The sequence below is a fragment of the Clupea harengus genome, unplaced genomic scaffold, assembly GCF_900700415.2.
Source record: "Clupea harengus unplaced genomic scaffold, Ch_v2.0.2, whole genome shotgun sequence".
NCBI classification, from domain to species: domain Eukaryota; kingdom Metazoa; phylum Chordata; class Actinopteri; order Clupeiformes; family Clupeidae; genus Clupea; species Clupea harengus.
In genome coordinates, this window is record NW_024879667.1 from 3,319 (window position 1) to 67,828 (window position 64,510).

The 64,510-nt window shown below is 40.8% G+C and overlaps 8 protein-coding genes and 2 pseudogenes across 8 annotated transcripts; 7 read left to right on the forward strand and 3 right to left on the reverse strand.

Moving 5' to 3' along the window:
• Nucleotides 1-2,261: 2,261 nt before the first annotated feature.
• LOC122129523 (cystatin-B-like) lies at nucleotides 2,262-3,805 on the forward strand. The gene is made up of 3 exons (XM_042704450.1): nucleotides 2,262-2,330; nucleotides 3,101-3,283; nucleotides 3,657-3,805. The coding sequence occupies exons 1-3, from the start codon at nucleotides 2,262-2,264 to the stop codon at nucleotides 3,783-3,785; spliced, it is 381 nt and encodes a 126-aa protein (XP_042560384.1). The 3' UTR covers nucleotides 3,786-3,805.
• Nucleotides 3,806-7,407: 3,602 nt separating this feature from the next.
• LOC122129524 (leukocyte elastase inhibitor-like) lies at nucleotides 7,408-9,345 on the forward strand. Its single transcript, XM_042704451.1, has 6 exons — nucleotides 7,408-7,428; nucleotides 7,526-7,666; nucleotides 7,865-7,982; nucleotides 8,120-8,262; nucleotides 8,343-8,510; nucleotides 8,836-9,345. The coding sequence occupies exons 1-6, from the start codon at nucleotides 7,408-7,410 to the stop codon at nucleotides 9,238-9,240; spliced, it is 996 nt and encodes a 331-aa protein (XP_042560385.1). The 3' UTR covers nucleotides 9,241-9,345.
• Nucleotides 9,346-12,036: 2,691 nt separating this feature from the next.
• Nucleotides 12,037-12,709, reverse strand: LOC122129525 (zinc finger CCHC domain-containing protein 14-like). The gene is made up of 2 exons (XM_042704452.1): nucleotides 12,508-12,709; nucleotides 12,037-12,101 (listed from the first exon to the last, which is right to left on the reverse strand). Exons 1-2 carry the CDS (start codon nucleotides 12,698-12,700, stop codon nucleotides 12,037-12,039), a joined length of 258 nt encoding a protein of 85 aa, XP_042560386.1. The 5' UTR covers nucleotides 12,701-12,709.
• Nucleotides 12,710-12,829: 120 nt separating this feature from the next.
• LOC122129526 lies at nucleotides 12,830-24,365 on the forward strand (annotated as a pseudogene).
• Nucleotides 24,366-27,057: 2,692 nt separating this feature from the next.
• Nucleotides 27,058-27,730, reverse strand: LOC122129527 (zinc finger CCHC domain-containing protein 14-like). The gene is made up of 2 exons (XM_042704453.1): nucleotides 27,529-27,730; nucleotides 27,058-27,122 (listed from the first exon to the last, which is right to left on the reverse strand). Exons 1-2 carry the CDS (start codon nucleotides 27,719-27,721, stop codon nucleotides 27,058-27,060), a joined length of 258 nt encoding a protein of 85 aa, XP_042560387.1. The 5' UTR covers nucleotides 27,722-27,730.
• A 120-nt stretch (nucleotides 27,731-27,850) lies between these two features.
• LOC122129528 (leukocyte elastase inhibitor-like) lies at nucleotides 27,851-39,467 on the forward strand. Its single transcript, XM_042704454.1, has 8 exons — nucleotides 27,851-28,135; nucleotides 33,303-33,404; nucleotides 33,778-33,894; nucleotides 37,648-37,788; nucleotides 37,987-38,104; nucleotides 38,242-38,384; nucleotides 38,465-38,632; nucleotides 38,958-39,467. Exons 1-8 carry the CDS (start codon nucleotides 27,851-27,853, stop codon nucleotides 39,360-39,362), a joined length of 1,479 nt encoding a protein of 492 aa, XP_042560388.1. The 3' UTR covers nucleotides 39,363-39,467.
• Nucleotides 39,468-42,158: 2,691 nt separating this feature from the next.
• Nucleotides 42,159-42,831, reverse strand: LOC122129529 (zinc finger CCHC domain-containing protein 14-like). The gene is made up of 2 exons (XM_042704455.1): nucleotides 42,630-42,831; nucleotides 42,159-42,223 (listed from the first exon to the last, which is right to left on the reverse strand). Exons 1-2 carry the CDS (start codon nucleotides 42,820-42,822, stop codon nucleotides 42,159-42,161), a joined length of 258 nt encoding a protein of 85 aa, XP_042560389.1. The 5' UTR covers nucleotides 42,823-42,831.
• Nucleotides 42,832-44,725: 1,894 nt separating this feature from the next.
• On the forward strand, nucleotides 44,726-47,884 carry LOC122129531 (annotated as a pseudogene).
• A 4,608-nt stretch (nucleotides 47,885-52,492) lies between these two features.
• On the forward strand, nucleotides 52,493-55,978 carry LOC116219789 (leukocyte elastase inhibitor-like). The gene is made up of 7 exons (XM_042704457.1): nucleotides 52,493-52,696; nucleotides 52,880-53,064; nucleotides 53,918-54,058; nucleotides 54,257-54,374; nucleotides 54,547-54,689; nucleotides 54,771-54,938; nucleotides 55,273-55,978. The coding sequence occupies exons 2-7, from the start codon at nucleotides 52,888-52,890 to the stop codon at nucleotides 55,675-55,677; spliced, it is 1,152 nt and encodes a 383-aa protein (XP_042560391.1). The 5' UTR covers nucleotides 52,493-52,696; nucleotides 52,880-52,887; the 3' UTR covers nucleotides 55,678-55,978.
• A 3,814-nt stretch (nucleotides 55,979-59,792) lies between these two features.
• On the forward strand, nucleotides 59,793-62,887 carry LOC122129522 (leukocyte elastase inhibitor-like). Its single transcript, XM_042704449.1, has 7 exons — nucleotides 59,793-59,846; nucleotides 60,030-60,239; nucleotides 61,086-61,207; nucleotides 61,404-61,521; nucleotides 61,659-61,801; nucleotides 61,882-62,049; nucleotides 62,377-62,887. The coding sequence occupies exons 2-7, from the start codon at nucleotides 60,038-60,040 to the stop codon at nucleotides 62,782-62,784; spliced, it is 1,161 nt and encodes a 386-aa protein (XP_042560383.1). The 5' UTR covers nucleotides 59,793-59,846; nucleotides 60,030-60,037; the 3' UTR covers nucleotides 62,785-62,887.
• Nucleotides 62,888-64,510: the final 1,623 nt, after the last annotated feature.

Genomic DNA, 64,510 nt, shown 5'->3' on the forward strand with positions numbered 1-64,510 from the left:
TCTTCCAATTTTTTTTCCTTCTTTTAAACTTTTCCCTCTTCACTCTCTCTTTGCTGTCTTCATCCATAGCCACTCTTGTTCACGCTGCTTTCAATTACTCCGTCCATTTCTTCTTTCACTCTTGTTCACGCTGCTTTCCTTTCTTCTTCCTTTCTTAACTTTTGCATTTCATGCACTGGTATTTCCTTCAGGAAATGCATATTCTAGTTATTATTCCTTTTTACCGAACTTCTGCGCTTAATTCAGCTCAAATCCCTTTCCGTAGAAACTATGTTCGAACTTTGTTGCATAGGTCTTGTAAACACTTACGCTATATATTTTTCATTTTTCTAAACGTTATACTTTTTAAGATATTAAAGAAAAACTAATACAAATTCTCCCATTTACTTACATTGGGCCATTATGACATCATAATAGGGTCATTAAACTGGCTTGCACCTGTGCTTCACTGACACCTGCGCCAAGGTTCCAAGGGACCTCTTCTCTCTGTCCCTCTCCATTCAACTGTATAACTAGGAATATTAAGAGACACCTTCCATACTCTACTTTTTTTTCTCTCCATCTTTCTCTCTATCCCTCTCACTCTACTCACTCTCTCACTCTATCTCTCTGCTTCTCTCCATTTTTCTCTCCTTCTTTCAATATTTTCCCTCTTCACTCTCTCTTTACTGTCTTTATCTAGAGCCACTCTTGTTCACTCTTCTATCCTTTCTTCTTTCTTTCTTCCACTCTTCTTTCCTTTCTTCTTTCCTTATTCCACTCTTCTTTCCTTTCTTCACTCTTCTTTCCTTTCTTCTTTCCTTCTTCCACTCTTCTTTCCTTTCTTCTTTCTTTCTTTCACTCTTCTTTCCTTCTTCCACTCTTCTTTCCTTTCTTCACTTCTTTCCTTTCTTTTTTCCTTCCTCCACTCTTCTTTCCTTCTTTTACTCTTCTTTCCTTTCTTCTTTCCTTCTTTCACTCTTCTTTCTTTTCTTCTTCCTTTCTTAACTTTTGCATTTCATGGAAATGCATTTTCTAGTTTAAAGTTACATTTTCTGGGCTGTGACGTCACTCAGCCCCCTGTCCACGTCAAAAAACTCATCAAAATAGTCTCAATCGTTTGTGCTACGTTTGTGCTGTTAAAATAAATATTTGTGCTATTATGATTTTAAAGTTATTACCGTTTTAATTTTCACACGCGTGACGTCACCAGCCGAACCCAACCAAATCTCATAAAAATAGTCTCAATCGTTTGTGCTGGTTTGTACTGTTAAAAGAAACTTTTGTGCTACTATGGTTTATACGTTTTTATTAAATCTTTATTTTCTATCACGGTTCAATTGACGGTTACTTCATATTCCTGGCATTCATGGCTTCAGAGTGTGTGCGTGTCAATAAATACCTTTCTTAGATTTTCATCGGGATTTGATGTCTTTGTACCAACCAGACAAACCTGTGGCGCTTGGCACCGATTAAAACAACCCTCCCATCATAGAGCACCTTTGGTTCCAATAACATAACCCCCTCCTTTTCACTACCTGCCTATGCGTCTGTGTGACTCAGCATAACTTCAGTATAAAGTCAGGTGCGAGCCTCTGGATCTTTCTGTCCAGCTGAAGAGCGCTTGACCTCACCACAACCTGTTGTCCGCCGTCGGCTGAGTTCATCCTGAAGGTGAGTCAATAAATAGGGCCAATGATTTTCCGTTTCAACAAAATGAATCCGTTTCACATTTTGGTGAATTCCATTTTATTCCGTTTCGGCTCATTTTGTTCACCCTGAGGTAGATTGATAGCTTAAAATGAGTCAATAATATGTGCCACAAGTGCCCCAAACCTTCTAAGATTGTTGTTTGCCAGCCATCAACTGAACAGAAGACTAAAATAACATAATTTGCTTATAATAATAATAACTTGTCTGGCCAGTCCGACTAGATATCTACCTCATGTCAGTTTATGTAATGTAACTAATAGGTTTTTACGGAAATCTGAATATGATGCTTGGCCAGTAATTCGTTTTGAATGTCAAAATACTTTACTTCTCGCAGTATTACATTTTTTTTTATCTAGTTTTATCAGAGTTGAGGAGCAGGAAGTTGTTAGCCATCCAAGATTTTACATCTTTCAGGCAGGTTTCTATCTTGGGTAGATGTACAATTTCATCGGGTTTCATGATAACCATAAACTTTATGAGCCATGAGCTTCTCAGCGAACATTATTGATTAACTTTCATTGCAAACGTTCTCTAGATTTTGCTCTCCTTTCTTCAACAAAACGTCTGAGATGTCTATCTGTGGAGGTCTAACCGAGGTCAAGGATGCGACGCCGAAAATCCAAACTATGTGCGATGAGGTGAGGTGAATGTTTCACAATATTCAACTCAACTGAATTTCATTTTTGAGTTTCTAACTGCACAGGGTTAGGATACAGCTTACACACCCCAATTATTTTAAGGCAGCAATCAACTGACATTGTCTCAGAGTGCTTTGCAGGACATTACAATTACATTATAATATGTTTTTATTTTAGTGTGCCAGAACAATCAGTAAAATTAGGTACTAAACAGTTGCAATTTTTGCTTTTTAAGGATAAGTTGGCAACTTCATGGGATGGGTTTAATGTGGCAGAATTTTCAGTAAAACCCAGGTTCCAAACAGATGTCATTTGAATTTAGCTGAAGAGTCCTCTAGTGTGAGTTTAATGGGGCATGGGGGTCCATGACATGGGCGTGCAGACAGAGAGGCCAGTGCCAAATCCTTTCCTAATGACTGAGATACATCTGTGTACTACCCCTATACTTGAATAGAACATGATTCCAGAAAGATCACAATGTAACATATGTTTTTGTAGTTTAGTTAAAAGCCTCATATTCACAGTATTCCTACACCCTCTGCTTATGCAGGTGTGTGTTTACATGAGGTCAAATCATGTGTGTACAGTCGTGGTTATATCTAACGGTTGTGGTTGTTTGCTTTGCCATTAGCATGTGAACAGCAGTGTCAGTTATAGCACTTTAATCAGCAACAATTAAAGACTTTGGACAAAAGCATCTGCTAAATACTCAACTTTAACTTAAAGCTTAAAGCACCAACATCATAGGGCTGTGTGGGATGGTAAGCTAGTGCCTAACTCTCACCTTGTGTCACTCTCTCTCTCACACACACACTGCCCTGCCATATAATCTCTCTTTGCTACATCTGCAGGTGAAAGCCGCTGTTGATGAGAAAGTAGGAAAGAACTATTACAGCTACACTGCCAAGAAGTACAAGAGCCAAATAGTGGCAGGGACCAATTACTTCATCAAGGTATCATACTTCTCTGTGTGTGTGAGTGTGTACATGCAGACATCATATGCATGCAGGTGTGTGTGTGTGTGTGTGTGTGTGTGTGTGTGTGTTTGTGTCTGTTCAGTGAACTCATTAGTAATTAGATAACTGTTGCCATTCTTGTCTGTAGATGTAATTTATTGCCACTCTCTGATTTTTCTCTTTTCACTTCTTCTCCTTCACTTCTCTCCCTCTGTTTCTCCCCCTTTGTCTCTCCTCTCTGTCCTTGTCTCTCTCTGGGTCCCTCTCTGTCCTTGTCTCTATGGTTCCCTCTCTGTCCTTGTCTCTATGGTTCCCTCTCTGTCCTTGTCTTTCTATGGGCCCCTCTCTGTCCTTGTCTCCATCTCCTCAGGTTCATGTAGGAGGAGACGACTACATCCACATCCGTGTGTTTGACCCACTTCCCGTATATGGCAACAAGAAGGAGCTGGGCGGTGTCCAAACCAACAAAACTGAATCTGATGAGATTGTCTACTTTTAAAACACACACACACACATACAAATGAAAATGTTTTCAAAATAAAATAAAGATGCTGAAATGTGAAAACATCATTATTTAGGTCTGTATTTGTACCATTCGGCCATTTCTTTGTTTAGAACTGTTGGAGCCAAATTATAGTTTTGTAATAATATTGTAATTGAATAATAATTGCAGATTGAGAATTTAAGATTTAAAGATATTCATAAGAACTAAGAAGAAACGGTGTTGCATTTGTAATATAAAAATGGAAATATTGATAGTTGACCAGTGATGTTGAGAATAATGTCATTTGATTGGCTGTTTGATTTAATATGAAAGAAACCCTGTGAAGCAGTCTGAAGCCACTTGACCTTGAAGCAACACAGTATTTTGACATACACTTAATGCCAGTTAATTAGCTAGACAAAGTAATATCCTAAGTTTTTATACTGTATGATTTAGGTTATTAAGTAAACAGACAATCAGAAGAATTTTGGATTATAGACTTTTATTTCTGACGTTTTGTGTCGAGTACAAAAAACTTTGAGGTCCTAAGCTAGTCATTAAAACTGAAAAGTCTAAAATTGCATCATTTGAAGGGTGGGTAAATGACAAAAGAACAAAGTCAACCTGTTTCAGAAGAGAGGTCTAGGCGAGAGGCTGGGTCCAGCACGTCCAGGTCTTTAAATCACTTTAGCCCAAAAGGGATGTATCAATTATCCAAATAATGAAAACTTACTATAACCTATATGGATGCCAATATTATGTAGGCTAACAGACTTTTTCATTTAGGCTACCATTTGCCCCTCTCATTTGACACTTAGGGCCTCATTTACTAACAGGATCGCGCCCATTTCAGGCGTAAAATAGCGGGTAAAGACATAAAACCGTATTTCCAAAGGAGGCGCACCTGAGTAAAAGCGCAGATTACCGCTGCTGGGAAGTGGGTGTGGGAAAGTGGGTATTCGTCGCAAAGAGATGGGAGGAGATGCGTAAAGTGCACCTAATTATGTATTAGTAACGAAACAAGAGGTGTTTTAGCATGACATATTAGCTGATAAATTTGAAAAATACGAACATCAGAAATGTTATTTTTTTTTAAATGTTTATATTTTATGTGTAATTGAATAGGCATACAAACAAATAGAATTACAAACTGTCCCACCAGCTAGCTGTTCGGGAAAAGTTCGGCCACGTCTTACCCAGAATCGCCGCTCATTGTATGGTTTAAACGGTATTTTCACTCATAGTTCAAGCACACCGAGTACAGTGCACACCTTCTGCGTAGGAGTAACGCGTATCTATTCAGGAAAAGTACTTGTACTCGAAGTACACTAACTAAACTATCGGTAAGTAAATTGTAGAGACAGAGCAGCATATTCATTTCACCTTCCATGTTTATTTTGACGTTATAGCCTCTCAAGCGCAAGCTACCCCCAGTGCCATGGCAACCTACAACTACAGTTTTCAAATGTATCTGCCTAGGGCAGCGTTTTTGAAAAGCATGGTTTTCAGTGTTGGAATACGCCGTTTTAAAGTAAGGGGTGTCGTGCAATGTTCCCTCTAATTTTTCAGCACTGAGCACATTTGTTTTTTTCTGAGCACACATTTCTGCACTTTGAGCAGTTCGCAACCACGCGACCTGCCGAAAATGACCACGAGCCTGCGTTAGCCATAGGGGATTCAAAGAGATGACAGCAAATGCATGGGAGGTTATGACTGGTTCACTGGTTATGACTGAAAATTATATGTATATATATATATATATATATATATATATATATATTAGGGCTGTCAATCGATTAAAAAAAATTAACTAATTAATCGCACATTTTTAAATAAATTTTTTTGTGATCAAAAGTTTGTTTTTCTTCTTAAGACTAAATCTTATAAATAAACAAGTAATCACTTCAGACAGCGTGTATTTTAGAAACTGTTCTTTAATTGTATTTTTTTTAAAACACAATGGTGCCCCTCCACGGTAAATCGTAAGAATTTCCCCTGAAGCAATTCGAATCACCTCAATCCAGTGGCGGTTCTAGACCATTTTTACTAGGGGGGCCAAGGAGGGGCCAGTGTTTAACGAGAGGGGCACATCAAAATTGTAAGATTTTTTTTAACCAATAGTAGCTAGGTAGTCATATATAATAATATATAGTAATAATATAATAATAATATTATAATAGTATTGTTTTCTGTTTATAGTTTCTTTAAATTTAGACTTTTTGAATGTAGTATTTTCTAATTCTAGTGGTTGGTTAGCACTTAGCTGGCGAACAGTCATGACAACGAACATATCGTCATACAAAATTGCCCCACCAGAAATGTCTGTGATAGCACATCTAAATGAGACAGAAGGACAGCGATATTTGGAAAAGGCATTGATTATTGGCTGCGATCCATATTTATTAACTTCAACTTTATTTTGTCCCTTAAAGTCTGCAAAGCGTCTGCCCCAACTTTCTTTTCCTGACATTTACATTTATCTTGTACATAATCCATCTATTTTAGTTATTTTAGTGGTGGTTAAGAGTGCCAATATGGGCTGACGAGATGTAGCTAAAGCCTTTAGTACTGTAAAGGGCAAAACAGCTCGCTAGCTATTAGCACTCTAGTTTGCTCAGGAGAGTTTAGCTTTAATAAGACACAGTAATTATTCACGATTGTATCAACGTGCTGCATTTCACTTAACAGGTCAGTCATTCCCTAAATCTTTTGGAATAGAAAGAAATTGTATATCTGGGTTTCTTAGGCGACAGTTGTCGCATCCAACAGCAAAACATATCCCGGGATTTTTTACTTTCTGTGGGTTGTGACCGACGCACAGCCAGACTACTGCGGCCGTGTTGGACACAAATATGGCGACGCTTAGACACAGTGACGTCACATGGTATCAACGAATAGTAGTTGCTGAGCTCTCCTTCACCGACGAGCACCACACCTGGCAGACTACAGTGTTTGGGTGCGCCGCTTTAATTTACCCGTGTAGAACGTTGCGTCGCATTTGTTCCGCTTTTGGCGCTCGGGTGTAAAATCATAATCAATTCATAATTTTTTATTTAGTCAGCACGGGGTGGCCACAGGGGTGGCCAGGGACATGTCTACGGGGGCACGGGCCACCCCAGGCCTCCGTGTAGAACCGCCACTGATGATGTAGATGATAAGTGAGCACAGAATATAGTAACAGAACACTTATTAATAATACTTTTACCTTTTTTGTAGGTTAATGTTACCTGGCCTATACTTATAGTCAATGACGATTACCCGTATACAGAAGCCACGTTTTAAAAAATATTTTATTAAACGGAGACAATTCGTTTGGATAGTGTGTTTTGCTTTTAACTGAGCAAAATGATGCTGGCAGACATGAATGCGTAAAGAAGCTTAAATGTTTCCTTTCCTTATCTCCTTTAGTATAGGGTACACTGGAGCATCCTTTATGAATGGAAAATAGATAGTATCGCCCCAATTCCTTGCGACATCAACAAACAATCGATCAACAACCGATCAACGTGACCCAAGCCAATAACATCTACCTTTGCATAATTAGTAGCCTAGTATATGTGCAGTCGGATTCTCTTTGCACCGCGGTTATCTTTGCCAAAGTCCTTATGAATTGTACTTCACATCTTTCCTTGATCTCATGACGTTTTCAAGGAAAAGTGTAGGAAAAGACGATAGAAAGATCCATACGACCTTTAGTTTTATCGGCACAATATAACTGAACACTTATCAATAATCCTTTTTCATTTTCTCTAAAGACCCTGAACCTTAACAAAGTTGAGGGTGATGTCCATGTTGGCTTCAACAAGCTCTTGGCTGAACTCAACAAAGACGGAGCCCCATATGCACTGAGTCTGGCCAATCGCCTCTATGGAGAGAAGACCTACAAGTTTGTTGAGGTAAGACCATCTGCTTCACACAGACAGCACAGTCACTGGCATGTGGCATGAAATGTAACATTGATCAACACTTTTCCATGCCAGTAAAGGAAGCAGGAATCTGGGTGTGTTAGTGCCAGAAAATGTTGGCCTCTATAGTTCTGACCTGACTTGATGATCAAGCCATCATTTCTTGTTTTTTTCCCTCCCATTCTTCAGAAATTCCTTGATGACACTAAGACACTCTACCTTGCCGAGTTGGAGGCTGTTGACTTCATCTCAAATGCAGAGGCGGCCCGAGTAAAAATCAACAAATGGGTGGAGAAAAAGACACAAGGTAATCATCAATCAGTGCTGAAACCCAAACAGCATAACCTTACATACAAAACACCTCTTTTTGTACCTTTCTGTCACTGCCGTAAAAATGAAACAGCTGTTCTTATTCGTTTTCGTATTGATCCATCTATATTGTAGAGAAAATCAAGGATCTGTTGGCTAAAGGGGATGTGGATGATGAAACAAGACTTGTGCTGGTAAACGCCCTCTACTTCAAAGGCGACTGGGAGATGAAGTTCTACAGGGGCAATACCACTGAAGTACAATTTAAGATCAACGAGGTAATGGTTGTCAAAAACAGTTGATAATGAACTCCCCTCCCATGTGCTTGTGTGTATTAAGTCCTTGTGTCTGTTTGCAGAATGAAAGTAAGCCTGTGCAAATGATGCATCAGACGGCTACATTCCCCTTTACCTACGTCCCCGATGTCGACTGCCAGATTCTGGAACTCCCCTATGAGGGTAAAGACATGAGCATGCTCATTATGCTCCCAAACAACATGGAGGACAACACCACTGGACTGGAGAAGGTAAAACAGTGACGTGCACAGTAATGCTAGATGGGTTGGTGCAAAGTATCTAACATAGAACTGAATGAACATTAGATGAAATATCTCTAACCTATTATCAGCCTAACCTAACCTATTAGAGGTTATAGTTTATGTACGTAAGTGTTTTTGTCAACTACAAAACTAATATTTGAATGTTCAAACTTGAAAAATTAAGCATATAGTCCTTTTCGTCAGCTGTGCTAGCTATGTAACAGAGGGTCCAACCTGGATCATTAGAGATTCAGACATTCAGATACCCAGTCCTTGCTCTGATATATAACCTCTCTCTTTGCCACTCCCTAAGCTGGAGCAGATGCTCACGTATGACAAACTTGTGGAGTGGACCAGGCCTGACATGATGCACACCGTGGAGGTCAAGGTGGGTCTCCCCAGGTTCAAGCTGGAAGAGACCTATGACCTCAAGGAGATCCTGGTCAGCATGGGCATGGTGGATACCTTTAGCCCCCAGAAGTGTGACTTCTCCGGCATGTCCTGCAACAATCTGGTTCTGTCCAAGGTCGTGCACAAGTCCTTTGTGGAAGTGACCGAGGAGGGCACTGAGGCAGGCGCAGCTACAGCTGTCACAGCTACACTTACCAGTATGCCTCTGATACAAAAAATGTTCATGGCGGACCACCCCTTCCTCTTCTTCATCCGACACAACCCCACACAGAGCATCCTCTTCTATGGCCGCTACAGCTCCCCTTAAGCTGAGGCTAGAGTGGTAAAGAAGTCTACATAGAAAGATGTCTCAGGAATGTCTGAAGAGATCCTGTGTCTGACTAACTACCTGTAACCTAAAGTCTTACTATAAATTCGAATTTTTCTTCTCATTTGAAAATAGTCTTATACTGGGTGCTTTAAGAATGTTACTCTACCTTACTGTATGAACCTGGGAGAGCCAGTTGTAACACGAGCACTTCTTGCAGCCAAAAACATTAAAAAAATCCATATGTGGTTATTGACTTGTTATACCATGTCACATGTCAAATAAATCTACTGGAAATATAGTGCCATTGTCTCAGTATTTGTGCTTTAAGGGGAAAAAACAAATGATGTTTTAACACATATTGCCTCAGCGTCACTTGTTTAATAATGGTTCATTTGACTAGCAAGTACGGTCCAGCAGTAGAACTCACACTCCAATAGAATCAGTCAGATGCAGCGAGAATTATTGCAAGGGACTGCGTATATAGAAAAACAAATAAAAAGCTGAGAATTGTCCCCGTAGTTCACCAGTGCTGGTTAGGTCAAAACGTTTGCTTCTGAGGTATATATATATATATTCGTATGTCTCGAAATACATTTCTTACTGTAGTTAAATAACTAAGTTTGTGTCCGGGAGCCATGCTAGGGCTTCATTGTTCAAAGTAGACAGTGCCTGAGGACCAGGGCACTGGTACTTGGTGCAGCCGTTGATGATGTGATCAGCAGTTTGCTCTTGAGCCCCACAAGGTTTGTAAGTTGTTGTATGAGTTGACAAACAAGAGCTAAGAGATAAACAAGTGTACATGCTGCATGAGTGGTGCACTGATGCGTAAGTTTGATTGGATTAAAGTCATTGCATTAAGACTGGAAATCTAACTCCAAGACAAGGTCAAGGCAGTTACATTTTGTATTTATTGCTGATAATTCCAGGGAGAAAAAAAAAAACATCAACAATTGGCATAAAATCCAAATCATCCTAGAAATATATTTGACCTTTCCAGTACATAATGACATTTAGATATCAAAGAATACAGTAAACACACAACTGAAGGTAACAGTTTACCTTGTACACAGTACAGCATTTTTTAACCATTAAAAAGTTTGACAAGTATAACTGGCAGATTTATGTGTACAACAATCCCATGAGATCGCAAGGTTCATCCAACAACATCAACTTAATGTAGTGGTCCACCTTTTACCATGTAAGCATTTTGGCCTTCTTGTGTTTCAGTACAAAGTCCCACTATGCAGATTGATGTTTAGTGTAACTGTAAAACTATGTTTCTGTTGTTGTTGTTCTTCTCTTCAAGCAAAATAGGTTTACAATTTCAGCAGTCACTTCAGAACATTTTAAGAAAATCCTTAAGCACTGAACTGAAATATTAACTGCTCACCAAAATAATCGCACTCAGAAACCTAACCTGGAGTAGCCTACGAGAGTAATGTCAGTGTTCTCCTTCTCTTGCAAGTTTTCTTTCTGACAGTGACAGTAGCGCTCATGTTCATTACGATCCTATTCCATTTTCATTATCGAGTCTAACTATGCATATGTTTCTTAAAATTGGCATGACCTGCTATGAGTCTACTAATCTAGGCTTTGTCCTTGGTGAAACCAGAGTATATCATAGTTGCACGAGAGAAAAAAAACACCATCAAAACAAAACACACAAACTAAAATAAGGAAGGACAAACAACGAGGCTGTAAAGTGAACAGTGGGTAAAAAAGAGCAATTAAAACAAACAGAATGACACTTCTCCAGAGGGGAAGCTACCGCATCGATACAAACAAGCCGACGGAGCTACGCTTGAAAGTCAACACTGACTGGCGTTAGGGAGAGCTGTGATACCCAATGGCACCATCTAGTGGCAATACAGCACAGTGCATCGTCTGAGGCCTACTGGATGGGATTACACAGTAGTTAGTCAAATTTGCCGAGTGCTGTTTGTCATTGCGAGAACCTTGAACTCAGTTTTGCTGAGGGTAGTCTTTGTAGAACCCTTACTTGATATAGTGCATATTGCCAAAACGAGAAAAAAAATTAACAGCAGCTATTTTTCACTATGACATGATGAAAACATGATAAAAGAAACTTTGTAGTTGGGAATTCACATTATGTAGACTGGAAATGCGCTCAAATGTTTTTGAAAACTGAAATTCCTTAGCACAAAGAAGTTTAAACTGTTGTACATTCAAAACACTGCAGCAAAAGGGAAAAAAGGAAACAAAATTCTATTTCCCCCTTTTTTGTTGTATTTTCTTTACTGTATAATTCAACATCAAGAACAATAATAAAAATGAACCAAACATAGTTTTCTTTTCCAGAGCATAAATATACAATTGTAAAAAAGGTAAAAAACCCTTAGACTTAGACCACTATGGATCTCCCTTTTTAAATCAATGAACAAATCATTTCAAAAACCTTTCATACTCGTAGGAGACACATATGCCTTTTGTTATTTTCTTTTTTAAACATCTTTAAAAAATAAATTAGTAAACATAAGCCGCTGTCTTGGGGCGAGTCTTCAGTGCAAAATACCAGAAGCCACTTGGAAAGAGTCCCTACATGAAGCAAGACAGCTTCTCTCTCTCTCTCTCTCCCTCTTGTGTACAAACAAGGAGGCACAAGTATTCACGTTTGCCAAGTCTTTAGTCACACCTGAAGAAATGCAAAGATGAAATGGCGGGACAGGAGTGGCGGTGAGATGAAGAGCTCAGCCGACACCCCCACCCTCCTAATATAGTGTTTACGGGTGGATTGCCAACGTCCAACAGGAGATGTTTGGTGGGTGCAGCGACTCATCCTTCCGTGTTGTCTAGTGCTTCAGAATTGTGAGAGGCGACGTACTGTAGCCGGAAACCACCTGGAGTGACAGAGAGTAGCAAGAGTGAGTGAGATCCAAATTGTGAAATCTTTTATAGGCATATACTGTATATGTGTGAAGGATTCATTTGTCATCATAGAATAATCCTGGAAGGTCCTGCCTAGAAGCTGCTAAGGGGCCTAAAATTCTTCTGGAACATTCTGAACCACCATCTTTGGATGAAGAGCTCTCTGTGCACTTTTTGCCAGAATACAGAATATAGAGGCTTTATTTAGAACCCTCAGAAAGAAAGGGCATTACAGAGGAGTTTTCAAATAAATCCCTTGTTCTTCAAGGCTGAAAAGGTTCCAAAATAAATCCCTTTAGGGTGTTTCTATGTGAAACCAAACAAACCACAGTTTATACGGATGTACAGACTAAAGACATGAAGCGCCTTGAAGGCTACCTTGCTGTGTGGCGTCAATGGAGGGCTGCTTGCAGTCCTGTGCAATGTGCCCGGTGGTGCCGCAGTTGTAGCAGGAGATGTTGCCATTCTTCTTGTTGATGCCCCCCACGCCCGCCATGGCCACGCCGGCACCCTGCATGGAGCCCATGGTGGTTGGGTACACCTGCGGGTAGAAGCCCCTGAAGGCCGCCATCTGCTGAAACCCGTAGCTGGCCAAAGTCCATCTGCTACTGTAAAAACCTTTTCAGAGGCTGAGAGGCACTCAAATGGACTTTTTTTTTTTCAACACATGCTCCGAGTGTGTGTGGCCGTGGCCGTGCATATGGGCGTGCGTGTGTTTGTGCAGGAGCGCTCCGCCCGGGTAGGTGGCAGTGGCGACGCCCTGCGGGAAGAAGGGCAACTGCGTGGTGCTGCTACCCTGTGGCGCCCCCTGGCTGAGGTAGCTGCTGCTGCAGAGGGAGGAGATTGGGAAGATGTGCGGCATCTGCTGGAACACCTGTCTCGCCGGCGCCATCTGGTGGAAGTAGTAACTGGACACGTGTCCGCCGCCGCCACAGCTGCCACGGCAACCACAAGCGCCGCAGCCCATAGGCTGTTGCTGCTGGGGGTGAGGAGGGCCCTGCTGCTGTTGCGGTGGTGGTAATGGCTATTGTTGATGCTGGGCGAGGCTGTTGCCACCACAGGTGCTGCTGTTGATGTACGAGGTGCTGTCACTCTGTGCCATACTGTGCCTTAGGGCGGGGCTCGGGCTTGGGGCAGGTCCAGGGGTGTGGGTGGGGAGCACGTGGCGGGGGCGGCTGGGTTGATGCTGATGGCACCCACGGGGTGTTGATGGGACACCGGGGCCCCCGAGCCGCTCTCGGATCCAGCTTAGCAGTGTGTCATGGTGAAAAGAAATAAGGTGGCGGAGGTGAGCTGCAACATTCATTTCATTTTACGATGATTTCCTCAATAACATAGCGCAACTGTGGCATAAAAGCAAAGTCAAACTGGAGATATGGCGTACTCATTGAACATCGGCAGACTGAACATGCAACTGCCTCACACCAGTTTTTCTAATAGCAAGAGTAACCACACAACCATAAAACAAAACCCACAAACCCAATCGGTTCTTTTCTGACAGCCGTTGTCTGTCCCTCTTTCTCGATGCATGGACTTTGTAGTATGAAGCAACAGTTTCTTATGAACACACCCTAACGTAATCGGCTGTCCACGGGGGCACGTTCCAGCTGGGTGTGGCAGCGTGGGTTTGGTTGGGTTACAGTGTCCTTTGAATTGAGAAATATCTTTCCAAAGAATTGTTTTAAAAAAAATGCTTTCCAAAGAACAGTTTTCACACAGCCTGTATTAGAGAGCACTCTGTTCTCAGGCAACTTACCTAAGGAATCAAGAAAATAATTTTTGTCTGAATTTTAGGTATGTGTTTTTTTATTACCAAGAGAAAATGAATTGATTAATTATAACTTATAACTTTCAGAGTTTAGAACCAACTAACTATATTAGGTCTTCCAATCAGTTTTGAGCTGATTAGGTGGTTAGGCCAAGACTAGTTCTGATTGCAGTTGACCTGGTAATGTTCAAAAAGGTGCTTAACTGCAGGTCTGTTCTCAAACTCAGAGAAAACATCAGAGCCTGATTTCTGATCAGATATTCTGGATGTTTCGGAGATTGTTCTAACTTTCAGTTGTTCACATCAGCAATATTTTTAAGATTGTAGAAAGGTGGCAATGATTTTAGCATTTTTACTTCTTTTAACCTCAATCCAGAGGACAACTGCAACAGCAAACTCAGTGGCATAAAGAATAATGCAATGTGATAATGGTGTGAAAATGTAAGGTTACACACCACAGTTTTATTAAGTAAAAAAAAGTCTCAGACATTTCCTGAGAACTACTAGATGTACAGAGTCCAGAGAGCAGACTCTGTACATCTAGTAGTTCTCAGGAAATGTCTGAGTTGCATTAGCCAACCTGTTCCATGGAATAGGGGAGTGGCTGAGCATGCAGTGGAATATAAATTTGGGAAGTGAGGTGAGAATGACATTCACATCTCTGCGTTGGTGGTGAGAAATCACTTGATACCAGAAGCGAAATACATTTTAACGGTAAGTTCTACTGACTTTAAGTTTTTTACGTATCTGTACTTTATTTAAGTAAAAATAATAGTGCATACTTTTTACTTTTACTTCATTACATTTTGCAGCTATTATCTATACTTTTTACTCCACTACATTCTACAATATGTGTCGTTACTCGTTACATTTTATGAACACATTTTCGCACATCTTCACTCTCTCTTTATCTCATTATCCATAGCCACTACTGTTCACTCTTCTTTCCTTTCTTCCTTCAATTACTCTGTCTATCAATTCCTACTCTTTTTTCAACCTTTTTGTCAGCCTTCTTTGACTTAACAGTCCTCTTTCCTCCCTTCCATTTCCTTTACTTCCTCCATGTCATGTCTATATCTTCCACTTTATCCATTGATCATTCTAACGTCTCCTTCCTCCAGTCTATTCTCTTTCCTATTTTCACTTCCCTCTCTCTCTCCAACCTCCATCTACGTGTTTTTCTTCTATGCCTCTCCAACTTCTTCTTCCAATTTTTTTTCCTTCTTTTAAACTTTTCCCTCTTCACTCTCTCTTTGCTGTCTTCATCCATAGCCACTCTTGTTCACGCTGCTTTCAATTACTCCGTCCATTTCTTCTTTCACTCTTGTTCACGCTGCTTTCCTTTCTTCTTCCTTTCTTAACTTTTGCATTTCATGCACTGGTATTTCCTTCAGGAAATGCATATTCTAGTTATTATTCCTTTTTACCGAACTTCTGCGCTTAATTCAGCTCAAATCCCTTTCGTAGAAACTATGTTCGAACTTTGTTGCATAGGTCTTGTAAACACTTACGCTATATATTTTTCATTTTTCTAAACGTTATACTTTTTAAGATATTTAAAAGAAAAAACTAATACAAATTCTCCCATTTACTTACATTGGGCCATTATGACATCATAATAGGGTCATTAAACTGGCTTGCACCTGTGCTTCACTGACACCTGCGCCAAGGTTCCAAGGGACCTCTTCTCTCTGTCCCTCTCCATTCAACTGTATAACTAGGAATATTAAGAGACACCTTCCATACTCTACTTTTTTTCTCTCCATCTTTCTCTCTATCCCTCTCACTCTACTCACTCTCTCACTCTATCTCTCTGCTTCTCTCCATTTTTCTCTCCTTCTTTCAATATTTTCCCTCTTCACTCTCTCTTTACTGTCTTTATCTAGAGCCACTCTTGTTCACTCTTCTATCCTTTCTTCTTTCTTTCTTCCACTCTTCTTTCCTTTCTTCTTTCCTTATTCCACTCTTCTTTCCTTTCTTCACTCTTCTTTCCTTTCTTCTTTCCTTCTCCACTCTTCTTTCCTTTCTTCTTCTTCTTTCACTCTTCTTTCCTTCTTCCACTCTTCTTTCCTTTCTTCACTTCTTTCCTTTCTTTTTTCCTTCCTCCACTCTTCTTTCCTTCTTTTACTCTTCTTTCCTTTCTTCTTTCCTTCTTTCACTCTTCTTTCTTTTCTTTCTTCCTTTCTTAACTTTTGCATTTCATGGAAATGCATTTTCTAGTTTAAAGTTACATTTTCTGGGCTGTGACGTCACTCAGCCCCCTGTCCACGTCAAAAACTCATCAAAATAGTCTCAATCGTTTGTGCTACGTTTGTGCTGTTAAAATAAATATTTGTGCTATTATGATTTTAAAGTTATTACCGTTTTAATTTTCACACGCGTGACGTCACCAGCCGAACCCAACCAAATCTCATAAAAATAGTCTCAATCGTTTGTGCTGGTTTGTACTGTTAAAAGAAACTTTTGTGCTACTATGGGTTTATACGTTTTTATTAAATCTTTATTTTCTATCACGGTTCAATTGACGGTTACTTCATATTCCTGGCATTCATGGCTTCAGAGTGTGTGCGTGTCAATAAATACCTTTCTTAGATTTTCATCGGGATTTGATGTCTTTGTACCAACCAGACAAACCTGTGGCGCTTGGCACCGATTAAAACAACCCTCCCATCATAGAGCACCTTTGGTTCCAATAAATAACCCCCTCCTTTTCACTACCTGCCTATGCGTCTGTGTGACTCAGCATAACTTCAGTATAAAGTCAGGTGCGAGCCTCTGGATCTTTCTGTCCAGCTGAAGAGCGCTTGACCTCACCACAAACCTGTTGTCCGCCGTCGGCTGAGTTCATCCTGAAGGTGAGTCAATAAATAGGGCCAATGATTTTCCGTTTCAACAAAATGAATCCGTTTCACATTTTGGTGAATTTCAATTTTATTCCGTTTTCGGCTCATTTTGTTCACCCTGAGGTTAGATTGATAGCTTAAATGAGTCAATAATATGTGCCACAAGTGCCCCAAACCTTCTAAGATTGTTGTTTGCAGCCATCAACTGACAGAAGACTAAAATAACATAATTTGCTTATAATAATAATAACTTGTCTGGCCAGTCCGACTAGATATCTACTCATGTCAGTTTATGTAATGTAACTAATAGGTTTTTACGGAAATCTGAATATGATGCTTGGCCAGTATTCGTTTTGAATGTCAAAATACTTTTACTTCTCGCAGTATTAATTTTTTTTTTATCTAGTTTTATCAGAGTTGAGGAGCAGGAAGTTGTTAGCCATCCAAGATTTACATCTTTCAGGCAGGTTTCTATCTTGGGTAGATGTACAATTTCATCGGGTTTCATGATAACCATAAACTTTATGAGCCATGAGCTTCTCAGCGAACATTATTGATTAACTTTCATTGCAAACGTTCTCTAGATTTTGCTCTCCTTTCTTCAACAAAACGTCTGAGATGTCTATCTGTGGAGGTCTAACCGAGGTCAAGGATGCGACGCCGAAAATCCAAACTATGTGCGATGAGGTGAGGTGAATGTTTCACAATATTCAACTCAACTGAATTTCATTTTTGAGTTTCTAACTGCACAGGGTTAGGATACAGCTTACACACCCCAATTATTTTAAGGCAGCAATCAACTGACATTGTCTCAGAGTGCTTTGCAGGACATTACAATTACATTATAATATGTTTTATTTTAGTGTGCCAGAACAATCAGTAAAATTAGGTACTAAACAGTTGCAATTTTTGCTTTTTAAGGATAAGTTGGCAACTTCATGGGATGGGTTTAATGTGGCAGAATTTTCAGTAAAACCCAGGTTCCAAACAGATGTCATTTGAATTTAGCTGAAGAGTCCTCTAGTGTGAGTTTAATGGGGCATGGGGGTCCATGACATGGGCGTGCAGACAGAGAGGCCAGTGCCAAATCCTTTCCTAATGACTGAGATACATCTGTGTACTACCCTATACTTGAATAGAACATGATTCCAGAAAGATCACAATGTAACATATGTTTTTGTAGTTTAGTTAAAAGCCTCATATTCACAGTATTCCTACACCCTCTGCTTATGCAGGTGTGTGTTTACATGAGGTCAAATCATGTGTGTACAGTCGTGGTTATATCTAACGGTTGTGGTTGTTTGCTTTGCCATTAGCATGTGAACAGCAGTGTCAGTTATAGCACTTTAATCAGCAACAATTAAAGACTTTGGACAAAAGCATCTGCTAAATACTCAACTTTAACTTAAAGCTTAAAGCACCAACATCATAGGGCTGTGTGGGATGGTAAGCTAGTGCCTAACTCTCACCTTGTGTCACTCTCTCTCTCACACACACACTGCCCTGCCATATAATCTCTCTTTGCTACATCTGCAGGTGAAAGCCGCTGTTGATGAGAAAGTAGGAAAGAACTATTACAGCTACACTGCCAAGAAGTACAAGAGCCAAATAGGCAGGGACCAATTACTTCATCAAGGTATCATACTTCTCTGTGTGTGTGATGTGTACATGCAGACATCATATGCATGCAGGTGTGTGTGTGTGGTGTGTGTGTGTGTGTGTGTGTTTGTGTCTGTTCAGTGAACTCATTTAATTAGATAACTGTTGCCATTCTTGTCTGTAGATGTAATTTATTGCCACTCTCTGATTTTTCTCTTTTCACTTCTTCTCCTTCACTTCTCTCCCTCTGTTTCTCCCCCTTTGTCTCTCCTCTCTGTCCTTGTCTCTCTCTGGGTCCCTCTCTGTCCTTGTCTCTATGGTTCCCTCTCTGTCCTTGTCTCTATGGTTCCCTCTCTGTCCTTGTCTTTCTATGGGCCCCTCTCTGTCCTTGTCTCCATCTCCTCAGGTTCATGTAGGAAGACGACTACATCCACATCCGTGTGTTTGACCCACTTCCCGTATATGGCAACAAGAAGGAGCTGGGCGGTGTCCAAACCAACAAAACTGAATCTGATGAGATTGTCTACTTTTAAAACACACACACACATACAAATGAAAATGTTTTCAAAATAAAATAAAGATGCTGAAATGTGAAAACATCATTATTTAGGTCTGTATTTGTACCATTCGGCCATTTCTTTGTTTAGAACTGTTGGAGCCAAATTATAGTTTTGTAATAATATTGTAATTGAATAATAATTGCAGATTGAGAATTTAAGATTTAAAGATATTCATAAGAACTAAGAAGAAACGGTGTTGCATTTGTATATAAAAATGGAAATATTGATAGTTGACCAGTGATGTTGAGAATAATGTCATTTGATTGGCTGTTTGATTTAATATGAAAGAAACCCTGTGAAGCAGTCTGAAGCCACTGACCTTGAAGCAACACAGTATTTTGACATACACTTAATGCCAGTTAATTAGCTAGACAAAGTAATATCCTAATTTTATACTGTATGATTTAGGTTATTAAGTAAACAGACAATCAGAAGAATTTTGGATTATAGACTTTTATTTCTGACGTTTTGTGTCGAGTACAAAAAACTTTGAGGTCCTAAGCTAGTCATTAAAACTGAAAAGTCTAAAATTGCATCATTTGAAGGGTGGGTAAAGACAAAAGAACAAGTCAACCTGTTTAAGAAGGTCTAGACGACTGGGTCCAGCACGTCCAGGTCTTAAATCACTTTAGCCCAAAAGGGATATCAATTATCCAAATAATGAAAAACTTACTAATAATATAGATGCCAATATTTAGGCTAAACAGACTTTTTCATTAGGCTACCATTTGCCCCTCTCATTTGACACTTAGGGCCTCACTTTACTAACAGGACGCGCCATTTCAGCGTAAAATACGGGTAAAAGACATAAAACCGTATTTCCAAAGAAAGGCGCAGAAAGCGCAATTACCGCTGCTGGGAAGTGGGTGTGGGAAAGTGGGTACGTCGCAAAGAGATGGGAGGAGATGCGTAAAGCACCTAATGTATTAGTAACGAAACAAGAGTGTTTTAGCATGACATATTAGCTGATAAATTAAAAAATACGAACATCAGAAATGTTATTTTTAATATTTATATTTTATGTGTATATTGAATAGCATACAAACAAATAGAATTACAAACTGTCCCACCAGCTAGCTGTTCGGGAAAGTTCGGCCACGTCTTACCCAGAATCGCCGCTCATTGTATGTTTAAACGTATTTCACTCATAGTTCAAGCACACCGAGTACAGTGCCACCTTCTGCGTAGATAACGCGTATCTATTCAGGAAAAGTACTTGTACTCGAAGTACACTAACTAAACTATCGTAAGTAAATTGTGAGACAGAGCAGCATATTCATTTCACCTTCCATGTTTATTTTGACTTATAGCCTCTCAAGCGCAAGCTACCCCAGTGCCATGCAACCTACAACTACAGTTTTCAAATGTATCTGCCTAGGGCAGCGTTTTTGAAAAGCATGGTTTCAGTGTTGGAATACGCCGTTTAAAGTTAAGGTGTCGTGCAATGTTCCCTCTAATTTTCAGCACTGAGCACATGTTTTTTTCTGAGCACACATTTCTGCACTTTGAGCAGTTCCAACCACGCGACCTGCCGAAAATGACCACGACCTGCGTTAGCCATAGGGATTCAAAGAGATGACAGCAAATGCATGGGAGGTTATGACGGTTCACTGTTATGACTGAAAATTATATGTATATATATATATATATATATATATTTATTAGCTGTCAATCGATTAAAAAAAATTAACTAATTAATCGCACATTTTTAAATAAATTTTTTGTGATCAAAGTGTTGTTTTCTTCTTAAGACCTAAATCTTATATAAACAGTATCCACCTTCAGACAGCGTGTTATTTAGAACTGTTCTTTAATTGTATTTTTTTTAAAACCACTAATGGGTGCCCCTCCACGGTAAATCGTGAAGAATTTCCCCCCTGAAGCAATTCAGAATCCAAAACCCTCAAATTCCAGTGGCGGTTCTAGAGCCATTTTTTACTAGGGGGGCCAAGGAGGGGCCAGTGGTTTAACGAGAGGGGCAACATCAAAATTGTAAGATTTTTTTTACCATAGTAGCTAGGTAGTCATATATAATAATATATAGTAATAATTAATAATAATATTATAATAGTATTGTTTTCTGTTTATAGTTTCTTTAAATTTAGACTTTTGAATGTAGTATTTTCTAATTCTAGTGGTTGGTTAGCACTTAGCTGGCGAACAGTCATGACAACGAACATATCGTCATACAAAATTGCCCCACCAGAAATGTCTGTGATAGCACATCTAAATGAGACAGAAGGACATGCGATATTTGGAAAAGGCATTGATTATTGGCTGCGGATCCCATATTTATTAACTTCAACTTTATTTTGTCCCTTAAAGTCTGCAAAGCGTCTGCCCCAACTTTCTTTTCCCTGACATTTACATTTATCTTGTACAATATCCATCTATTTTAGTTATTTTAGTGGTGGTTAAGAGTGCCATATGGGCTGACGAGATGTAGCTAAAGCCTTTAGTACTGTAAAGGGCAAAACCAGCTCGCTAGCTATTAGCACTCTAGTTGCTCAGGAGAGTTTAGCTTTAATAAGACACAGTAATTATTCACGATTGTATCAACGTGCTGCATTTCACTTAACAGGTCAGTCATTCCCTAAATCTTTTGGAATAGAAAGAAATTGTATATCTGGGTTTCTTAGGCGACAGTTGTCGCATCCAACAGCAAAACATATCCCGGGATTTTTTACTTTCTGTGGGTTGTGACCGACGCACAGCCAGACTACTGCGGCCGTGTTGGACACAAATATGGCGACGCTTAGACACAGTGACGTCACATGGTATCAACGAATAGTAGTTGCTGAGCTCTCCTTCACCGACGAGCACCACACCTGGCAGACTACAGTGTTTGGGTGCGCCGCTTTAATTTACCCGTGTAGAACGTTGCGTCGCATTTGTTCCGCTTTTGGCGCTCGGGTGTAAAATCATAATCAATTCATAATTTTTTATTTAGTCAGCACGGGGTGGCCACAGGGGTGGCCAGGGACATGTCTACGGGGGCACGGGCCACCCCAGGCCTCCGTGTAGAACCGCCACTGATGATGTAGATGATAAGTGAGCACAGAATATAGTAACAGAACACTTATTAATAATACTTTTACCTTTTTTGTAGGTTAATGTTACCTGGCCTATACTTATAGTCAATGACGATTACCCGTATACAGAAGCCACGTTTTTAAAAAATATTTTATTAAACGGAGACAATTCGTTGGATAGTGTGTTTTGCTTTTAACTGAGCAAAATGATGCTGGCAGACATGAATGCGTAAAGAAGCTTAAATGTTTCCTTTCCTTATCTCCTTTAGTATAGGGTACACTGGAGCATCCTTTATGAATGGAAATAGATAGTATCGCCCCAATTCCTTGCGACATCAACAAACAATCGATCAACAACCGATCAACGTGACCCAAGCCAATAACATCTACCTTTGCATAATTAGTAGCCTAGTATATGTGCAGTCGGATTCTCTTTGCACCGCGGTTATCTTTGCCAAAGTCCTTATGAATTGTACTTCACATCTTTCCTTGATCTCATGACGTTTTCAAGGAAAAGTGTAGGAAAAGACGATAGAAAGATCCATACGACCTTTAGTTTTATCGGCACAATATAACTGAACACTTATCAATAATCCTTTTTCATTTTCTCTAAAGACCCTGAACCTTAACAAAGTTGAGGGTGATGTCCATGTTGGCTTCAACAAGCTCTTGGCTGAACTCAACAAAGACGGAGCCCCATATGCACTGAGTCTGGCCAATCGCCTCTATGGAGAGAAGACCTACAAGTTTGTTGAGGTAAGACCATCTGCTTCACACAGACAGCACAGTCACTGGCATGTGGCATGAAATGTAACATTGATCAACACTTTTCCATGCCAGTAAAGGAAGCAGGAATCTGGGTGTGTTAGTGCCAGAAAATGTTGGCCTCTATAGTTCTGACCTGACTTGATGATCAAGCCATCATTTCTTGTTTTTTTCCCTCCCATTCTTCAGAAATTCCTTGATGACACTAAGACACTCTACCTTGCCGAGTTGGAGGCTGTTGACTTCATCTCAAATGCAGAGGCGGCCCGAGTAAAAATCAACAAATGGGTGGAGAAAAAGACACAAGGTAATCATCAATCAGTGCTGAAACCCAAACAGCATAACCTTACATACAAAACACCTCTTTTGTACCTTTCTGTCACTGCCGTAAAAATGAAACAGCTGTTCTTATTCGTTTTCGTATTGATCCATCTATATTGTAGAGAAAATCAAGGATCTGTTGGCTAAAGGGGATGTGGATGATGAAACAAGACTTGTGCTGGTAAACGCCCTCTACTTCAAAGGCGACTGGGAGATGAAGTTCTACAGGGGCAATACCACTGAAGTACAATTTAAGATCAACGAGGTAATGGTTGTCAAAAACAGTTGATAATGAACTCCCCTCCCATGTGCTTGTGTGTATTAAGTCCTTGTGTCTGTTTGCAGAATGAAAGTAAGCCTGTGCAAATGATGCATCAGACGGCTACATTCCCCTTTACCTACGTCCCCGATGTCGACTGCCAGATTCTGGAACTCCCCTATGAGGGTAAAGACATGAGCATGCTCATTATGCTCCCAAACAACATGGAGGACAACACCACTGGACTGGAGAAGGTAAAACAGTGACGTGCACAGTAATGCTAGATGGGTTGGTGCAAAGTATCTAACATAGAACTGAATGAACATTAGATGAAATATCTCTAACCTATTATCAGCCTAAACCTAACCTATTAGAGGTTATAGTTTATGTACGTAAGTGTTTTTGTCAACTACAAAACTAATATTTGAATGTTCAAACTTGAAAAATTAAGCATATAGTCCTTTTCGTCAGCTGTGCTAGCTATGTAACAGAGGGTCCAACCTGGATCATTAGAGATTCAGACATTCAGATACCCAGTCCTTGCTCTGATATATAACCTCTCTCTTTGCCACTCCCTAAGCTGGAGCAGATGCTCACGTATGACAAACTTGTGGAGTGGACCAGGCCTGACATGATGCACACCGTGGAGGTCAAGGTGGGTCTCCCCAGGTTCAAGCTGGAAGAGACCTATGACCTCAAGGAGATCCTGGTCAGCATGGGCATGGTGGATACCTTTAGCCCCCAGAAGTGTGACTTCTCCGGCATGTCCTGCAACAATCTGGTTCTGTCCAAGGTCGTGCACAAGTCCTTTGTGGAAGTGACCGAGGAGGGCACTGAGGCAGGCGCAGCTACAGCTGTCACAGCTACACTTACCAGTATGCCTCTGATACAAAAATGTTCATGGCGGACCACCCCTTCCTCTTCTTCATCCGACACAACCCCACACAGAGCATCCTCTTCTATGGCCGCTACAGCTCCCCTTAAGCTGAGGCTAGAGTGGTAAAGAAGTCTACATAGAAAGATGTCTCAGGAATGTCTGAAGAGATCCTGTGTCTGACTAACTACCTGTAACCTAAAGTCTTACTATAAATTCGAATTTTTCTTCTCATTTGAAAATAGTCTTATACTGGGTGCTTTAAGAATGTTACTCTACCTTACTGTATGAACCTGGGAGAGCCAGTTGTAACACGAGCACTTCTTGCAGCCAAAACATTAAAAAAATCCATATGTGGTTATTGACTTGTTATACCATGTCACATGTCAAATAAATCTACTGGAAATATAGTGCCATTGTCTCAGTATTTGTGCTTTAAGGGGAAAAAACAAATGATGTTTTTAACACATATTGCCTCAGCGTCACTTGTTTAATAATGGTTCATTTGACTAGCAAGTACGGTCCAGCAGTAGAACTCACACTCCCAATAGAATCAGTCAGATGCAGCGAGAATTATTGCAAGGACTGCGTATATAGAAAAACAAATAAAAAGCTGAGAATTGTCCCCGTAGTTCACCAGTGCTGGTTAGGTCAAAACGTTTGCTTCTGAGGTATATATATATATATTCGTATGTCTCGAAATACATTTCTTACTGTAGTTAAATAACTAAGTTTGTGTCCGGGAGCCATGCTAGGGCTTCATTGTTCAAAGTAGACAGTGCCTGAGGACCAGGGCACTGGTACTTGGTGCAGCCGTTGATGATGTGGATCAGCAGTTTGCTCTTGAGCCCCACAAGGTTTGTAAGTTGTTGTATGAGTTGACAAACAAGAGCTAAGAGATAAACAAGTGTACATGCTGCATGAGTGGTGCACTGATGCGTAAGTTTGATTGGATTAAAGTCATTGCATTAAGACTGGAAATCTAACTCCAAGACAAGGTCAAGGCAGTTACATTTTGTATTTATTGCTGATAATTCCAGGGAGAAAAAAAAAAACATCAACAATTGGCATAAAATCCAAATCATCCTAGAAATATATTTGACCTTTCCAGTACATAATGACATTTAGATATCAAAGAATACAGTAAACACACAACTGAAGGTAACAGTTTACCTTGTACACAGTACAGCATTTTTTAACCATTAAAAAGTTTGACAAGTATAACTGGCAGATTTATGTGTACAACAATCCCATGAGATCGCAAGGTTCATCCAACAACATCAACTTAATGTAGTGGTCCACCTTTTACCATGTAAGCATTTTGGCCTTCTTGTGTTTCAGTACAAAGTCCCACTATGCAGATTGATGTTTAGTGTAACTGTAAAACTATGTTTCTGTTGTTGTTGTTCTTCTCTTCAAGCAAAATAGGTTTACAATTTCAGCAGTCACTTCAGAACATTTTAAGAAAATCCTTAAGCACTGAACTGAAATATTAACTGCTCACCAAAATAATCGCACTCAGAAACCTAACCTGGAGTAGCCTACGAGAGTAATGTCAGTGTTCTCCTTCTCTTGCAAGTTTTCTTTCTGACAGTGACAGTAGCGCTCATGTTCATTACGATCCTATTCCATTTTCATTATCGAGTCTAACTATGCATATGTTTCTTAAAATTGGCATGACCTGCTATGAGTCTACTAATCTAGGCTTTGTCCTTGGTGAAACCAGAGTATATCATAGTTGCACGAGAGAAAAAAAACACCATCAAAACAAAACACACAAACTAAAATAAGGAAGGACAAACAACGAGGCTGTAAAGTGAACAGTGGGTAAAAAAGAGCAATTAAAACAAACAGAATGACACTTCTCCAGAGGGGAAGCTACCGCATCGATACAAACAAGCCGACGGAGCTACGCTTGAAAGTCAACACTGACTGGCGTTAGGGAGAGCTGTGATACCCAATGGCACCATCTAGTGGCAATACAGCACAGTGCATCGTCTGAGGCCTACTGGATGGGATTACACAGTAGTTAGTCAAATTTGCCGAGTGCTGTTTGTCATTGCGAGAACCTTGAACTCAGTTTTGCTGAGGGTAGTCTTTGTAGAACCCTTACTTGATATAGTGCATATTGCCAAAACGAGAAAAAAAATTAACAGCAGCTATTTTTCACTATGACATGATGAAAACATGATAAAAGAAACTTTGTAGTTGGGAATTCACATTATGTAGACTGGAAATGCGCTCAAATGTTTTTGAAAACTGAAATTCCTTAGCACAAAGAAGTTTAAACTGTTGTACATTCAAAACACTGCAGCAAAAGGGAAAAAAGGAAACAAAATTCTATTTCCCCCTTTTTTGTTGTATTTTCTTTACTGTATAATTCAACATCAAGAACAATAATAAAAATGAACCAAACATAGTTTTCTTTTCCAGAGCATAAATATACAATTGTAAAAAAGGTAAAAAACCCTTAGACTTAGACCACTATGGATCTCCCTTTTTAAATCAATGAACAAATCATTTCAAAAACCTTTCATACTCGTAGGAGACACATATGCCTTTTGTTATTTTCTTTTTTAAACATCTTTAAAAAATAAATTAGTAAACATAAGCCGCTGTCTTGGGGCGAGTCTTCAGTGCAAAATACCAGAAGCCACTTGGAAAGAGTCCCTACATGAAGCAAGACAGCTTCTCTCTCTCTCTCTCTCCCTCTTGTGTACAAACAAGGAGGCACAAGTATTCACGTTTGCCAAGTCTTTAGTCACACCTGAAGAAATGCAAAGATGAAATGGCGGGACAGGAGTGGCGGTGAGATGAAGAGCTCAGCCGACACCCCCACCCTCCTAATATAGTGTTTACGGGTGGATTGCCAACGTCCAACAGGAGATGTTTGGTGGGTGCAGCGACTCATCCTTCCGTGTTGTCTAGTGCTTCAGAATTGTGAGAGGCGACGTACTGTAGCCGGAAACCACCTGGAGTGACAGAGAGTAGCAAGAGTGAGTGAGATCCAAATTGTGAAATCTTTTATAGGCATATACTGTATATGTGTGAAGGATTCATTTGTCATCATAGAATAATCCTGGAAGGTCCTGCCTAGAAGCTGCTAAGGGGCCTAAAATTCTTCTGGAACATTCTGAACCACCATCTTTGGATGAAGAGCTCTCTGTGCACTTTTTGCCAGAATACAGAATATAGAGGCTTTATTTAGAACCCTCAGAAAGAAAGGGCATTACAGAGGAGTTTTCAAATAAATCCCTTGTTCTTCAAGGCTGAAAAGGTTCCAAAATAAATCCCTTTAGGGTGTTTCTATGTGAAACCAAACAAACCACAGTTTATACGGATGTACAGACTAAAGACATGAAGCGCCTTGAAGGCTACCTTGCTGTGTGGCGTCAATGGAGGGCTGCTTGCAGTCCTGTGCAATGTGCCCGGTGGTGCCGCAGTTGTAGCAGGAGATGTTGCCATTCTTCTTGTTGATGCCCCCCACGCCCGCCATGGCCACGCCGGCACCCTGCATGGAGCCCATGGTGGTTGGGTACACCTGCGGGTAGAAGCCCCTGAAGGCCGCCATCTGCTGAAACCCGTAGCTGGCCAAAGTCCATCTGCTACTGTAAAAACCTTTTCAGAGGCTGAGAGGCACTCAAATGGACTTTTTTTTTTTCAACACATGCTCCGAGTGTGTGTGGCCGTGGCCGTGCATATGGGCGTGCGTGTGTTTGTGCAGGAGCGCTCCGCCCGGGTAGGTGGCAGTGGCGACGCCCTGCGGGAAGAAGGGCAACTGCGTGGTGCTGCTACCCTGTGGCGCCCCCTGGCTGAGGTAGCTGCTGCTGCAGAGGGAGGAGATTGGGAAGATGTGCGGCATCTGCTGGAACACCTGTCTCGCCGGCGCCATCTGGTGGAAGTAGTAACTGGACACGTGTCCGCCGCCGCCACAGCTGCCACGGCAACCACAAGCGCCGCAGCCCATAGGCTGTTGCTGCTGGGGGTGAGGAGGGCCCTGCTGCTGTTGCGGTGGTGGTAATGGCTATTGTTGATGCTGGGCGAGGCTGTTGCCACCACAGGTGCTGCTGTTGATGTACGAGGTGCTGTCACTCTGTGCCATACTGTGCCTTAGGGCGGGGCTCGGGCTTGGGGCAGGTCCAGGGGTGTGGGTGGGGAGCACGTGGCGGGGGCGGCTGGGTTGATGCTGATGGCACCCACGGGGTGTTGATGGGACACCGGGGCCCCCGAGCCGCTCTCGGATCCAGCTTAGCAGTGTGTCATGGTGAAAAGAAATAAGGTGGCGGAGGTGAGCTGCAACATTCATTTCATTTTACGATGATTTCCTCAATAACATAGCGCAACTGTGGCATAAAAGCAAAGTCAAACTGGAGATATGGCGTACTCATTGAACATCGGCAGACTGAACATGCAACTGCCTCACACCAGTTTTTCTAATAGCAAGAGTAACCACACAACCATAAAACAAAACCCACAAACCCAATCGGTTCTTTTCTGACAGCCGTTGTCTGTCCCTCTTTCTCGATGCATGGACTTTGTAGTATGAAGCAACAGTTTCTTATGAACACACCCTAACGTAATCGGCTGTCCACGGGGGCACGTTCCAGCTGGGTGTGGCAGCGTGGGTTTGGTTGGGTTACAGTGTCCTTTGAATTGAGAAATATCTTTCCAAAGAATTGTTTTAAAAAAAATGCTTTCCAAAGAACAGTTTTCACACAGCCTGTATTAGAGAGCACTCTGTTCTCAGGCAACTTACCTAAGGAATCAAGAAAATAATTTTTGTCTGAATTTTAGGTATGTGTTTTTTTATTACCAAGAGAAAATGAATTGATTAATTATAACTTATAACTTTCAGAGTTTAGAACCAACTAACTATATTAGGTCTTCCAATCAGTTTTGAGCTGATTAGGTGGTTAGGCCAAGACTAGTTCTGATTGCAGTTGACCTGGTAATGTTCAAAAAGGTGCTTAACTGCAGGTCTGTTCTCAAACTCAGAGAAAACATCAGAGCCTGATTTCTGATCAGATATTCTGGATGTTTCGGAGATTGTTCTAACTTTCAGTTGTTCACATCAGCAATATTTTTAAGATTGTAGAAAGGTGGCAATGATTTTTAGCATTTTTACTTCTTTTAACCTCAATCCAGAGGACAACTGCAACAGCAAACTCAGTGGCATAAAGAATAATGCAATGTGATAATGGTGTGAAAATGTAAGGTTACACACCACAGTTTTATTAAGTAAAAAAAAGTCTCAGACATTTCCTGAGAACTACTAGATGTACAGAGTCCAGAGAGCAGACTCTGTACATCTAGTAGTTCTCAGGAAATGTCTGAGTTGCATTAGCCAACCTGTTCCATGGAATAGGGGAGTGGCTGAGCATGCAGTGGAATATAAATTTGGGAAGTGAGGTGAGAATGACATTCACATCTCTGCGTTGGTGGTGAGAAATCACTTGATACCAGAAGCGAAATACATTTTAACGGTAAGTTCTACTGACTTTAAGTTTTTTACGTATCTGTACTTTATTTAAGTAAAAATAATAGTGCATACTTTTTACTTTTACTTCATTACATTTTGCAGCTATTATCTATACTTTTTACTCCACTACATTCTACAATATGTGTCGTTACTCGTTACATTTTATGAACACATTTTCGCACATCTTCACTCTCTCTTTATCTCATTATCCATAGCCACTACTGTTCACTCTTCTTTCCTTTCTTCCTTCAATTACTCTGTCTATCAATTCCTACTCTTTTTTCAACCTTTTTGTCAGCCTTCTTTGACTTAACAGTCCTCTTTCCTCCCTTCCATTTCCTTTACTTCCTCCATGTCATGTCTATATCTTCCACTTTATCCATTGATCATTCTAACGTCTCCTTCCTCCAGTCTATTCTCTTTCCTATTTTCACTTCCCTCTCTCTCTCCAACCTCCATCTACGTGTTTTTCTTCTATGCCTCTCCAACTTCTTCTTCCAATTTTTTTTCCTTCTTTTAAACTTTTCCCTCTTCACTCTCTCTTTGCTGTCTTCATCCATAGCCACTCTTGTTCACGCTGCTTTCAATTACTCCGTCCATTTCTTCTTTCACTCTTGTTCACGCTGCTTTCCTTTCTTCTTCCTTTCTTAACTTTTGCATTTCATGCACTGGTATTTCCTTCAGGAAATGCATATTCTAGTTATTATTCCTTTTTACCGAACTTCTGCGCTTAATTCAGCTCAAATCCCTTTCCGTAGAAACTATGTTCGAACTTTGTTGCATAGGTCTTGTAAACACTTACGCTATATATTTTTCATTTTTCTAAACGTTATACTTTTTAAGATATTAAAGAAAAACTAATACAAATTCTCCCATTTACTTACATTGGGCCATTATGACATCATAATAGGGTCATTAAACTGGCTTGCACCTGTGCTTCACTGACACCTGCGCCAAGGTTCCAAGGGACCTCTTCTCTCTGTCCCTCTCCATTCAACTGTATAACTAGGAATATTAAGAGACACCTTCCATACTCTACTTTTTTTTCTCTCCATCTTTCTCTCTATCCCTCTCACTCTACTCACTCTCTCACTCTATCTCTCTGCTTCTCTCCATTTTTCTCTCCTTCTTTCAATATTTTCCCTCTTCACTCTCTCTTTACTGTCTTTATCTAGAGCCACTCTTGTTCACTCTTCTATCCTTTCTTCTTTCTTTCTTCCACTCTTCTTTCCTTTCTTCTTTCCTTATTCCACTCTTCTTTCCTTTCTTCACTCTTCTTTCCTTTCTTCTTTCCTTCTTCCACTCTTCTTTCCTTTCTTCTTTCTTTCTTTCACTCTTCTTTCCTTCTTCCACTCTTCTTTCCTTTCTTCACTTCTTTCCTTTCTTTTTTCCTTCCTCCACTCTTCTTTCCTTCTTTTACTCTTCTTTCCTTTCTTCTTTCCTTCTTTCACTCTTCTTTCTTTTCTTCTTCCTTTCTTAACTTTTGCATTTCATGGAAATGCATTTTCTAGTTTAAAGTTACATTTTCTGGGCTGTGACGTCACTCAGCCCCCTGTCCACGTCAAAAACTCATCAAAATAGTCTCAATCGTTTGTGCTACGTTTGTGCTGTTAAAATAAATATTTGTGCTATTATGATTTTAAAGTTATTACCGTTTTAATTTTCACACGCGTGACGTCACCAGCCGAACCCAACCAAATCTCATAAAAATAGTCTCAATCGTTTGTGCTGGTTTGTACTGTTAAAAGAAACTTTTGTGCTACTATGGTTTATACGTTTTTATTAAATCTTTATTTTCTATCACGGTTCAATTGACGGTTACTTCATATTCCTGGCATTCATGGCTTCAGAGTGTGTGCGTGTCAATAAATACCTTTCTTAGATTTTCATCGGGATTTGATGTCTTTGTACCAACCAGACAAACCTGTGGCGCTTGGCACCGATTAAAACAACCCTCCCATCATAGAGCACCTTTGGTTCCAATAACATAACCCCCTCCTTTTCACTACCTGCCTATGCGTCTGTGTGACTCAGCATAACTTCAGTATAAAGTCAGGTGCGAGCCTCTGGATCTTTCTGTCCAGCTGAAGAGCGCTTGACCTCACCACAACCTGTTGTCCGCCGTCGGCTGAGTTCATCCTGAAGGTGAGTCAATAAATAGGGCCAATGATTTTCCGTTTCAACAAAATGAATCCGTTTCACATTTTGGTGAATTCCATTTTATTCCGTTTCGGCTCATTTTGTTCACCCTGAGGTAGATTGATAGCTTAAAATGAGTCAATAATATGTGCCACAAGTGCCCCAAACCTTCTAAGATTGTTGTTTGCCAGCCATCAACTGAACAGAAGACTAAAATAACATAATTTGCTTATAATAATAATAACTTGTCTGGCCAGTCCGACTAGATATCTACCTCATGTCAGTTTATGTAATGTAACTAATAGGTTTTTACGGAAATCTGAATATGATGCTTGGCCAGTAATTCGTTTTGAATGTCAAAATACTTTACTTCTCGCAGTATTAATTTTTTTTTTATCTAGTTTTATCAGAGTTGAGGAGCAGGAAGTTGTTAGCCATCCAAGATTTTACATCTTTCAGGCAGGTTTCTATCTTGGGTAGATGTACAATTTCATCGGGTTTCATGATAACCATAAACTTTATGAGCCATGAGCTTCTCAGCGAACATTATTGATTAACTTTCATTGCAAACGTTCTCTAGATTTTGCTCTCCTTTCTTCAACAAAACGTCTGAGATGTCTATCTGTGGAGGTCTAACCGAGGTCAAGGATGCGACGCCGAAAATCCAAACTATGTGCGATGAGGTGAGGTGAATGTTTCACAATATTCAACTCAACTGAATTTCATTTTTGAGTTTCTAACTGCACAGGGTTAGGATACAGCTTACACACCCCAATTATTTTAAGGCAGCAATCAACTGACATTGTCTCAGAGTGCTTTGCAGGACATTACAATTACATTATAATATGTTTTTATTTTAGTGTGCCAGAACAATCAGTAAAATTAGGTACTAAACAGTTGCAATTTTTGCTTTTTAAGGATAAGTTGGCAACTTCATGGGATGGGTTTAATGTGGCAGAATTTTCAGTAAAACCCAGGTTCCAAACAGATGTCATTTGAATTTAGCTGAAGAGTCCTCTAGTGTGAGTTTAATGGGGCATGGGGGTCCATGACATGGGCGTGCAGACAGAGAGGCCAGTGCCAAATCCTTTCCTAATGACTGAGATACATCTGTGTACTACCCCTATACTTGAATAGAACATGATTCCAGAAAGATCACAATGTAACATATGTTTTTGTAGTTTAGTTAAAAGCCTCATATTCACAGTATTCCTACACCCTCTGCTTATGCAGGTGTGTGTTTACATGAGGTCAAATCATGTGTGTACAGTCGTGGTTATATCTAACGGTTGTGGTTGTTTGCTTTGCCATTAGCATGTGAACAGCAGTGTCAGTTATAGCACTTTAATCAGCAACAATTAAAGACTTTGGACAAAAGCATCTGCTAAATACTCAACTTTAACTTAAAGCTTAAAGCACCAACATCATAGGGCTGTGTGGGATGGTAAGCTAGTGCCTAACTCTCACCTTGTGTCACTCTCTCTCTCACACACACACTGCCCTGCCATATAATCTCTCTTTGCTACATCTGCAGGTGAAAGCCGCTGTTGATGAGAAAGTAGGAAAGAACTATTACAGCTACACTGCCAAGAAGTACAAGAGCCAAATAGTGGCAGGGACCAATTACTTCATCAAGGTATCATACTTCTCTGTGTGTGTGAGTGTGTACATGCAGACATCATATGCATGCAGGTGTGTGTGTGTGTGTGTGTGTGTGTGTGTGTGTGTTTGTGTCTGTTCAGTGAACTCATTAGTAATTAGATAACTGTTGCCATTCTTGTCTGTAGATGTAATTTATTGCCACTCTCTGATTTTTCTCTTTTCACTTCTTCTCCTTCACTTCTCTCCCTCTGTTTCTCCCCCTTTGTCTCTCCTCTCTGTCCTTGTCTCTCTCTGGGTCCCTCTCTGTCCTTGTCTCTATGGTTCCCTCTCTGTCCTTGTCTCTATGGTTCCCTCTCTGTCCTTGTCTTTCTATGGGCCCCTCTCTGTCCTTGTCTCCATCTCCTCAGGTTCATGTAGGAGGAGACGACTACATCCACATCCGTGTGTTTGACCCACTTCCCGTATATGGCAACAAGAAGGAGCTGGGCGGTGTCCAAACCAACAAAACTGAATCTGATGAGATTGTCTACTTTTAAAACACACACACACACATACAAATGAAAATGTTTTTCAAAATAAAATAAAGATGCTGAAATGTGAAAACATCATTATTTAGGTCTGTATTTGTACCATTCGGCCATTTCTTTGTTTAGAACTGTTGGAGCCAAATTATAGTTTTGTAATAATATTGTAATTGAATAATAATTGCAGATTGAGAATTTAAGATTTAAAGATATTCATAAGAACTAAGAAGAAACGGTGTTGCATTTGTAATATAAAAATGGAAATATTGATAGTTGACCAGTGATGTTGAGAATAATGTCATTTGATTGGCTGTTTGATTTAATATGAAAGAAACCCTGTGAAGCAGTCTGAAGCCACTTGACCTTGAAGCAACACAGTATTTTGACATACACTTAATGCCAGTTAATTAGCTAGACAAAGTAATATCCTAAGTTTTTATACTGTATGATTTAGGTTATTAAGTAAACAGACAATCAGAAGAATTTTGGATTATAGACTTTTATTTCTGACGTTTTGTGTCGAGTACAAAAAACTTTGAGGTCCTAAGCTAGTCATTAAAACTGAAAAGTCTAAAATTGCATCATTTGAAGGGTGGGTAAATGACAAAAGAACAAAGTCAACCTGTTTCAGAAGAGAGGTCTAGGCGAGAGGCTGGGTCCAGCACGTCCAGGTCTTTAAATCACTTTAGCCCAAAAGGGATGTATCAATTATCCAAATAATGAAAACTTACTATAACCTATATGGATGCCAATATTATGTAGGCTAACAGACTTTTTCATTTAGGCTACCATTTGCCCCTCTCATTTGACACTTAGGGCCTCATTTACTAACAGGATCGCGCCCATTTCAGGCGTAAAATAGCGGGTAAAGACATAAAACCGTATTTCCAAAGGAGGCGCACCTGAGTAAAAGCGCAGATTACCGCTGCTGGGAAGTGGGTGTGGGAAAGTGGGTATTCGTCGCAAAGAGATGGGAGGAGATGCGTAAAGTGCACCTAATTATGTATTAGTAACGAAACAAGAGGTGTTTTAGCATGACATATTAGCTGATAAATTTGAAAAATACGAACATCAGAAATGTTATTTTTTTTTAAATGTTTATATTTTATGTGTAATTGAATAGGCATACAAACAAATAGAATTACAAACTGTCCCACCAGCTAGCTGTTCGGGAAAAGTTCGGCCACGTCTTACCCAGAATCGCCGCTCATTGTATGGTTTAAACGGTATTTTCACTCATAGTTCAAGCACACCGAGTACAGTGCACACCTTCTGCGTAGGAGTAACGCGTATCTATTCAGGAAAAGTACTTGTACTCGAAGTACACTAACTAAACTATCGGTAAGTAAATTGTAGAGACAGAGCAGCATATTCATTTCACCTTCCATGTTTATTTTGACGTTATAGCCTCTCAAGCGCAAGCTACCCCCAGTGCCATGGCAACCTACAACTACAGTTTTCAAATGTATCTGCCTAGGGCAGCGTTTTTGAAAAGCATGGTTTTCAGTGTTGGAATACGCCGTTTTAAAGTAAGGGGTGTCGTGCAATGTTCCCTCTAATTTTTCAGCACTGAGCACATTTGTTTTTTTCTGAGCACACATTTCTGCACTTTGAGCAGTTCGCAACCACGCGACCTGCCGAAAATGACCACGAGCCTGCGTTAGCCATAGGGGATTCAAAGAGATGACAGCAAATGCATGGGAGGTTATGACTGGTTCACTGGTTATGACTGAAAATTATATGTATATATATATATATATATATATATATATATATATTAGGGCTGTCAATCGATTAAAAAAAATTAACTAATTAATCGCACATTTTTAAATAAATTTTTTTGTGATCAAAAGTTTGTTTTTCTTCTTAAGACTAAATCTTATAAATAAACAAGTAATCACTTCAGACAGCGTGTATTTTAGAAACTGTTCTTTAATTGTATTTTTTTTAAAACACAATGGTGCCCCTCCACGGTAAATCGTAAGAATTTCCCCTGAAGCAATTCGAATCACCTCAATCCAGTGGCGGTTCTAGACCATTTTTACTAGGGGGGCCAAGGAGGGGCCAGTGTTTAACGAGAGGGGCACATCAAAATTGTAAGATTTTTTTTAACCAATAGTAGCTAGGTAGTCATATATAATAATATATAGTAATAATATAATAATAATATTATAATAGTATTGTTTTCTGTTTATAGTTTCTTTAAATTTAGACTTTTTGAATGTAGTATTTTCTAATTCTAGTGGTTGGTTAGCACTTAGCTGGCGAACAGTCATGACAACGAACATATCGTCATACAAAATTGCCCCACCAGAAATGTCTGTGATAGCACATCTAAATGAGACAGAAGGACAGCGATATTTGGAAAAGGCATTGATTATTGGCTGCGATCCATATTTATTAACTTCAACTTTATTTTGTCCCTTAAAGTCTGCAAAGCGTCTGCCCCAACTTTCTTTTCCTGACATTTACATTTATCTTGTACATAATCCATCTATTTTAGTTATTTTAGTGGTGGTTAAGAGTGCCAATATGGGCTGACGAGATGTAGCTAAAGCCTTTAGTACTGTAAAGGGCAAAACAGCTCGCTAGCTATTAGCACTCTAGTTTGCTCAGGAGAGTTTAGCTTTAATAAGACACAGTAATTATTCACGATTGTATCAACGTGCTGCATTTCACTTAACAGGTCAGTCATTCCCTAAATCTTTTGGAATAGAAAGAAATTGTATATCTGGGTTTCTTAGGCGACAGTTGTCGCATCCAACAGCAAAACATATCCCGGGATTTTTTACTTTCTGTGGGTTGTGACCGACGCACAGCCAGACTACTGCGGCCGTGTTGGACACAAATATGGCGACGCTTAGACACAGTGACGTCACATGGTATCAACGAATAGTAGTTGCTGAGCTCTCCTTCACCGACGAGCACCACACCTGGCAGACTACAGTGTTTGGGTGCGCCGCTTTAATTTACCCGTGTAGAACGTTGCGTCGCATTTGTTCCGCTTTTGGCGCTCGGGTGTAAAATCATAATAAATTCATAATTTTTTATTTAGTCAGCACGGGGTGGCCACAGGGGTGGCCAGGGACATGTCTACGGGGGCACGGGCCACCCCAGGCCTCCGTGTAGAACCGCCACTGATGATGTAGATGATAAGTGAGCACAGAATATAGTAACAGAACACTTATTAATAATACTTTTACCTTTTTTGTAGGTTAATGTTACCTGGCCTATACTTATAGTCAATGACGATTACCCGTATACAGAAGCCACGTTTTAAAAAATATTTTATTAAACGGAGACAATTCGTTTGGATAGTGTGTTTTGCTTTTAACTGAGCAAAATGATGCTGGCAGACATGAATGCGTAAAGAAGCTTAAATGTTTCCTTTCCTTATCTCCTTTAGTATAGGGTACACTGGAGCATCCTTTATGAATGGAAAATAGATAGTATCGCCCCAATTCCTTGCGACATCAACAAACAATCGATCAACAACCGATCAACGTGACCCAAGCCAATAACATCTACCTTTGCATAATTAGTAGCCTAGTATATGTGCAGTCGGATTCTCTTTGCACCGCGGTTATCTTTGCCAAAGTCCTTATGAATTGTACTTCACATCTTTCCTTGATCTCATGACGTTTTCAAGGAAAAGTGTAGGAAAAGACGATAGAAAGATCCATACGACCTTTAGTTTTATCGGCACAATATAACTGAACACTTATCAATAATCCTTTTTCATTTTCTCTAAAGACCCTGAACCTTAACAAAGTTGAGGGTGATGTCCATGTTGGCTTCAACAAGCTCTTGGCTGAACTCAACAAAGACGGAGCCCCATATGCACTGAGTCTGGCCAATCGCCTCTATGGAGAGAAGACCTACAAGTTTGTTGAGGTAAGACCATCTGCTTCACACAGACAGCACAGTCACTGGCATGTGGCATGAAATGTAACATTGATCAACACTTTTCCATGCCAGTAAAGGAAGCAGGAATCTGGGTGTGTTAGTGCCAGAAAATGTTGGCCTCTATAGTTCTGACCTGACTTGATGATCAAGCCATCATTCCTTGTTTTTTTCCCTCCCATTCTTCAGAAATTCCTTGATGACACTAAGACACTCTACCTTGCCGAGTTGGAGGCTGTTGACTTCATCTCAAATGCAGAGGCGGCCCGAGTAAAAATCAACAAATGGGTGGAGAAAAAGACACAAGGTAATCATCAATCAGTGCTGAAACCCAAACAGCATAACCTTACATACAAAACACCTCTTTTTGTACCTTTCTGTCACTGCCGTAAAAATGAAACAGCTGTTCTTATTCGTTTTCGTATTGATCCATCTATATTGTAGAGAAAATCAAGGATCTGTTGGCTAAAGGGGATGTGGATGATGAAACAAGACTTGTGCTGGTAAACGCCCTCTACTTCAAAGGCGACTGGGAGATGAAGTTCTACAGGGGCAATACCACTGAAGTACAATTTAAGATCAACAAGGTAATGGTTGTCAAAAACAGTTGATAATGAACTCCCCTCCCATGTGCTTGTGTGTATTAAGTCCTTGTGTCTGTTTGCAGAATGAAAGTAAGCCTGTGCAAATGATGCATCAGACGGCTACATTCCCCTTTACCTACGTCCCCGATGTCGACTGCCAGATTCTGGAACTCCCCTATGAGGGTAAAGACATGAGCATGCTCATTATGCTCCCAAACAACATGGAGGACAACACCACTGGACTGGAGAAGGTAAAACAGTGACGTGCACAGTAATGCTAGATGGGTTGGTGCAAAGTATCTAACATAGAACTGAATGAACATTAGATGAAATATCTCTAACCTATTATCAGCCTAACCTAACCTATTAGAGGTTATAGTTTATGTACGTAAGTGTTTTTGTCAACTACAAAACTAATATTTGAATGTTCAAACTTGAAAAATTAAGCATATAGTCCTTTTCGTCAGCTGTGCTAGCTATGTAACAGAGGGTCCAACCTGGATCATTAGAGATTCAGACATTCAGATACCCAGTCCTTGCTCTGATATATAACCTCTCTCTTTGCCACTCCCTAAGCTGGAGCAGATGCTCACGTATGACAAACTTGTGGAGTGGACCAGGCCTGACATGATGCACACCGTGGAGGTCAAGGTGGGTCTCCCCAGGTTCAAGCTGGAAGAGACCTATGACCTCAAGGAGATCCTGGTCAGCATGGGCATGGTGGATACCTTTAGCCCCCAGAAGTGTGACTTCTCCGGCATGTCCTGCAACAATCTGGTTCTGTCCAAGGTCGTGCACAAGTCCTTTGTGGAAGTGACCGAGGAGGGCACTGAGGCAGGCGCAGCTACAGCTGTCACAGCTACACTTACCAGTATGCCTCTGATACAAAAAATGTTCATGGCGGACCACCCCTTCCTCTTCTTCATCCGACACAACCCCACACAGAGCATCCTCTTCTATGGCCGCTACAGCTCCCCTTAAGCTGAGGCTAGAGTGGTAAAGAAGTCTACATAGAAAGATGTCTCAGGAATGTCTGAAGAGATCCTGTGTCTGACTAACTACCTGTAACCTAAAGTCTTACTATAAATTCGAATTTTTCTTCTCATTTGAAAATAGTCTTATACTGGGTGCTTTAAGAATGTTACTCTACCTTACTGTATGAACCTGGGAGAGCCAGTTGTAACACGAGCACTTCTTGCAGCCAAAAACATTAAAAAAATCCATATGTGGTTATTGACTTGTTATACCATGTCACATGTCAAATAAATCTACTGGAAATATAGTGCCATTGTCTCAGTATTTGTGCTTTAAGGGGAAAAAACAAATGATGTTTTAACACATATTGCCTCAGCGTCACTTGTTTAATAATGGTTCATTTGACTAGCAAGTACGGTCCAGCAGTAGAACTCACACTCCAATAGAATCAGTCAGATGCAGCGAGAATTATTGCAAGGGACTGCGTATATAGAAAAACAAATAAAAAGCTGAGAATTGTCCCCGTAGTTCACCAGTGCTGGTTAGGTCAAAACGTTTGCTTCTGAGGTATATATATATATATTCGTATGTCTCGAAATACATTTCTTACTGTAGTTAAATAACTAAGTTTGTGTCCGGGAGCCATGCTAGGGCTTCATTGTTCAAAGTAGACAGTGCCTGAGGACCAGGGCACTGGTACTTGGTGCAGCCGTTGATGATGTGATCAGCAGTTTGCTCTTGAGCCCCACAAGGTTTGTAAGTTGTTGTATGAGTTGACAAACAAGAGCTAAGAGATAAACAAGTGTACATGCTGCATGAGTGGTGCACTGATGCGTAAGTTTGATTGGATTAAAGTCATTGCATTAAGACTGGAAATCTAACTCCAAGACAAGGTCAAGGCAGTTACATTTTGTATTTATTGCTGATAATTCCAGGGAGAAAAAAAAAAACATCAACAATTGGCATAAAATCCAAATCATCCTAGAAATATATTTGACCTTTCCAGTACATAATGACATTTAGATATCAAAGAATACAGTAAACACACAACTGAAGGTAACAGTTTACCTTGTACACAGTACAGCATTTTTTAACCATTAAAAAGTTTGACAAGTATAACTGGCAGATTTATGTGTACAACAATCCCATGAGATCGCAAGGTTCATCCAACAACATCAACTTAATGTAGTGGTCCACCTTTTACCATGTAAGCATTTTGGCCTTCTTGTGTTTCAGTACAAAGTCCCACTATGCAGATTGATGTTTAGTGTAACTGTAAAACTATGTTTCTGTTGTTGTTGTTCTTCTCTTCAAGCAAAATAGGTTTACAATTTCAGCAGTCACTTCAGAACATTTTAAGAAAATCCTTAAGCACTGAACTGAAATATTAACTGCTCACCAAAATAATCGCACTCAGAAACCTAACCTGGAGTAGCCTACGAGAGTAATGTCAGTGTTCTCCTTCTCTTGCAAGTTTTCTTTCTGACAGTGACAGTAGCGCTCATGTTCATTACGATCCTATTCCATTTTCATTATCGAGTCTAACTATGCATATGTTTCTTAAAATTGGCATGACCTGCTATGAGTCTACTAATCTAGGCTTTGTCCTTGGTGAAACCAGAGTATATCATAGTTGCACGAGAGAAAAAAAACACCATCAAAACAAAACACACAAACTAAAATAAGGAAGGACAAACAACGAGGCTGTAAAGTGAACAGTGGGTAAAAAAGAGCAATTAAAACAAACAGAATGACACTTCTCCAGAGGGGAAGCTACCGCATCGATACAAACAAGCCGACGGAGCTACGCTTGAAAGTCAACACTGACTGGCGTTAGGGAGAGCTGTGATACCCAATGGCACCATCTAGTGGCAATACAGCACAGTGCATCGTCTGAGGCCTACTGGATGGGATTACACAGTAGTTAGTCAAATTTGCCGAGTGCTGTTTGTCATTGCGAGAACCTTGAACTCAGTTTTGCTGAGGGTAGTCTTTGTAGAACCCTTACTTGATATAGTGCATATTGCCAAAACGAGAAAAAAAATTAACAGCAGCTATTTTTCACTATGACATGATGAAAACATGATAAAAGAAACTTTGTAGTTGGGAATTCACATTATGTAGACTGGAAATGCGCTCAAATGTTTTTGAAAACTGAAATTCCTTAGCACAAAGAAGTTTAAACTGTTGTACATTCAAAACACTGCAGCAAAAGGGAAAAAAGGAAACAAAATTCTATTTCCCCCTTTTTTGTTGTATTTTCTTTACTGTATAATTCAACATCAAGAACAATAATAAAAATGAACCAAACATAGTTTTCTTTTCCAGAGCATAAATATACAATTGTAAAAAAGGTAAAAAACCCTTAGACTTAGACCACTATGGATCTCCCTTTTTAAATCAATGAACAAATCATTTCAAAAACCTTTCATACTCGTAGGAGACACATATGCCTTTTGTTATTTTCTTTTTTAAACATCTTTAAAAAATAAATTAGTAAACATAAGCCGCTGTCTTGGGGCGAGTCTTCAGTGCAAAATACCAGAAGCCACTTGGAAAGAGTCCCTACATGAAGCAAGACAGCTTCTCTCTCTCTCTCTCTCCCTCTTGTGTACAAACAAGGAGGCACAAGTATTCACGTTTGCCAAGTCTTTAGTCACACCTGAAGAAATGCAAAGATGAAATGGCGGGACAGGAGTGGCGGTGAGATGAAGAGCTCAGCCGACACCCCCACCCTCCTAATATAGTGTTTACGGGTGGATTGCCAACGTCCAACAGGAGATGTTTGGTGGGTGCAGCGACTCATCCTTCCGTGTTGTCTAGTGCTTCAGAATTGCGAGAGGCGACGTACTGTAGCCGGAAACCACCTGGAGTGACAGAGAGTAGCAAGAGTGAGTGAGATCCAAATTGTGAAATCTTTTATAGGCATATACTGTATATGTGTGAAGGATTCATTTGTCATCATAGAATAATCCTGGAAGGTCCTGCCTAGAAGCTGCTAAGGGGCCTAAAATTCTTCTGGAACATTCTGAACCACCATCTTTGGATGAAGAGCTCTCTGTGCACTTTTTGCCAGAATACAGAATATAGAGGCTTTATTTAGAACCCTCAGAAAGAAAGGGCATTACAGAGGAGTTTTCAAATAAATCCCTTGTTCTTCAAGGCTGAAAAGGTTCCAAAATAAATCCCTTTAGGGTGTTTCTATGTGAAACCAAACAAACCACAGTTTATACGGATGTACAGACTAAAGACATGAAGCGCCTTGAAGGCTACCTTGCTGTGTGGCGTCAATGGAGGGCTGCTTGCAGTCCTGTGCAATGTGCCCGGTGGTGCCGCAGTTGTAGCAGGAGATGTTGCCATTCTTCTTGTTGATGCCCCCCACGCCCGCCATGGCCACGCCGGCACCCTGCATGGAGCCCATGGTGGTTGGGTACACCTGCGGGTAGAAGCCCCTGAAGGCCGCCATCTGCTGAAACCCGTAGCTGGCCAAAGTCCATCTGCTACTGTAAAAACCTTTTCAGAGGCTGAGAGGCACTCAAATGGACTTTTTTTTTTTCAACACATGCTCCGAGTGTGTGTGGCCGTGGCCGTGCATATGGGCGTGCGTGTGTTTGTGCAGGAGCGCTCCGCCCGGGTAGGTGGCAGTGGCGACGCCCTGCGGGAAGAAGGGCAACTGCGTGGTGCTGCTACCCTGTGGCGCCCCCTGGCTGAGGTAGCTGCTGCTGCAGAGGGAGGAGATTGGGAAGATGTGCGGCATCTGCTGGAACACCTGTCTCGCCGGCGCCATCTGGTGGAAGTAGTAACTGGACACGTGGCCGCCGCCGCCACCCCCACCACCCCCACCACCACCACCACCCCTGCTACCGCCGCCGCCACAGCTGCCACGGCAACCGCAAGCGCCGCAGCCCATAGGCTGTTGCTGCTGGGGGTGAGGAGGGCCGTGCTGCTGTTGCGGTGGTGGTAATGGCTATTGTTGATGCTGGGCGAGGCTGTTGCCACCACAGGTGCTGCTGTTGATGTACGAGGTGCTGTCACTCTGTGCCATACTGTGCCTTAGGGCGGGGCTCGGGCTTGGGGCAGGTCCAGGGGTGTGGGTGGGGAGCACGTGGCGGGGGCGGCTGGGTTGATGCTGATGGCACCCACGGGGTGTTGATGGGACACCGGGGCCCCCGAGCCGCTCTCGGATCCAGCTTAGCAGTGTGTCATGGTGAAAAGAAATAAGGTGGCGGAGGTGAGCTGCAACATTCATTTCATTTTACGATGATTTCCTCAATAACATAGCGCAACTGTGGCATAAAAGCAAAGTCAAACTGGAGATATGGCGTACTCATTGAACATCGGCAGACTGAACATGCAACTGCCTCACACCAGTTTTTATAATAGCAAGGGTAACCACAAAACCATAAAACGCCCACAAACCCAGACGGTTCTTTTCTGACAGCCATTGTCTGTCCCTCTTTCTCGATGCATGGGTTTGTAGTATGAAGCAACAGTTTCTTATGAACACACCCTAACGTAATCGGCTGTCCACGGGGGCACGTTCCAGCTGGGTGTGGCAGCGTGGGTTTGGTTGGGTTACAGTGTCCTTTGAATTGAGAAATATCTTTCCAAAGAATTGTTTTAAAAAAAATGCTTTCCAAAGAACAGTTTTCACACAGCCTGTATTAGAGAGCACTCTGTTCTCAGGCAACTTACCTAAGGAATCAAGAAAATAATTTTTGTCTGAATTTTAGGTATGTGTTTTTTTATTACCAAGAGAAAATGAATTGATTAATTATAACTTGTAACTTTCAGAGTTTAGAACCAACTAACTATATTAGGTCTTCCAATCAGTTTTGAGCTGATTAGGTGGTTAGGCCAAGACTAGTTCTGATTGCAGTTGACCTGGTAATGTTCAAAAAGGTGCTTAACTGCAGGTCTGTTCTCAAACTCAGAGAAAACATCAGAGCCTGATTTCTGATCAGATATTCTGGATGTTTCGGAGATTTTTCTAACTTTCAGTTGTTCACATCAGCAATATATTTAAGATTGTAGAAAGGTGGCAATGATTTTTAGCATTTTTACTTCTTTTAACCTCAATCCAGAGGACAACTGCAACAGCAAACTAAGTGGCATAAAGAATAATGCAATGTGATAATGGTGTGAAAATGTAAGGTTACACACCACAGTTTTATTAAGTAAAAAAAAGTCTCAGACATTTCCTGAGAACTACTAGATGTACAGAGTCCAGAGAGCAGACTCTGTACATCTAGTAGTTCTCAGGAAATGTCTGAGTTGCATTAGCCAACCTGTTCCATGGAATAGGGGAGTGGCTGAGAATGCAGTGGAATATAAATTTGGGAAGTGAGGTGAGAATGACATTAAACATCTCTGCGTTGGTGGTGAGAAATCACTTGATACCAGAAGCGAAATACATTTTAACGGTAAGTTCTACTGACTTTCTTAAGGGTTAAAGAGATTTCAATGGGGAATTCTCTATGATTGCTACAATTTAGCCTTGGTTATGTGTGGTGCTTACAACTTTTTTGGTGTATGGCCATTAGAATGACACGGTGAGATGAAATACAGTTTTGACTCCTATGACTCCTTTATCCCATTCCCTATAGGTCAGACAATGGAGGCACTGGCAGCAGCAAACGCAAACTTCTCTCTTGAACTTTTCAAGAAGATCACGGAGATCACGAAGGCCAAGAACACCGGCAATGTGTTCTACTCACCACTCAGCATCTCTTCTGCGTTGGCCATGGTCTCTCTCGGAGCCAAGGGAAATACTGAAGTCCAAATGCATGAGGTGAGTTCACAATGCACACAGTTCAGTGAAGCCATAGATAGCTTCACTCAGGGCAACTGCATTCAGTGCATGATGTAGATGATAAGTGAGCACAGAATATAGTAACAGAACACTTATTAATAATCCTTTTACCTTTTTCCTGAAGATTCTGAACCTTGACAAAGTCGAGGATGATGTCCATGTTATCATTACCCACAAGAACCAAACAGAACAGGACAGTTCAGTAATGCAGCAAGACCCAAAACTCCTCACGCTGTTTTTAGAACTTTTGAAAAAATGCTGCACAATACATTCGTAGCATGTCCATAACGTAGCAACAACAAGCGGACCGGGAGCACTCTGGTTCTGAGGAAGGTTAATGTTACCTGGCCTACTTATAGTCAATGACGATTACCCGTATACAGAAGCCACGTTTTTAAAAATATTTTATTAAACGGAGACAATTCATTCGGATAGTGTGTTTTGCTTTTAACTGAGCAAAATGATGCTGGCAGACATGAATGCGTAGGAAAGAATCTTAAATGCTTTTTTTCCTTATCTCCTTTAGTATAGGGTACACTGGAGCATCCTTTATGAATGGAAAATAGATAGTATCGCCCCACAACTCCTTGCGACAGCAACAACAACCCAATCAACAACCGATCAATGTGACCCAAGCCAATAACGTCCACCTTCGCATAATTAGTAGCCTAGTATATATGCAGTCGGATTTTCTTTGCACCGCGGTTTTCTTCATGTCGTTTTCAAGGAAAAGTGTAGGAAAAGACGATAGAAAGGACCATAGGACCTTTAGTTTTATCGGCACAATATAACTGAACATTTATCAATAATCCTTTTTTCATTTTCTCTAAAGACCCTGAACCTTAACAAAGTTGAGGGTGATGTCCATGTTGCCTTCAACAAGCTCTTCGCTGAACTCAACAAAGAAGGAGCCCCATATGCACTGAGTCTGGCCAATCGCCTCTATGGAGAGAAGACCTACAAGTTTGTTGAGGTAAGACCATCTGCTTCACACAGACAGCACAGTCACTGGCATGTGGCATGAAATGTAACATTGATCAACACTTTTCCATGCCAGTAAAGGAAGCAGGAATCTGGGTGTGTTAGTGCCAGAAAATGATGGCCTCTATAGTTCTGACCTGACTTTGATCAAGCCATCATTCCTTGTTTTTTTCCCCTCCCATTCTTCAGAAATTCCTTGCTGACACTAAGACACTCTACCTTGCCGAGTTGGAGGAGGTTGACTTCATCTCAAATGCAGAGGCCGAGTAAAAATCAACAAATGGGTGGAGAAAGACACAAGGTAATCATCAATCAGTGCTGAAACCCAAACAGCATAACCTTACATACAAAACACCTCTTTTTGTACCTTTCTGTCACTCCCGTAAAAATGAAACAGCTCCTCTAATTCGTCTAATGATTTATTTGTGTTTCAATTTCTCTGTTCTTGATTTGTTGATCCATCTATATTGTAGAGAAAATCAAGGACCTGTTGGCTGAAAAGGATGTGGATGATGCAACAAGACTTGTGCTGGTAAACGCCACCTACTTCAAAGGCGACTGGGAGATGAAGTTCAACAGTGACGACACCACTGAAGTACAATTTAAGATCAACAAGGTAATGGTTGTCAAAAACAGTTGATAATGAACTCCCCTCCCATGTGCTTGTGTGTATTAAGTCCTTGTGTCTGTTTGCAGAATGAAAGTAAGCCTGTGCAAATGATGCAGCAGACAGCTGTGTTCTCCTTAACCTACGTCCCCGATGTCGACTGCCAGATTCTGGAACTCCCCTATGAGGGTAAAGACATGAGCATGCTCGTTATGCTCCCAAAAAACATGGAGGACAACGCCACTGGACTGGAGAGGGTAAAACAGTGACGTTCATAGTAATGCTAGATGGGATGGTACAAAATTTCTAACATAGAACTGAATGAAAAAAATACAACATTAGATGAAATATCTCTAACCTATTATCAGCCTAACCTAACCTATTAGAGGTTATAGTTTATGTACGTAAGTGTTTTTGTCAACTACAAACTAATATTTTAATGTTCAAACTTGAAAAAGTAAGCATGTAGTCCTTTTCATCAGCTTTGCTAGCTTTGTAACAGAGGGTCCAACAGAGGGATCATTAGAGATTCAGACATTCAGATACCCAGTCCTTGCTCTGATATATAACCTCTCTCTTTGCCACTCCCTAAGCTGGAGCAGATGCTCACGTATGACAAACTTGTGGAGTGGACCAGGCCTGACATGATGCACACCGTGTGGGCCCAGGTGGGTCTCCCCAGGTTCAAGCTGGAAGAGACCTATGATCTCGAGGAGATCCTGGTCAGCATGGGCATGGTGGATGCCTTTAGCCTCCAGAAGTGTGACTTCTCCGACATGTCCTGCGACAAACTGGTTCTGTCCAAGGTCGTGCACAAGTCCTTTGTGGAAGTGAACGAGGAGGGCACTGTGGCAGGCGCAGCTACAGCTGCCATCATGATTTCTGGCTCTGTCGGGATGCCCCCAGAAAGGTTCATGGCAGACCACCCCTTCCTCTTCTTCATCCGACACAACCCCACACAGAGCATCCTCTTCTATGGCCGCTACAGCTCCCCTTAAGCTGAGGCTAGAGTGGTAAAGAAGTCTACATAGAAAGATGTCTCAGGAATGTCTGAAGAGATCCTATGTCTGACTAGCTACCTGTAACCTAAAGTCTTACTATAAATTTGAATTTTTCTTCTCATTGGACAGTAGTCTCATACTGGATGCTTTAAGAATGTTACTCTACCTAACTGTATGAACCTGGGAGAGGCAGTTGTAACACGAGCACTTCTTGCAGCCAAAGATATTAAAACAATCCGTATGTGGTTATTGACTTGTTATACCATGTCACATGTCAAATAAATATACTGGAAATATAGTGCCATTGTCTCAGTATTTGTGCTTTAAGGGGAAAAACAAATGATGTTTTAACACATATTGCCTCATAAAGCCTCAGCACTAGAGACACTCGTTTAATAATGGTTCATTTGACCAGCAGGTACAGTCCAGCAATAGAACTCACACTCCAATAGAATCAGTCAGATGCAGCAAAAAGTATTGCAAGAGACTGCTTATTTAGACAAACAAATAAAAAGCTGAGAATTGTCCCTGTAGTTCACCAGTGCCGGTTAGGTCTAACCATTTGCTTCTGAGGTGTATATATATATATTTATATACACGTCTCGAAATACATTTCTTACTGTAGTTAAATAACTAAGTTTGTGTCCGGGAGCCATGCTAGGGCTTCATTGTTCAAAGTAGACAGTGCCTGAGGACCAGGGCACTGGTACTTGGTGCAGCCGTTGATGATGTGATCAGCAGTTTGCTCTTAAGCCCCACAAGGTTTGTAAGTTGTTGTACGAGTTGACTAACAAGAGCTAAGAGATAAACAAGTGTACATGCTGCATGAGTGGTGCACTGATGCGTAAGTTTGATTGGATTTAAGTCATTGCATCAAGACTGGAAATCTAACTCCAAGACAAGGTCAATGCAGTTGAATTTTGTATTTATTGCTGTTAATTCCAAGGAGAAAAAATTAAATAAAAAAAATCAACAATTGGCATAAAATCATCCTAGAAATACAGTATATCTGACCTTTCCGGTACATAATGACATTTAGATATCAAAGAATACAGTAAACACACAACTGAAGGTAACAGTTTACCTTGTACACAGTACAGCATTTTTTAACCACTAAAAAGTTTGACAAGTATAACTGGCAGATTTATGTCTACAACAATCCCATGAGATCGCAAGGTTCATCCAACAACATCAACTTAATGTAGTGGTCCACCTTTTACCATGTAAGCATTTCGGCCTTCTTGTGTTTCAGTACAAAGTCCCACTATGCAGATTGATGTTTAGTGTAACTAAAATTATGTTTCTGTTGTTGCTCTTCTCTTCAAGCAAAATAGGTTTACAATTTCAGCAGTCACTTCAGAACATTTTAAGAAAATCCTTAAGCACTGAACTGAAATATTAACTGCTCACCAAAATAATCGCACTCAGAAACCTAACCTGGAGTACGAGAGTAATGTCAGTGTTCTCCTTCTCTTGCAAGTTTTCTTTCTGACAGTGACAGTAGCGCTCATGTTCATTACGATCCTATTCCATTTTCATTATCGAGTCTAACTATGCATATGTTTCTTAAAATTGGCATGACCTGCTAAGAGTCTACTAATCTAGGCTTTGTCCTTGGTGAAACCAGAGTATATCATAGTTGCACGAGAGAAAAAAAAACACCATCAAAACAAAACACACAAACAAAAATAAGGACGGACAAACAACGAGGCTGTAAAGTGAACAGTGAGTAAAAAACAACAATTAAAACAAACAGAATGCCACTTCTCCAGAGGGGAAGCTACCGCATCGATACAAACAAGCCGACGGAGCTACGCTTGAAAGTCAACACTGACTGGCGTTAGGGAGAGCTGTGATACCCAATGGCACCATCTAGTGGCAATACAGCACAGTGCATCGTCTGAGGCCTACTGGATGGGATTACACAGTAGTTAGTCAAATTTGCAGAGTGCTGTTTGTCATTGCGAGAACCTTGAACTCAGTTTTGCTGAGGGTAGTCTTTGTAGAACCCTTACTTGATATAGTGCATATTGCCCAAACGAGAAAAACAATAACAGCAGCTATTTTTCACTATGACATGATGAAAACATGATAAAAGAAACTTTCTAGTTGGGAATTCACATTATGTAGACTGGAAATGCGCTCAAATGTTTTTGTTTTTGTGTAGGAGTAAAACTGAAATTCCTTAGCACTAAGAAGTCTAAACTGCTGTACATTCAAAACACTGCAGCAAAAGGGAAAAAAGGAAACAAAATTCTATTTCCCCCTTTTTTGTTGTATTTTCTTTACTGTATAATTCAACTTCAACAACAATAATACAAATTAACCAAACATAGTTTTCTTTTCCAGAGCATAAATATACAATTGTAAAAAAGGTAAGAAACCCTTGACATAGACCACTATGGATCCCCCTTTTTAAATCAATGAACAAATCATTTCAAAAACCTTTCATACTCGTAGGAGACACATATGCCTTTTGTTATTTTCTTTTTTAAACATCTTTAAAAAATAAATTAGTAAACATAAGCCGCTGTCTTGGGGCGAGTCTTCAGTGCAAAATACCAGAAGCCACTTGGAAAGAGTCCCTACATGAAGCAAGACAGCTTCTCTCTCTCTCTCTCTCCCTCTTGTGTACAAACAAGGAGGCACAAGTATTCACATTTGCCAAGTCTTTAGTCACACCTGAAGAAATGCAAAGATGAAATGGCGGGACAGGAGTGGCGGTGAGATGAAGAGCTCAGCCGATACCCCCACCCTCCTAATATAGTGTTTACGGGTGGATTGCCAACGTCCAACAGGAGATGTTTGGTGGGTGCAGCGACTCATCCTTCCGTGTTATCTAGTGCTTCAGAATTGTGAGAGGCGACATACTTTAGCCGGAAACCACCTGGAGTGACAGAGAGTAGCAAGAGTGAGTGAGATCCAAATTGTGAAATCTTTTATAGGCATATACTGTATATGTGTGAAGGATTCATTTGTCATCATAGAATAATCCTGGAAGGTCCTGCCTAGAAGCTGCTAAGGGGCCTAGAATTCTTCTGGAACATTCTGAACCACCATCTTTGAAAGAAGAGCTCTCTGTGCACTTTTTGCCAGAATACAGAATATAGAGGCTTTATTTAGAACCCTCAGAAAGAAAGGGCATTACAGAGGAGTTTTCAAATAAATCCCTTGTTCTTCAAGGCTGAAAAGGTTCCAAAATGAATCCCTTTAGGGTGTTTCTATGTGAAACCAAACAAACTACGGTTTATACGGATGTACAGACTAAAGACATGAAGCGCCTTGAAGGCTACCTTGCTGTGTGGCGTCAATGGAGGGCTGCTTGCAGTCCTGTGCAATGTGCCCGGTGGTGCCGCAGTTGTAGCAGGAGATGTTGCCATTCTTCTTGTTGATGCCCCCCACGCCCGCCATGGCCACGCCGGCACCCTGCATGGAGCCCATGGTGGTTGGGTACACCTGCGGGTAGAAGCCCCTCAAGGCCGCCATCTGCTGAGGTAGCTGTTGCTGCAGAGGGAGGAGAGTGGGAAGATGTGCGGCATCTGCTGGAAAACCTGCCTAGCCGGCGCCATCTGGTGGAAGTAGTAACTGGACACGTGGCCGCCGCCGCCGCCGCCGCCGCCGCCGCCGCCGCTGGGTTGATGCTGATGGCACCCACGGGGTGTTGATGGGACACTGGGGCCCCCGAGCCGCTCTCGGATCCAGCTTAGCAACGTGTCATGGTGAAAAGAAATAAGGTGGCGGAGGTGAGCTGCAACATTCATTTCATTTTACGATGATTTCCTCAATAACATAGCGCAACTGTGGCATAAAAGCAAAGTCAAACTGGAGATATGGCTTACTCATTGAACATCGGAAGACTGAACATGCAACTGCCTCACACCAGTTTTTCTAATAGCAAGAGTAACCACACAACCATAAAATAAAACCCACAAACCCAATCGGTTCTTTTCTGACAGCCGTTGTGTGTCCCTCTTTCTCGATGCATGGACTTTGTAGTATGAAGCAACAGTTTCTTATGAACACACCCTAACGTAATCGGCTGTCCACGGGGGCACGTTCCAGCTGGGTGTGGCAGCGTGGGTTTGGTTGGGTTACAGTGTCCTTTGAATTGAGAAATATCTTTCCAAAGAATTGTTTTAAAAAAAATGCTTTCCAAAGAACAGTTTTCACACAGCCTGTATTAGAGAGCACTCTGTTCTCAGGCAACTTACCTAAGGAATCAAGAAAATAATTTTTGTCTGAATTTTAGGTATGTGTTTTTTTATTACCAAGAGAAAATGAATTGATTAATTATAACTTATAACTTTCAGAGTTTAGAACCAACTAACTATATTAGGTCTTCCAATCAGTTTTGAGCTGATTAGGTGGTTAGGCCAAGACTAGTTCTGATTGCAGTTGACCTGGTAATGTTCAAAAAGGTGCTTAACTGCAGGTCTGTTCTCAAACTCAGAGAAAACATCAGAGCCTGATTTCTGATCAGATATTCTGGATGTTTCGGAGATTTTTCTAACTTTCAGTTGTTCACATCAGCAATATTTTTAAGATTGTAGAAAGGTGGCAATGATTTTTAGCATTTTTACTTCTTTTAACCTCAATCCAGAGGACAACTGCAACAGCAAACTCAGTGGCATAAAGAATAATGCAATGTGATAATGGTGTGAAAATGTAAGGTTACACACCACAGTTTTATTAAGTAAAAAAAAGTCTCAGACATTTCCTGAGAACTACTAGATGTACAGAGTCCAGAGAGCAGACTCTGTACATCTAGTAGTTCTCAGGAAATGTCTGAGTTGCATTAGCCAACCTGTTCCATGGAATAGGGGAGTGGCTGAGCATGCAGTGGAATATAAATTTGGGAAGTGAGGTGAGAATGACATTAAACATCTCTGCGTTGGTGGTGAGAAATCACTTGATACCAGAAGCGAAATACATTTTAACGGTAAGTTCTACTGACTTTCTTAAGGGTTAAAGAGATTTCAATGGGGAATTCTCTATGATTGCTACAATTTAGCCTTGGTTATGTGTGGTGCTCACAACTTTTTTGGTGTATGGCCATTAGAATGACACGGTGAGATGAAATACAGTTTTGACTCATATGACTCCTTTATCCCATTCCCTATAGGTCAGACAATGGAGGCACTGGCAGCAGCAAACGCAAACTTCTCTCTTGAACTTTTCAAGAAGATCACGGAGATCACGAAGGCCAAGAACACCGGCAATGTGTTCTACTCACCACTCAGCATCTCTTCTGCGTTGGCCATGGTCTCTCTCGGAGCCAAGGGAAATACTGAAGTCCAAATGCATGAGGTGAGTTCACAATGCACACAGTTCAGTGAAGCCATAGATAGCTTCACTCAGGGCAACTGCATTCAGTGCATGATGTAGATGATAAGTGAGCACAGAATATAGTAACAGAACACTTATTAATAATCCTTTTACCTTTTTCCTGAAGATTCTGAACCTTGACAAAGTCGAGGATGATGTCCATGTTATCATTACCCACAAGAACCGAACAGAACAGGACAGTTCAGTAATGCAGCAAGACCCAAAACTCCTCACGCTGTTTTTAGAACTTTTGAAAAAATGCTGCACAATACATTCGTAGCATGTCCATAACGTAGCAACAACAAGCGGACCGGGAGCACTCTGGTTCTGAGGAAGGTTAATGTTACCTGGCCTACTTATAGTCAATGACGATTACCCGTATACAGAAGCCACGTTTTTAAAAATATTTTATTAAACGGAGACAATTCATTCGGATAGTGTGTTTTGCTTTTAACTGAGCAAAATGATGCTGGCAGACATGAATGCGTAGGAAAGAATCTTAAATGCTTTTTTTCCTTATCTCCTTTAGTATAGGGTACACTGGAGCATCCTTTATGAATGGAAAATAGATAGTATCGCCCCACAACTCCTTGCGACAGCAACAACAACCCAATCAACAACCGATCAATGTGACCCAAGCCAATAACGTCCACCTTCGCATAATTAGTAGCCTAGTATATATGCAGTCGGATTTTCTTTGCACCGCGGTTTTCTTCATGTCGTTTTCAAGGAAAAGTGTAGGAAAAGACGATAGAAAGGACCATACGACCTATAGTTTTATCGGCACAATATAACTGAACACTTATCAATAATCCTTTTTTCATTTTCTCTAAAGACCCTGAACCTTAACAAAGTTGAGGGTGATGTCCATGTTGCCTTCAACAAGCTCTTGGCTGAACTCAACAAAGAAGGAGCCCCATATGCACTGAGTCTGGCCAATCGCCTCTATGGAGAGAAGACCTACAAGTTTGTTGAGGTAAGACCATCTGCTTCACACAGACAGCACAGTCACTGGCATGTGGCATGAAATGTAACATTGATCAACACTTTTCCATGCCAGTAAAGGAAGCAGGAATCTGGGTGTGTTAGTGCCAGAAAATGTTGGCCTCTATAGTTCTGACCTGACTTGATGATCAAGCCATCATTCCTTGTTTTTTTCCCTCCCATTCTTCAGAAATTCCTTGCTGACACTAAGACACTCTACCTTGCCGAGTTGGAGGCTGTTGACTTCATCTCAAATGCAGAGGCGGCCCGAGTAAAAATCAACAAATGGGTGGAGAAAAAGACACAAGGTAATCATCAATCAGTGCTGAAACCCAAACAGCATAACCTTACATACAAAACACCTCTTTTTGTACCTTTCTGTCACTGCCGTAAAAATGAAACAACTCCTCTTATTCGTCTAATGATTTATTTGTGTTTCAATTTATCTGTTCTTGATTTGTTGATCCATCTATATTGTAGAGACAATCAAGGATCTGTTGGCTGAAGGGATTTTGGATACTTATACAAGACTTGTGCTGGTAAACGCCCTCTACTTCAAAGGCGACTGGGAGAAGAAGTTCAACATTGTCAAGACCACTGAAGTACAATTTAAGATCAACAAGGTAATGGTTGTCAAAAACAGTTGATAATGAACTCCCCTCCCATGTGCTTGTGTGTTTTAAACTAATTGTGTCTGTTTGCAGAATGAAAGTAAGCCTGTGCAAATGATGCATCAGACGGCTACGTTCTCCTTAACCTACGTCCCTGATGTCGACTGCCAGATTCTGGAACTCCCCTATGAGGGTAAAGACATGAGCATGCTCGTTATGCTCCCAAAAAACATGGAGGACAACACCACTGGACTGGAGAAGGTAAAACAGTGACGTGCACAGTAATGCTAGATGGGTTGGTTCAAAGTTTCTAACATAGAACTGAATGAAAAAAATACAACATTAGATGAAATATCTCTAACCTATTATCAGCCTAACCTAACCTATTAGAGGTTATAGTTTATGTACGTAAGTGTTTTTGTCAACTACAAACTAATATTTTAATGTTCAAACTTGAAAAAGTAAGCATGCAGTCCTTTTCGTCAGCTGTGCTAGCTATGTAACATAGGGTCCAACCTGGATCATTAGAGATTCAGACATTCAGATACCCAGTCCTTGCTCTGATATATAACCTCTCTCTTTGCCACTCCCTAAGCTGGAGCAAAAGCTCACGTATGACAAACTTGTGGAGTGGACCAGGCCTGACATGATGCACACCGTGGAGGTCCAGGTGGGTCTCCCCAGGTTCAAGCTGGAAGAGACCTATGATCTCGAGGAGATCCTGGTCAGCATGGGCATGGTGGATACCTTTAGCCCCCAGAAGTGTGACTTCTCCGGCATGTCCTGCGACAATCTGGTTCTGTCCAAGGTCGTGCACAAGTCCTTTGTGGAAGTGAACGAGGAGGGCACTGTGGCAGGCGCAGCTACAGCTGCCATCGTGAGTAGGAACAGTGCCATGAGACCCCGAGAGACGTTCATGGCGGACCACCCCTTCCTCTTCTTCATCCGACACAACCCCACACAGAGCATCCTCTTCTATGGCCGCTACAGCTCCCCTTAAGCTGAGGCTAGAGTGGTAAAGAAGTCTACATAGAAAGATGTCTCAGGAATGTCTGAAGAGATCCTATGTCTGACTAGCTACCTGTAACCTAAAGTCTTACTATAAATTTCAATTTTTCTTCTCATTGGAAAATAGTCTTATACTGGATGCTTTAAGAATGTTACTCTACCTAACTGTATGAACCTGGGAGAGCCAGTTGTAACACGAGCACTTCTTGCAGCCAAAGACATTTTAAAAATCCGTATGTGGTTATTGACTTGTTATACCATGTCACATGTCAAATAAATCTACTCAAAATATAGTGCCATTGTGTCAGTATTTGTGCTTTAAGGGGAAAAACTAATGATGTTTTAACACATATTGCCTCATATAGCCTCAGCACTAGAGACACTAGAGACAATAATGGTTCATTTGACTAGCAAGTACGGTCCAGCAATAGAACGCACACTCCAATAGAATCAGTCAGATGCAGCGAGAATTATTGCAAGAGACTGCTTATTTAGACAAACAAATAAAAAGCTGAGAATTGTCCCTGTAGTTCACCAGTGCTGGTTAGGTCAAAACGTTTGCTTCTGAGGTGTATATATATATATATATATTTATATACACGTCTCGAAATACATTTCTTACTGTAGTTAAATAACTAAGTTTGTGTCCGGGAGCTATGCTAGGGCTTCATTGTTCAAAGTAGACAGTGCCTGAGGACCAGGGCACTGGTAGTTGGTGCAGCCGTTGATGATGTGATCAGCAGTTTGCTCTTAAGCCCCACAAGGTTTGTAAGTTGTTGTATGAGTTGACAAACAAGAGGTAAGAGATAAACAAGTGTACATGCTGTGTGTATGGTGCACTGATCCGTAAGTTTGATTGGATTTAAGTCATTGCTGTAGGTGAAACCGGGGTTGCTACATTAGTTTAATTAAATCAGTCTCATAAAATGTAATAATCATTAAATTTAGTATTTAATATTTTATAATTAAATTACTAAAACAATGAAAAGCTCGAGTTGTACCACTAGGCTACAGTCTAAGTATGGTATCACAATACTATCGTACTACAATTTCACTACTAAGTCTATAACACTTCATGAAACAACCAGAGAAGTGAAGGCATTTGAAGTACTTGATTGGCGGAAAATGGCTTTCAGTGGAATATTGGAACAATAACAGGCAAGACAATTGTTTCAGTCTAAAATAAACAATTTATTAAAAATAACAAACGGTAATTAATAGTAATATCAAATCAGGTATAATAACATACACACTGGAGTAAAACAATTGAGCAAGGCACACAGTGGGATTGGGGAATGAAGTAATCTGTTTCAGCAATGCAGAGGAGGATGCGTTAGCTTCCTCGTCTCTGTCTGTGTGTGTGTGAGCGGGTGCGTGCGTGTGTGAGCGGGTGCATGTGTGGGTATGCGCAGTTGCGAGTAAATGCGGTCGCGCGCTCAATGGAGAGATGGGGGAAGTGAGAGGGTACGCTATGCGCAAGCGCACAGGTGATAGATGCTGTGTGCGTGAAGTCAAGAGTGCGTCATTATCCACGGTCACAGACCGTGGAGATTGTGAATCAGTTTGCATTTAAATCTTAACGAAATAAAACAGCACTTATCACATAGAATAAAACATACATATAAAACTAAGTTCTGCCCAGATATTAGCCTTAGTTCGATCGCTCTTGCGTAGCGACCAAGATGTTTTCTGCGGTCTTCCGTGGAACTACAGGCAAGTTAGATTCCCCTCTCACAGGATACCTGAAGTACTAAAAGAACTATACACATGCAAACGATATAAACAGAACACAGGAATAAACGCGTGCTGTGCACTACTATGCCCAGGTACTGAAATAAAACACGGACCGCAAAACAACTTGTATAAACCAAAACAAAAGAACGACAAGACAAGACAGCAGCTCGTGTGGTGACTCCCGCCCTCCAACAGGCCGGGTTGTGTCTGCAGAACACAAATCATAATTAAAAACCAACGGAGGTAAAATTATGCCAAAAGGGAGATTTAAATAAAATACCCACGTTACTCGGAGACACTGGCTGCCGCGGGAACGTGCGTCCTCACTAAACAAACATGACACTGATATAAATATAATTATAAAAATTCAACGACCAGGTCTGCTAATCCATTCAAGAACAGAGCATACCTGGAACTAGAGTGATCAACAGTTCTCGAGGTCAGCGAAGGAGAAGAGGATCACAACATCAGGCTACAATAAAGGACGAAGTTAGTCCACAGTGTGATATAAATTCCACGCAACTGGCTTAGAGGCGAAGAAAACCTACCGCGGGAGGAACAGAAAGCCACTCTGCACAGGAGGTAGCGATTCACAATATCAGGATATTGCACACATCCAGGCTTTTATAGCCACACCCAAGCAATGGCCACTAATTACTCAGGTGTGCTAAACGAGTGCAGTGACGTGAGCATAGGTGAATTAATCTCACTACAATTGCATCAAGACTGGAAATCTAACTCCAAGACAAGGTCAAGGCAGTTGAATTTTGTATTTATTGCTGTTAATTCCAGGGAGAAAAAAAAAAAAATCAACAATTGGCATAAAATCCAAATCATCCTAGAAATATATTTGACCTTTCCAGTACATAGTGAAATTTAGATATCAAAGAATACAGTAAACACACAACTGAAGGTAACAGTTTACTTTGTACACAGTACAGCATTTTTTTAACCATTAAAAAGTTTGACAAGTATAACTGGCAGATTTATGTGTACAACAATCCCATGAGATCGCAAGGTTCATCCAACAACATCAACTTAATGTAGTGGTCCACCTTTTACCATGTAAGCATTTCGGCCTTCTTGTGTTTCAGTACAAAGTCCCACTATGCAGATTGATGTTGATGTAGTGCGGCGACTCATCCTTCCGTGTTGTCTAGTGCTTCAGAATTGTGAGAGCCGACGTACTTTAGGCGGAAACCACCTGGAGTGACAGAGACTAGCAAGAGTGAGTGAGATCCGAATTGTGAAATCTTTTATAGGCATATATAATAACATAGCGCAACTGTGGCATAAAAACAAAGTCAAACTGGAGATATGGCGATGGCTTACTCATTGAACATCGGCAGACTGAACATGCAACTGCCTCACACCAGTTTTTCTAATAGCAAGGGTAACCACACAACCATAAAACGCCCACAAACCCAGACGGTTCTTTTCTGACAGCCATTGTCTGTCCCTCTTTCTCGATGCATGGACTTTGTAGTATGAAGCAACAGTTTCTTATGAACACACCCTAATGTAATCGGCTGTCCACGGGGCACGTTCCAGCTGGGGGTGGCAGCGTTGGTTTGGTTGGGTTACAGTGTCCTTTGAATTGAGAAATATCTTTCCAAAGAATTGTTTTAAAAAAAATGCTTTTCAAAGAACAGGTTTCACACAGCCTGTGTTAGAGAGCACTCTGTTCTCAGGCAACTTACCTAAGGAATCAAGAAAATAATTTTTGTCTGAATTTTAGGTATGTGTTTTTTATTACCAAGAGAAAATGAATTGATGAATTATAACTTATAACTTTCAGAGTTTAGAACCAACAAACTATATTGGTTCTTCCAATCAGTTTTGAGCTGATTAGGTGGTTAGGCCAAGACTAGTTCTGATTGCAGTTGACCTGGTAATGTTCAAAAAGGTGCTTAACTGCAGGTCTGTTCTCAAACTCAGAGAAAACATCAGAGCCTGATTTCTGATCAGATATTCTGGATGTTTCGGAGATTTTTCTAACTTTCAGTTGTTCACATCAGCAATATATTTAAGATTGTAGAAAGGTGGCAATGATTTTTAGCATTTTTACTTCTTTTAACCTCAATCCAGAGGACAACTGCAACAGCAAACTAAGTGGCATAAAGAATAATGCAATGTGATAATGGTGTGAAAATGTAAGGTTACACACCACAGTTGTATTAAGTAAAAAAAAGTCTCAGACATTTCCTGAGAACTACTAGATGTACAGAGTCCAGAGAGCAGACTCTGTACATCTAGTAGTTCTCAGGAAATGTCTGAGTTGCATTAGCCAACCTGTTCCATGGAATAGGGGAGTGGCTGAGAATGCAGTGGAATATAAATTTGGGAAGTGAGGTGAGAATGACATTAAACATCTCTGCGTTGGTGGTGAGAAATCACTTGATACCAGAAGCGAAATACATTTTAACGGTAAGTTCTACTGACTTTCTTAAGGGTTAAAGAGATTTCAATGGGGAATTCTCTATGATTGCTACAATTTAGCCTTGGTTATGTGTGGTGCTCACAACTTTTTTGGTGTATGGCCATTAGAATGACACGGTGAGATGAAATACAGTTTTGACTCATATGACTCCTTTATCCCATTCCCTATAGGTCAGACAATGGAGGCACTGGCAGCAGCAAACGCAAACTTCTCTCTTGAACTTTTCAAGAAGATCACGGAGATCACGAAGGCCAAGAACACCGGCAATGTGTTCTACTCACCACTCAGCATCTCTTCTGCGTTGGCCATGGTCTCTCTCGGAGCCAAGGGAAATACTGAAGTCCAAATGCATGAGGTGAGTTCACAATGCACACAGTTCAGTGAAGCCATAGATAGCTTCACTCAGGGCAACTGCATTCAGTGCATGATGTAGATGATAAGTGAGCACAGAATATAGTAACAGAACACTTATTAATAATCCTTTTACCTTTTTCCTGAAGATTCTGAACCTTGACAAAGTCGAGGATGATGTCCATGTTATCATTACCCACAAGAACCGAACAGAACAGGACAGTTCAGTAATGCAGCAAGACCCAAAACTCCTCACGCTGTTTTTAGAACTTTTGAAAAAATGCTGCACAATACATTCGTAGCATGTCCATAACGTAGCAACAACAAGCGGACCGGGAGCACTCTGGTTCTGAGGAAGGTTAATGTTACCTGGCCTACTTATAGTCAATGACGATTACCCGTATACAGAAGCCACGTTTTTAAAAATATTTTATTAAACGGAGACAATTCATTCGGATAGTGTGTTTTGCTTTTAACTGAGCAAAATGATGCTGGCAGACATGAATGCGTAGGAAAGAATCTTAAATGCTTTTTTCCTTATCTCCTTTAGTATAGGGTACACTGGAGCATCCTTTATGAATGGAAAATAGATAGTATCGCCCCACAACTCCTTGCGACAGCAACAACAACCCAATCAACAACCGATCAATGTGACCCAAGCCAATAACGTCCACCTTCGCATAATTAGTAGCCTAGTATATATGCAGTCGGATTTTCTTTGCACCGCGGTTTTCTTCATGTCGTTTTCAAGGAAAAGTGTAGGAAAAGACGATAGAAAGGACCATACGACCTTTAGTTTTATCGGCACAATATAACTGAACACTTATCAATAATCCTTTTTTCATTTTCTCTAAAGACCCTGAACCTTAACAAAGTTGAGGGTGATGTCCATGTTGCCTTCAACAAGCTCTTCGCTGAACTCAACAAAGAAGGAGCCCCATATGCACTGAGTCTGGCCAATCGCCTCTATGGAGAGAAGACCTACAAGTTTGTTGAGGTAAGACCATCTGCTTCACACAGACAGCACAGTCACTGGCATGTGGCATGAAATGTAACATTGATCAACACTTTTCCATGCCAGTAAAGGAAGCAGGAATCTGGGTGTGTTAGTGCCAGAAAATGATGGCCTCTATAGTTCTGACCTGACTTTGATCAAGCCATCATTCCTTGTTTTTTTCCCTCCCATTCTTCAGAAATTCCTTGCTGACACTAAGACACTCTACCTTGCCGAGTCGGAGGAGGTTGACTTCATCTCAAATGCAGAGGCGGCCCGAGTAAAAATCAACAAATGGGTGGAGAAAAAGACACAAGGTAATCATCAATCAGTGCTGAAACCCAAACAGCATAACCTTACATACAAAACACCTCTTTTTGTACCTTTCTGTCACTGCCGTAAAAATGAAACAGCTGTTCTTATTCGTTTTCGTATTGATCCATCTATATTGTAGAGAAAATCAAGGATCTGTTGGCTAAAGGGGATGTGGATAATTCAACAAGACTTGTGCTGGTAAACGCCCTCTACTTCAAAGGCGACTGGGAGATGAAGTTCAACAGGGGCAATACCACTGAAGTACAATTTAAGATCAACAAGGTAATGGTTGTCAAAAACAGTTGATAATGAACTCCCCTCCCATGTGCTTGTGTGTATTAAGTCCTTGTGTCTGTTTGCAGAATGAAAGTAAGCCTGTGCAAATGATGCATCAGACGGCTACATTCCCCTTTACCTACGTCCCCGATGTCGACTGCCAGATTCTGGAACTCCCCTATGAGGGTAAAGACATGAGCATGCTCATTATGCTCCCAAACAACATGGAGGACAACACCACTGGACTGGAGAAGGTAAAACAGTGACGTGCACAGTAATGCTAGATGGGTTGGTGCAAAGTATCTAACATAGAACTGAATGAACATTAGATGAAATATCTCTAACCTATTATCAGCCTAACCTAACCTATTAGAGGTTATAGTTTATGTACGTAAGTGTTTTTGTCAACTACAAAACTAATATTTGAATGTTCAAACTTGAAAAATTAAGCATATAGTCCTTTTCGTCAGCTGTGCTAGCTATGTAACAGAGGGTCCAACAGAGGGATCATTAGAGATTCAGACATTCAGATACCCAGTCCTTGCTCTGATATATAACCTCTCTCTTTGCCACTCCCTAAGCTGGAGCAGATGCTCACGTATGACAAACTTGTGGAGTGGACCAGGCCTGACATGATGCACACCGTGGAGGTCAAGGTGGGTCTCCCCAGGTTCAAGCTGGAAGAGACCTATGATCTCGAGGAGATCCTGGTCAGCATGGGCATGGTGGATGCCTTTAGCCCCCAGAAGTGTGACTTCTCCGGCATGTCGCCCTGCAACAACTTGGTTCTGTCCAAGGTCGTGCAGAAGTCCTTTGTGGAAGTGACCGAGGAGGGCACTGAGGCAGGCGCAGCTACAGCTGTCACAGCTACACTTACCAGTATGCCTCTGATACAAAAAATGTTCATGGCGGACCACCCCTTCCTCTTCTTCATCCGACACAACCCCACACAGAGCATCCTCTTCTATGGCCGCTACAGCTCCCCTTAAGCTGAGGCTAGAGTGGTAAAGAAGTCTACATAGAAAGATGTCTCAGGAATGTCTGAAGAGATCCTGTGTCTGACTAGCTACCTGTAACCTAAAGTCTTACTATAAATTTTAATTTTTCTTCTCATTTGAAAATAGTCTTATACTGGGTGCTTTAAGAATATTACTCTACCTTACTGTATGAACTTGGGAGAGGCAGTTGTAACACGAGCATTTCTTGCAGCCAAAAACATTTAAAAAATCCATATGTGGTTATTGACTTGTTATACCATGTCACATGTCAAATAAATCTCCTGGAAACATAGTGCCATTGTCTCAGTATTTGTGCTTTAAGGGGAAAAAACAAATGATGTTTTAACACATATTGCCTCAGCGTCACTTGTTTAATAATGGTTCATTTGACTAGCAAGTACGGTCCAGCAGTAGAACTCACACTCCAATAGAATCAGTCAGATGCAGCGAGAATTATTGCAAGGGACTGCGTATTTAGAAAAACAAATAAAAAGCTGAGAATTGTCCCTGTAGTTCACCAGTGCTGGTTAGGTCAAAACGTTTGCTTCTGAGGTATATATATTTATATACATGTCTCGAAATACATTTCTTACTGTAGTTAAATAACTAAGTTTGTGTCCGGGAGCCATGCTAGGGCTTCATTGTTCAAAGTAGACAGTGCCTGAGGACCAGGGCCCTGGTAGTTGGTGCAGCCGTTGATGATGTGATCAGCAGTTTGCTCTTGAGCCCCACAAGGTTTGTAAGTTGTTGTATGAGTTGACAAACAAGAGCTAAGAGATAAACAAGTGTACATGCTGCATGAGTGGTGCACTGATGCGTAAGTTTGATTGGATTAAAGTCATTGCATTAAGACTGGAAATCTAACTCCAAGACAAGGTCAAGGCAGTTACATTTTGTATTTATTGCTGATAATTCCAGGGAGAAAAAAAAAACATCAACAATTGGCATAAAATCCAAATCATCCTAGAAATATATTTGACCTTTCCAGTACATAATGACATTTAGATATCAAAGAATACAGTAAACACACAACTGAAGGTAACAGTTTACCTTGTACACAGTACAGCATTTTTTTAACCATTAAAAAGTTTGACAAGTATAACTGGCAGATTTATGTGTACAACAATCCCATGAGATCGCAAGGTTCATCCAACAACATCAACTTAATGTAGTGGTCCACCTTTTACCATGTAAGCATTTTGGCCTTCTTGTGTTTCAGTACAAAGTCCCACTATGCAGATTGATGTTTAGTGTAACTAAAATTATGTTTCTGTTGTTGTTGTTCTTCTCTTCAAGCAAAATAGGTTTACAATTTCAGCAGTCACTTCAGAACATTTTAAGAAAATCCTTAAGCACTGAACTGAAATATTAACTGCTCACCAAAATAATCACACTCAGAAACCTAACCTGGAGTAGCCTACGAGAGTAATGTCAGTGTTCTCCTTCTCTTGCAAGTTTTCTTTCTGACAGTGACAGTAGCGCTCATGTTCATTACGATCCTATTCCATTTTCCTTATCGAGTCTAACTATGCATATGTTTCTTAAAATTGGCATGACCTGCTATGAGTCTACTAATCTAGGCTTTGTCCTTGGTGAAACCAGAGTATATCATAGTTGCACGAGAGAAAAAAAACACCATCAAAACAAAACACACAAACAAAAATAAGGAAGGACAAACAACGAGGCTGTAAAGTGAACAGTGGGTAAAAAAGAGCAA

Bases quoted from the DNA above. Each gene is read 5' to 3' on its own strand.
- LOC122129528 (XM_042704454.1), top strand. From the start codon at position 27,851: ATGGGCGTGCGTGTGTTTGTGCAGGAGCGCTCCGCCCGGGTAGGTGGC. The intron at 33,895-37,647 runs GTCTACTTTTAA...TTTTCTCTAAAG, and splicing joins AAACTGAATCTGATGAGATT to ACCCTGAACCTTAACAAAGT. The intron at 37,789-37,986 runs GTAAGACCATCT...CCCATTCTTCAG, and splicing joins AGACCTACAAGTTTGTTGAG to AAATTCCTTGATGACACTAA.
- LOC122129524 (XM_042704451.1), top strand. From the start codon at position 7,408: ATGACGTTTTCAAGGAAAAGT. The intron at 7,667-7,864 runs GTAAGACCATCT...CCCATTCTTCAG, and splicing joins AGACCTACAAGTTTGTTGAG to AAATTCCTTGATGACACTAA. The intron at 8,511-8,835 runs GTAAAACAGTGA...CCACTCCCTAAG, and splicing joins ACACCACTGGACTGGAGAAG to CTGGAGCAGATGCTCACGTA.
- LOC116219789 (XM_042704457.1), top strand. From the start codon at position 52,888: ATGGAGGCACTGGCAGCAGCAAACGCAAACTTCTCTCTTGAACTTTTC. The intron at 54,690-54,770 runs GTAATGGTTGTC...GTCTGTTTGCAG, and splicing joins TACAATTTAAGATCAACAAG to AATGAAAGTAAGCCTGTGCA. The intron at 54,939-55,272 runs GTAAAACAGTGA...CCACTCCCTAAG, and splicing joins ACACCACTGGACTGGAGAAG to CTGGAGCAAAAGCTCACGTA.
- LOC122129529 (XM_042704455.1), bottom strand. From the start codon at position 42,822: ATGGCGGCCTTCAGGGGCTTCTACCCGCAGGTGTACCCAACCACCATG. The intron at 42,224-42,629 runs GTAGCCTTCAAG...CTGTCACTCCAG, and splicing joins CATTGACGCCACACAGCAAG to GTGGTTTCCGGCTACAGTAC.
- LOC122129522 (XM_042704449.1), top strand. From the start codon at position 60,038: ATGGAGGCACTGGCAGCAGCAAACGCAAACTTCTCTCTTGAACTTTTC. The intron at 60,240-61,085 runs GTGAAGCCATAG...ACCTTAACAAAG, and splicing joins TTCACAATGCACACAGTTCA to TTGAGGGTGATGTCCATGTT. The intron at 62,050-62,376 runs GTAAAACAGTGA...CCACTCCCTAAG, and splicing joins ACACCACTGGACTGGAGAAG to CTGGAGCAGATGCTCACGTA.
- LOC122129525 (XM_042704452.1), bottom strand. From the start codon at position 12,700: ATGGCGGCCTTCAGGGGCTTCTACCCGCAGGTGTACCCAACCACCATG. The intron at 12,102-12,507 runs GTAGCCTTCAAG...CTGTCACTCCAG, and splicing joins CATTGACGCCACACAGCAAG to GTGGTTTCCGGCTACAGTAC.
- LOC122129523 (XM_042704450.1), top strand. From the start codon at position 2,262: ATGTCTATCTGTGGAGGTCTAACCGAGGTCAAGGATGCGACGCCGAAA. The intron at 2,331-3,100 runs GTGAGGTGAATG...ATGGTAAGCTAG, and splicing joins TCCAAACTATGTGCGATGAG to TGCCTAACTCTCACCTTGTG. The intron at 3,284-3,656 runs GTATCATACTTC...CCATCTCCTCAG, and splicing joins GGACCAATTACTTCATCAAG to GTTCATGTAGGAGGAGACGA.
- LOC122129527 (XM_042704453.1), bottom strand. From the start codon at position 27,721: ATGGCGGCCTTCAGGGGCTTCTACCCGCAGGTGTACCCAACCACCATG. The intron at 27,123-27,528 runs GTAGCCTTCAAG...CTGTCACTCCAG, and splicing joins CATTGACGCCACACAGCAAG to GTGGTTTCCGGCTACAGTAC.